Source organism: Ammodytes marinus, assembly GCF_949987685.1.
Source record: "Ammodytes marinus genome assembly, chromosome: 3".
NCBI lineage: Eukaryota > Metazoa > Chordata > Actinopteri > Uranoscopiformes > Ammodytidae > Ammodytes > Ammodytes marinus.
Genome location: NC_137232.1, coordinates 23,942,923 through 24,015,011, shown reverse-complemented (window position 1 = coordinate 24,015,011; position 72,089 = coordinate 23,942,923). Strand labels below are relative to the sequence as shown.

General features: G+C 41.4%; 1 protein-coding gene across 1 annotated transcript; it reads right to left on the bottom strand.

Moving 5' to 3' along the window:
• Nucleotides 1–48,255: 48,255 nt before the first annotated feature.
• Nucleotides 48,256–49,329, bottom strand: LOC307248419 (putative nuclease HARBI1; the record flags this gene model as incomplete). Its single annotated transcript, XM_080024817.1, has 2 exons — nt 48,256–49,129; nt 49,217–49,329. 2 exons carry the CDS (start codon nt 49,327–49,329, stop codon nt 48,256–48,258), a joined length of 987 nt encoding a protein of 328 aa, XP_079880943.1.
• Between the last annotated feature and the right edge of the window lie 22,760 nt (nt 49,330–72,089).

The following is a 72,089-nucleotide window of genomic DNA, read 5'->3' as shown; positions in this document are numbered from 1 at the left end:
CTGCCAAATCGGATCGTCAAACTGTTGTCACTTTTCGAGCCGCATAACAGACTACTACAAGCCGAAATTATGGACTTGTTCAGCGCGGTGACACTTCTGATTGCGTGAAGCCACAGTTTTGCACTGTGGGAACTCTGCGCTCCTCCAGCCACGGCCATCGAGGCTGTGCCGGAGACCGACCCCGGACCGAGTCCAAGCAAGAGAAGACGCACAATTTACAAGAACCTCCGCGGATTTGCAGTTGAGGAAACAGTTGGTCCGTCACAAAGTGACATAGACGAAAAGACTGAGCTCAAGAGAGTATTTTACAGTGTTATTGATGCTGTGCAAGGAGAGATGGATGCGCGTTTTGGAGAGCGCCGTAGCGAGCTCATTGGCGCACTGGCTGCTTTGAACCCGGAGGCCGAAATATATGTTGATGAGGAGGTGAGCTCGGAGAAACGCCGCCTCCCGCTGTACTGATAGAAGGGACTGGAGAGAGCACAGCCCTGCCTCCACTCAAAGTAGGCTACCGTGTGTGTGTGTGTGTGTGTGTGTGTGTGTGTGTGTGTGTGTGTGTGTGTGTGTGTGTGTGTGTGTGTGTGTGTGTGTGTGTGTGTGTGTGTGTGTGTGTGTGTGTGTGTGTGTGTAATGGCAATGCATATCCCTCTGTTGACTGCTGTAAAATGCAATGTTTGAGATATGCGTCTGGTGTTATATGTTGAATAGTCAAGTGTTTTATGGACATACATAACATTGCTTCTATGTAATGTAGGCCTATTGCTTTAAATTATGAGGACTGATGTTATAGGCTAGGCTGCCGCTGTTGGTTAGTTTAACGTGATGATTACGTGCTGCGCGAATAGAGTATAGGACTATTAAAAATGTACTGTAGGCTAATAATAATTGTGCCCCCCTATGCATTTCATATGCCCCCCTTAAGGATGAGGTCTGGCGACGGGTCTGTTGACAGATACTTGAACCCAATCAAAGGCCTTCTCTGTGTTTTTTTTTAATAAGTGCGTATCTGATGTCAACACACCCACTGAACCCAATAGTTTGACCATAGTTAGGGGTGTGTTCCAATGGGTGAATGAAGCTGCAAAAACCTCACAAAGTGCTTAATAGACCTATAAAATATATGTTAATGTTTAGTTTTAGACCTACAATGATAATTGGCTGTTGCTAGCTTTTTACATTTACGGAGCAATTGAAGAAAGTGAATCTCACAAAATTCATATTACATTGAATACAATGGTTAGCACAAAAGAGCAAGCACAAAAACTATCAGGATGGTTTTCTGTGTGAGGTATACGAAGAGATTAAGAGACAGCGAAGGCATGGCAAATTGTTGCTCCATATCTGACATAGTAAACTGCTACAGAGCAATTTACATGTAATAACAACCGTTCAGAAGGGAATCTGCTCAAGAAGATAAGGGGCAGATCAAAAGCCATCAATGCATCCAGCTTAGCTGGAGTTGCTTTTTGACTTGCTGTCCACTATGGAAGCTTGAAAAACAACAGACGAGTTAGGCACAGACTGAAATTTGCAGGTGGGGACCAAGACACTGACTGGGGCACAGACACAGCACAACCAAACACTTACGTACTCCTACAGCTCAGCATTCGGATTCTAATAAAAGGATCTGTCATGTCCCATTGAGTAGATAGCAAAGAACGGAAGCACCAGGGTTGGAAGAATGAGTAGGGGAAAAAGAGAAGCAGAGAGAGAGAAAGAGAGAGAGAGATGAGTGGGAAGAGGATGGGACAGAGTAAAAACCTAATTTATACTTCTGTGGTAACGCTTGCACAGAGACCCCACAGAGTCACAGAGCAACGCCGCGCACCCAGTGAAAAATATTTACTATGTGCCGCATCCCGCAGAGATTTGATTGGATATCAGAGCAGCAAGGAGGGATATTCAAAGCACAGGCACTCTTCCTCATCAACCTCAAAATCTTAGCAATTGGAGTACGCGGGTCTAAATCAAAGATGCTGTGCAATCTGGCGCACTACTATAAATACTTCATGCAGCTGTGGCTAGGCAGTTAGGGTGATCGTCTAGTAATCGCAGGGTTATGACTTAATATGGCTAAGTGAAAGGCAAACAATTTAGTTAGATCAGTCTTAGAATATCTGATGGGCAGCAGCCTCTGCAATCAGTGCGGGAATGTGTGTGAAAGGGGTGAATGCGACAGAAGTGTAAAGCGCTTTGAGTGGTCAAGTCTGACTAGAAACACGCTATTAAAGTACAAGTCATCTACCATTCATGGAAAGAATGCAGATTCTTAGAGGGAGGGAAAGGAAGACACGAAGCGAGTGTAACAAAATAGAAATTAAGACGCAGTGGTAAAGACAGATGGCAGAAGAAGAGAGAGAGACGTTCTGCTCTCTGAGTTTTTGAATATGAACTAAGCCCCAGGATTAATCAGGACAGTCATGGTGCCACAGGGGGCATCTGTTCTATTTAGCCCTTTTCAGATTGTTTAGGAAACACATTTTGCCTGTACATTTAAAAATAAACAAGATTTTCCAATTCTATTTTGCTATATTGGTTGATCAAGAACACTCATTTGCACTTAATTTGTCATTTCCTGCAAAAGTGTATTTGCAAACAAATGGGAGTTTAAGTTGTTAGCAATGAGTTTGACCATAGTCTGCAACAATCACAGGTGTAATTACCTTGATCATTTAAAGTTTATGGTCTTGTTTAAATTGTATCGCTATAAATGTAAAAATCCAGCTTCCACATGCAGTTAATGCTGTGTTTATGAAGCAGGCAGCCTAATTAAGTGATACTCTCTTTCTCTCTATATTTTAGTTATTTCCAGTCACAAAGTAAACAACCTCCTTCAGGCTACAGAATTCCCCTTTGACAGTAAGTAAACTAAAACTGTCTAATTACATAACCAAGGATTTATACCACAAAACCTTCAACGATGTTATCTCCTAGTAATCGTCATCCAAGATAGTACCAGCTCACGGAAAATTGTATTTATTTTGTTTTGGAAAATAACAACATTAAAGAATACTTCATCCATATGGAACCGGCGTTCTATCATTATAAAATCGCTATTATAATATAATGAATGAGGTTTTTCTTCCCTCAGTCTTCCCTTGGCCCAGCTGTCCTGTTAATCCTAACCCTACATTTTCCCAGTCACACATGGGAAAATGTAGGGTTAGACAGTGAGACCATACAAACACTCTTTCTGCCTTTTCTCAGGCTAGGATGAACCAATTTCTAAAATGTTTTATTTATTGTAATTTATTTAATCAAACATATTAATGTTATATAAGGAGGATGAGATGCTCATGTTCTTCCCTTGAACACTTAAACACAGTCACAAAATATATGAACTACCTGGGCGTTTCAGTTACTGTGTGCCATGATGCGGAATTGGCTTGCTTCAAACAGTTAACACTGATACCGTGATATAAAAATATCTATACCATGATAGAAGATTTTGACCATACAAGAAACAACATGACTTTCATTCAAATATATTAGCTATACCTGCAAGATAAGGACCCAAAGGACACATGAACTAGTACATAAAATATAAAAGCACAAGTTTTGGTAACTTTTTTGCAGACAGGCCATAATTAAGAAGAAGAAAATAGAAGAAAACAGCCAGCAACATCAAGATTCATTCCTAAATTATACACTGCCAAACTTCACTTCCATATAACAAACATTTTTATAACTTCGGGCTAGAGTCCAACCATCAGCTCAACTCTATTGTGAAACCTTTATACCCTTCCTAGAAGAGAGCTACTTCAATTAAAGTTAATGAGCTAAAATGAATCATATTAGCAGGGCTCACTAGTTGGCGATTCGCTGACTGGAGCCATTAACACAGACTGAGGGAGATAGCTCATAATCAACCTAGGCCACCCCTCATTTGGACACACACTATGCACACAAACCATCACCTCAGAGAGCGTCATACCATGGAGTGACGATCATAACTTATTTAATTTTGTGAATTCAAAACTATTTATTTTGTCTGCGCTTTCATGGATGTTAAGAGTCCGTGTGATATTGAAACTCGTCAGAATACCCCCCCAACTGACATATGTTTAACAAAACTCTTGTCACAGTGGCTTGAAAGATAATCATCCTGAAGATCTGAGACCATGGTTGGTGGACCTCGCTCAGACCATCTAGGGAGGAATTAAATTGTATTTGTTTTAAATATAATGTTCTTAAAAGTAAAATTAAGAGGTTAAATCTATAAAGGACTTTTTTCCTGTTCACAAGTGTGGCCTTTAGTAGATAAATTATAAACACTGGTTGTATAGGTTTAATTGGTGATGAAACAGCAAAAAGGTCACGTCCGCAAGTAGGGTTAAGTATTTTAACAACTCACAAATGGTTGAAAAAAAAATAGATCAAACATGTCAGCCCCCAAAAACATAAAGCACAATTGGTAAGTTCAACTGATCAATGTGAATAGAATACAGAATAATTTGATGTTAGCGAAAAATACACCTTTTTAAACCATTTGACAGATGTCCAGGGTTAAATCAATAAGAGTTCATACTTTCCTGTAATAGAGTTATAAATACAGAATCATCCAATAGGACATCAGGCAATATATCCCTACATTGGCAACATTTGTACCCTGAGTTTTGGTATTTAATTTTCCTTGGCTTTGAGAAAAACTGATCTATAGCCCTTTTCTAACTGAAATCCTATGGGCTTGTACCATGACAGAGACCATCAGGAAGGCAGCCAGGTGCTGTTATTGCAGCCTGTTACAAAGGAGCGATTTGACCTGAAAATGATAGAGCATTTTCAAGTATTTGTCTAACAAGAGACACAGTAGGTAAACTGGGTCGTAAATTAAGGGTTAAATTAACACGTCAAACTACTCGTTAACTGGTTTGCACTGGGAAGACATATTGCTCCACTAGAAACAACATGTCGAATTACATGATTGTTTTTAATAACAACTAGTGGTGGGCCGTTATCGGCGTTAACGTGCTGCGTTAACGCCAGACTCTTATCGGCGATAAAAAAAATATCGCCGTTAATCTCTTATTCCACCTCCTGTTCGGCTCAGGGAGCCAGTCATTTGTACAGTTCAGCTTAGACTCGGCCGTAATGCTGCTGCGCACACACACACACACACACACACACACACACACACACACACACACACACACACACACACACACACACACACACACACACACACACACACACACACACACGCTGCATGTCAGAGACGAGGGGCGAAGCTTCTCTCACACACCCGCCGCTCTCTCTCTCTCCATCACTTGCCCACGACACAATCGGGTATTGGAACGCAGGGTGGGTGTGTGTGGCCACCGGTCGCCACGTGACTATAAGTTTCCAAGTTTTAAACACTTCTATCTCTTCAACGTCAACGTCACCGTACCCGAATCCTAAATATCCCCATAGCAGACGCTACAGGGTTCAACATAACTTTTTTTTCCTACTGGCCCGCCGGGCCAGTGGATCCGAGTTTTACTGGCCCCTTGTATATTTTCACTGGCCCTGCACACACTTTTTTTTCTTCATAATTTAGTGTCAATAATTTTAATACCTGTATTAGAAAAATAACCATATCTAAAGGGAATATCTATACTGTAACAGTATAGATATTCCCTTTAGATTTGGTTATTTTTCTTTTAGTTAATTATATGAAATGTTGATATTGCTCATACACATAATATAAAACCAGGCAAACATATTGAATTTGAAGCCTACAACTGAAAGTATGTTGAAAGAGTGGGCCAGTATTTTAAAGTCCAGTTGTTTGATGAGTGTTTTTATTCTTGAATTTGGGCAGTTTAATGAATAGTTCACCTGCAGAAGTCATGTTCAAACATAAAAAAAATAAGAGATGAAGGTCTGATCATTCTTTGTGGTGTGGTAGGCTGTTTTTATTACTTTCTCTATATGCATTAGGGATGTGAATGTGTCGACCGAATGACGGGTTTTCCACTTGCGCTCAAGTTGACTTTAAAAATAGAATAGAAATCCGAAAATCAGTGGGTTATGCCGTTTTTTTAAATGGGAGATTTCACCGTGTACGAGTTCACATATGGTCGTGAGCGCGCTGCAGGAGTGTCACTTCTCCATGAAGTATCAGCTTCACATAAGAGTCCGGTGTGGGACCATTTTTCAAACTATTGATAAAAAACAATGCAGTGCAAAATATGCAGCATAAGTTAAACGCTCGTCTAAGACTATGACGTTAAATCACCTTAGAAACACACAATGCCTTCGTCCGATCAGCGTTTCACCGTGTGATCTCGCCAGCGAGTGAGCCGCCGGGCAGATGAACTGTGGTTTGTGGCTAAAATAATAACCGGGGATATTCCCCCCGTTAGCGATTTCAATGGGAAAGACTTCCGCGATCTGATTGAATGTCTCGAGCCTGAAAACACAGTGCCAAACTGCGCGACTATAGGAACTTTACAGTGAGCGGAGTCCCTCCGTTCGTTTCTGTCTACAACCGACACAATCACCGGAGACGCATTCACAGCGTTTAAATAAAGCCTCTCATTTGTATTACCATTGGGGCTTGGATGCAAATACTGTAACATTACGGCGGCAGATAAAGGAAAAGCGCAGTTATCATTTTCTGCACCTCAACCTCTGCTGTGGGAAGAAAGAAAGGGGGCAAAGCAAGTCGATTGATTTGTCGACTCGCAGGCGGACGGTAGGCAGCTCTGCCAACGGAGCGAGAGTGCGGCCGCTTGTTGCTCCGCCTGTAAAAACACCCACGCATCGTTTGTCCACTGGCCTTTCATTAAAAAAATATATTTTATATTAGGTTTATTATATTGAGTCTTAAATAAACACTGCTTTCATTCCGACTCTCAACGCGCATTTCAATGAACCATGATGTAGTCTACAAAAAGATACTGAACTGTGGTTGGCCAGTCACTGGCCCGGGCGGGCCAGTGACTGGCCAATCAACTTGCCCTGCATATGATTTTACTGGCCCCGGGCCATCGGGCTACACGTTATGTCGAACCCTGCGCTATATTTCATCGGGGGGAAAACTTTGTTTTGCGCCACAGATCGACTCGGCCGTAATGCTGCTGCACACACACACACAGACACAGACACAGGCACAGGCACACACACACGCTGCATGGCAGAGACGAGGGGCGCTACCAAAAAGACGAGAGGAGCGGTTGGAGCAGTTGGAGAGTTTAGAGACACATGCGCGCACATTTATTTACATAAAATCGCAATCGCAGTCACTTGTGCAGTTATGTAAAATGTTTCACTAAGGAAAATGACAGAAAAAGTAACGCACAGTGACTTTGATGAGTAACTTTAATCTGATTACTGGTTTGGAGATAGTAACGCGTTAGATTACTCGTTACTGAAAAAAGAGGTCCGATGCCGGTAACGCGTTACTATGTAACATCTTGTTGAACATTATTTATTTTCATCACCAATTATCATAGTAGAACAGCTTCCTCAAGCAGTTTGTGATGCATGTTGGAAACAGGAGATGAGCCCCTGGTCTGATGCGCCACCTGGCTTGAGAAACACGTTCTCAAAGACTTACTTTGAGTCATTATTTAGGAGCACACACATATTATGAATGAATTCAAATGAGACATTTTAATCTAGATTAATCTAGATTAATTCCAAAATTAATCTAGATTAATCTAGATTAAAAAAATTAATCTATGCCCACCTCTAATAACAACACAATATGATAGAAAGTAAGTTAGTAAACAGTGCCTTCATAGGCGATCTTTTCGTCTTGGGGAAGACGTTTTCTCGTTTTCCATCCCTTCAATCACTGACAAACGATCCGATCGCCAATCAGAACAAGCCTAATGGATTTTGTATTCAAAAGAAGTGTAAAGATATTTTTGGTTCATTATCAAACAGCCTGGCACCGCCCGCCTACCTATTTCCGCTCAATTTTCATTTCCCTTCAGTAGTCTGTGTGGGTGTGCGCTATTTTAGTGGGTTTTCTCCTGTAGAATTTTTACTGGTCCAATCAGCAAACAGAGGGAGTGGCTGAGAACAATGACGTGCGCCAGTTTCAGTTGGAGAAGCCGGCGCATGACATGTCATGACCAAACGTTATGCGATTGGTTGGCAGATCCAGAGTGGCACTGGGCAGATCCAATAGTTTTAAACTTCAACAGACACCCGCCTTCAAGTGAGTATACATTTGTCAATTGAGCGATTCCAGACCTTCTGTGCAAATGAAATACAATGGTCTGGTAGCACCAGGCTAAAACAGTGGCAGGAGAAATTACACAATGGCGGGCTGCCACGGTCTAGGTAATTAATGGGAAACGTTGCTATTGCCCAATTTAAGCATAAAGATCTACATTTCAAAACACACACACAAAAAAATATTATTGCCTTTCTTGCACAACACATCTATTCTCATGTTTAGAGCATGATGTGATCGAACTTAATATTTTCAGGGCAGGAGCACTTGTGCCGCCCCTAAACTGCTTCCCTGTGGCAAAAAAAAAAAAAAGTTCAGAAAAATATTCTGCTGTAAGTGTTTCACCAATGTCATTATGAGATTAAATCTTTTTGATACACCCCCTTGGTAAAGATCTTAAGGCACTTAGACACAAAAAATATAAAAACACACATGCCTATCAACGCTGAGGTGGGAAGTGTTACATCTCCGAGCCTATTTCCTCTACCTCCCCACCCTAGCTCTTGAGTTTTGTTATCAATCGTGCCCAGCTCTCCCAGGGCTCTGTAATTTCCAAATAAATAAATCATTAGTGGCTCTAGCAAAAGGATTAATCAGTAGCTGCTGCTGCTGCTGCTTCTGCCTCTTCGTGGGAGTGTACCGTCACTCCCACCACATTCACATCAAGCCCCATCAGCACCAACTTGCTGGGTTAGGTCGATTGGCAGCGCTGACTGTGGGGGATTAGAATTGGCAGTCTGGAACCACGACATATTGCTCATTTCAGCTCTCTTTTTTTTCTTTCAATTAGACACTTTCTTTAACTTTTTATCATTCTGCTTCCATCTGAATAAATCAGCATGAAGTTAAAGCACACCCTATATACAGTATATTTAAAAAACAACAACAACAACATGTATATCAGTGTTATCCCCTCACATATCTAAATCATGGTGAAATAACAATTTACAGGTAAAATTGTCATGAGAAACACCATGAAACACCATTGTTTAGAACAATTCAGGTTAATCGGGACTCCTACACAACCTAGTGGAATTTACCTGTGTTAATGTTTTATTCTATGGAAATAAAGCCAATAAATTGGTGATCGCTCTGTACCCAAGTTTGGGTACACAGATACCACAATTTGTTACACATGTAGGAGCAGGGCTCCAGAGTGCGATTGTTTTGGTCGCGCCTAAATATCTGTGGAGTGTGACTGAATATTTTCACTGGTCGCACCAGTGTGCCTGAAATTGATTAAATCTTCTTTTTTATTTATTATATTTCTTATTCATTTATAAAAACGTATTGGGTGTGTGATTATTTGCCATTCAAATGATTGGCATGATTATTTTGCCAGCGTAAATCAGGATTTTATGTAAACACTCATACATGCACGGCATGCTTAATCTGAGCACATGCACAATATGGGTTGTTGGCAGAAAAAGCTCCATCTTTTTTTTAAAGACATCTCTGACTGTGTTGCCGTGTTGGACTAGCAAAGTGTGTAAACGCACAAAACAGAAGTACAATGTAAAACAGGTGTAAACACAGCCAACCCTGTTAATGTTATGTCAAATCAGCTCTGCAGAGGTGTGGTTACATGCGTGGAAACGCCTCTCCATGACAGAATATATCACTGCAATATCTTCAAACAGGCTCAGGTTACCATTGCAGTAAAGCAGCATTGTTTTCATACTTTCTCCCTTGCTTGGCAGATCCCAACTCTTTTCTTCTCTTTTCTTAACTTAAATATACAGTCTTTAACTGTTCCAATAATTCAAACAGTTAGCCTACATGAAGCACAGAAAGGTTTTTCTTCCTACTCTCGTTCAAGGCTTGTGTTTTTGGATAATATTGAGGGTTTCTGTCTTCAGATGCAACACAGTCAACAACACAACACCAAATTCATGCGATGCTGCTTGTTGTAGCTTAAAGCTTTAGCTTTTAGTACTGAGTTACCTCCATTAAAGCCAGAGTGGTTTGCCTGGCCTTGCGGTAAATGCAAAGGAAAAGAACTGCAGAGCAGAGATAACTTTTTTTAATTGTTGTAGAAACAACCACACAGCAGATACATGCATGTCCTCTTTTCAGCAAACATTCCACTTCCATATCAGAACAACTTTGTCAAAATGTCTGTTGCGCGCATGGACGTATTGGGTTTGGGGAACAGTCTCATATAAATTGAAGTCAGGACGCGCGTCTAAGTGCACTTGTGTTGGCTCGTGCTCAAACATTAGCATCAGTACTGTGCCAAAGCACACCTCTTCCAACCGTGCCGGGGCCAAGGAAGTGTACCATGCTTGAGAGTGGTATGGAGCACTCACACTGCAAACGAACAAGACTGTAGCCGTCAATCGTTCTTGGGCACAGTACGAATACCTAGCATTAGTGTGCCCTAAGTTCTTAAATAAATCAAAACACTGTATCAGAATCTATGACCCTGTTTCCACCTGGGATTAACATCTGATTTTTGTCATCGGATCACATGTGGATAGCTCTAACTACAGGTGGAAACACTCTCAAGACACATTGAAGACGTCCGATGTGTCCCAGGGCTCAACAATAAGGATTTCCCGACGTCCCGGGGCAAGTAAAACGCCACATTGGGCTACAAGAAAAGAACTACAAGCGTTTCGTTGGTGCAACAGAAAGTCCAAAAGCCAACCAGTAAATTAGTAGATACCAACCTTCTGAAAGGCAGCGAAAATATCCGCGTTTTTTAAATGCATCCAACGTGAATCTAGTCGTAGCGAGGATGCTAACGGTTAGCTCTCCTAAATAGACACGCCTACGAAACATCTGCAAATCCAACCAGTTACCCTGATCACCAGACGATCTGACACACCGGTGACAAGAGTTTACCAGAGTCAGACGTTAGAATAGCCACACAGCGAGCACACATCTTGCACCAACCAAACTCATGGACATAGAAAGAAAGACCAAACTCGTCTTGACTAGGCTATTTACCTGCATTTGGCGAGTGTTAATGTGGAGCCCTCTAAGCAGTGTTGTGCATCGCTCCTCTGTGTCTAAATGAGACAGTAGCCTATCTCGTCAACCTAGCATTGTAATTATCTTTGCACGTACCGTATTTTCCGCACTATAAGCCGCACTGGACTATAAGCCGCAGGTGTTACAATGTTTAATTACCATATTATGTAAGAGTTTGTGCACAGAGGGGATTGTCGGGAAAGAGATGGCTGCTTGAGGAAGCTCCCATTTATTAACATTTCAACAAACAAGTTGCATATTTGCATAACGTATTCAAGTGTTACCATTTAGTGCAACAGCAGCTACTAGGGATGGGCACAAGTGTTTTCGCTGCTCTTGTGATGCTTGCATTCCTCGAGGATTAATCGATTCCTCGTTAAACTTTTTTTTATTTTTAGAACGCAACGCATCTGTCTGCAGAACAACGGTTCACCGCAATAAAGCGCTCAATGCTTATTGTCAAACAGTCACAGTTGCCATATGATATTAAGGATTTTTTTCCGCAAGTTTAAAACACATTTTCCTCACTGAAAGTAATTAAATAGACGGGCCACAATTTAAACCGATCGAGTAGGTCTGCGGTGGGGAGAAAAAAAGAGAAAAAAAGCATGGGCTGTAGTTACCAAAAAAAAATAGCCTAAGTCACCATTTAAAATAAGAAGGGGAGCGAATAATATAAAATGATTGTCCTACAATTTAAATACATATAAATAACTCACCAAAGCAGATAGTTGTATATCCAACCAATGCTCACTCCGTGTCCGTGAATAATTACCGCGACTAATTCCTCATTAACAGAACGTTACACCGGTCGGTTTTTGAATCTTATCCCCTTATTCCCTATTGAAGGCTTCTTAACTGTTGTTGGCTCGGAGCGAATGTGCCTGAAGTAGGCCCTAAGCCTTGCTTCTTCTTTACTTTTATTTCCAAGCAGAGAGCACCTTGCATGCTCACCTGGAGTCTACTCATTACTAACTGAGAGTAACAGGTGTCATCTCCCCTTTTTATAAACTTAACTTTATCATCTGCTTTGAAATAATTGGACAGTTGTATTCCTGAAAATGTTCTGGAGAAAGGAGAGAGACCGTGTTCAGCTCCGCGGTGCTGTGGAGAACACAGGCTGCGCTGCAGTGGCCCGGAGGTGGCAATTATTTGCAGTTGCTGTTTGACATAACGCTCAGTTTATTCCACTTGCATCAATATATTTAATTTTGTTAAACTTTATTTTATCCATTTTGTGCCGTTTTGTACACGTATATAACATTTTAAAATAGGGGCTTTAAAAAAATAATTTTCCTCATCCACCAATCGAGTTCATTTGAAACGAGGAGTACTCGAGTACTCGATTACTAACGCCCATCCCTAGTAGCTACAGAACATATACTGTGCTGTATAATAACAGGGTCGAAAAATAGGGGAAAAAGTTGCGGCTTATAGTCCGAAAATTACGGTAATACATTTTATTAGCAAATGCGATTAAAACTGTGGATCTGTATGTTTACTTGTTTGAACCTTTCTTTATATTTCCATATTTTAACCCCACTGGTTAAAAACAGCAATGCAAACGGAAATGATGTACGTGTTGATTTACATACAGAGAGGGTAAATGGAATCGGATCACAGCTGGACAAAGAAGTCGCATGTGTTACCGCTAGGTGGGAACACACGGACTGAGCTGTCCACCTCTGATCAGATCACTAAGGGGCACTTTACACGACAACACGAAACGGTGTAAACGCGGAAAAATTCCCGCGGTTGCACTATATCATTTACAGGAAAACAGCAAACGCAGGCATGAAACCGCAGGTTTTTGAGATCACCTCCCAGGGAGGATTTTTTGGAAAACTTAACGGTTTTGTTTTCCTGTAAACACCGAAACCATTTCCCCTGATAACGCTGACGTCACGGCTCCACCCTCACACATGCGTAGTCTATAACATTTGCTGTCAAAATACCCACAACACAAGCGAGTTATAAAGCTAGAAGACAACATGAACGGTGTCTCCACGGCACCATCACTGTGATCAGCGGAGAGTGACGTGCAGGGCTAAAATATAGCCTAACACTCGCCAATTTAGTCCAAGCGATTACCGCAGTAAGTTATTGAGACCACCCGCCACTTTGTCTGGGGAAAGATTTGTGCTCTGCCTGTTTTTCTAGCTAAATAAACGTGTTACACTTCTATATGCCAGGGGGACACGGCTCTCTCTACATTAAAAACACTATCAGCGTGCAGCGGTTAAGCTAGCGGCTACTGTTCAACAAAAGGAGCATTAAGGCTACGGCTTCAAAGTAAAAGCATTTCACTGGCTAAACATTAATAGCATTTCACTGGACACACGTGAGTTGACTTTTATTTTGAAGTACGCCTAACAGGAAGGTATCCGCTCACGAAGCCCCTTCACTATCAGCAAGTCTTCTGTTTTTACGAATTCAATGCGGTGAAATAAGAGGACAGAGAAAGAGCTTGTGTGTACTGTGTGTGTGTGTGTGTGTGTGTGTGTGTGTGTGTGTGTGTGTGTGTGTGTGTGTGTGTGTGTGTGTGTGTGTGTGTGTGTGCGCGTTGGCAGTGGAGTTGAGGTGGGCTGGTGACATTGGTTTGTGTGCTCTCTCATTAGTACCATATCGGCGACTTAAAAGGACATGGATGACAACAAAGACATCATAAGTTCGGTGGAAAGCGCCACAGTGCCACTGTCCTCGACTCGAGTGATGTCTCTGTGTGATTGCAATATGTGCTTTATCAAATTATCAAAGTTAGCTTGAGGTGCTCTACCAGATGTGGTAGCTGTTTATATAACCCCCTTTCTCACTGACCAATTTGCTCTTCATTCACCCCTTCCTTCTTTACCACTATCGTTTTCCCAGTCTTTTGGCTTTTGTCTGGGAACAGAATGTCGATGGTGCTTGGAAACAGTGTTTAGGATTCGCACAGTGTGCCTGGCATAAGCTTGTAAGAGTAATTAAATGTTCTCTCTCACTGTTGTTCTTCCCTTTTAAAATGGAGGATATTGTGTTTGTCTCTTCGCCTCCCCTATCATTTGACATTCTGACGTCTGCACAGACACAAAGAGAAAAAAAAGAGGATTACAAATATACTGTAGGTTAAAGAAGAGAGAAAGAGAGGTAAGGGCAATGGAGGGAAGGAGACCTCGGAAGAGAGCAGGACACAGAACTTGACTAGAGGGAAAGAAAAACGGAAGCCTCATAGGGCCTGTTTCCACCTGGGATTATTGATGTGGTTTTAGGGGCACGTTACACTGTGAAAACGTGACAGTTTTCCAGTTTTTGGTTTAAAAAAAAACCCCGTTCAGACACAATTTATCTGACATCTTCACCCGTACACAAGTTTTCAGAGGAAACGGGCCGAAATCGCTGTAGCAGCAGTGCCAAAAATAAATATTAAGAATGTTTGTATGAAGAACAAAGACATTTTATTCTAATGTGTTCCAGTAAATGAGTACAGAAATAATGATACAGAAAAGAGGCTGTGAGGCATAATGCAGTTGGGCTGTTGTTTTTGAAGCCCCTTCAAGTAAAATGTGCCCCCTTAGTGGGGACGAATATATAATTAAAAGAAAAAAATCACAAAAGCTTGCTTGCTGTAATATTTGTGAGCTCTTATTCTCTCTATTTCAAAGAACAAAAGCAAAGGAAACTTCTTTTATGACTAAATTATGCTGATCACAGCAACAATTAGCAAAAAAATAAGGAAGAAGAAAAAAATATAATTAGAGGCGAGTCATTCCAGGTTGCATGGCCCAAAGTGACATGTCATTAAGGCGTTTGTGGTAAGGGCCTCACTTTTAGTGCTTTTTTAGACAATTGTGAATATCCACCTCAATGGCATATTAAAGATCCCAACAGCTCTTGAACTTGGACAACTTAACCGTTGTCCACCCACACGGTTTGATTCACTCCTCATAGCAGTCATTAACTCTGCGTATGTGGATTTCTGGCTGGCTGGACATACTGTGGGCTGCTGCAAAAGAGATCCTGTCATGCTCTGCTAATACCCTTAAACAGAAACCAGTTGTGACCAAACATCCTCTTACATAGAAGTGATGCTGCATGTAATATGTGAGAACTGGATTTAATAATAAAGTGAGCAGGAAAACAGTAATATCTTAAAATTAGGGCTGTCAAACTATTAACATTTTTAATCAGATTAATCACAGGATTCTGTGGATTAATCACGATTAATTTTACCATTCGAAATATGCCCGAAAAATTCAAATTTTCTCTGTATATTGTTGTATGAACGGAAAGATAAATGACAGAAGGTGCATATGTACATTTAAAATTTGTATTTTTATAAATAGAAAATCCAAATTATGGTTTTAATACTGAAAATAAATTTAAATAAAAATATATACCTACCACACCATAATTCAATTGGTCTGTCTCTTTACTATGTCTTTGGGCAAATACAGGCTATATACTGACATTTATTTGGTGAATCTATAGGTTGTGCATTCTTGAATACAACTTGATTACAGTCCGCGGTGTGTGTGTGTGTGTGTGTGTGTGTGTTTGTACGCGCGTCCACGTCCTATAGGGGACTGTTCATTTATAGCAGGAAGCCGACGTTATGTTGATGTCTAATCACACACACCTCTGAAAACTGCAGACGTTTGTGTCCTCGCGGGCTCTGAATCTCCTGTTCCCGACATCAATTGTCACCCACGGCAATTGATTTTATATACTATCTATGCTAGCGACACAGACGTGGCCGTTAGCAGATTAAAACACGGCATGGGCTAACGTACTGCTGTGTATGGCTGCGCGCAGCTACTGATCCTGGGTCAGCCACAACGTTAGAGTGACTGTAGTACAGAGCGGGTGGGATTTACGGGGCGGATCATACTGCACATGCGTTAATTGCGTTAAAAAAATGTACACATTAATTCCAGAAATTAATCACCCTGCCTTAACGCGTTAATTTTGACAGCCCTACTTAAAATCAAGCAATACTTATCTGAAAGGGTTGTATAACGCAAACTCGCACTTCAAACGTAACCTTTAGACAGACAGGGCTATTTTCACTGGAAAAAAAATCCAGCATTTGAGTGATGATCACATGATCTGTCCTTTGAAGCGTGTAGCTATTGCTGAAGAGCTTGCTAGCCAAGGCATGCCGCCTTGTTTGTGCTGACAGGTATTTTGCTGGATATTATGCGTTACACTTAGGTTTCAAATTAAAACACCAAAACACAAAAAAAACATCTCCCTTAATGAAAATCTAAACACTTAACTGAGAGTAAATGTGCAGGCCAGCGATGAAGAGGTGCAAATCAGTTGACGTCTGTTTTTAATGACAGCAGTGTGAGTGAAAACGTGGCTCTATCCGAGCGGAGCAGTGAGCATTCATGTGGACGACCACCCTATTACAGGTGTGAGATGGGGCTAAATGGAGAAAAATGATGTCCAGTCAGGCAGGAAGGACCCTGTCCCCAAGCAGTTGTTCAGCAGTATGATCTACAGCATGGGTCACCTTGTCCACCCACTTACAACAAAGCTACAGCACACCCAAATCTAATTCACAGAATATCAAGGGAGGGTGATGAATCATAGGGTCAATATGATAGGGCAGCCTTCTCTCACCTATGTGCAGCTTCCTTATAACACTTAACCTTCGATTTGAGGGGGGGGAGGGAGGGGGGATGGCCTGAAGCGCCTAACGAGGAAACCAAGACCATGAGCCAAATGCTGTGTTCATTCACCCTTGGGCGCTGCCACTGCATTATTCACAGTTATCTGCGTATGCTGAGACTCTAACTAATTAGAGGCATTCTGTTGTGTTTGGCTGGGAGCCTCCAGAAGTGTAAAAGAGTAAAGAGCAGCTTTAAAGGAACACCAGTGGGAAGAAAGCTATGAAACATAAACACAAGCCTTAAAGCCTGAGCTTTAAGAACCACTACATTCATCAGCAGATAAATGTAGCTTAGCCAGCTACATCTGAAGTGCTGTCTGGGGAATTACAGTACAACAGCATAAAAGCATCATAACACCCTTGTCAGAACCTACCCGTATACAGGATAACTGAACAAAAGAGCCTGACTGATAAATCAGCTTGATCCAGAATGTAGCCAATAGAAATTAAATGGTAAACCTTGATAACAGTAGATGTTATTATCTGATTCTGAATATTCTTGAACATACGTATCGTATCAATACAGTATTAATTGTGCTAATAAATATAGTATATTATATAATGATCGTGGGCTGGGCGATATGGGCTAAAATCAATATCTCAATATTTTTTTACTATATCTCGATACACGATATATATCTCGATATATTTCAAATCTCCTCTAGAGCACATCCTAAATGCTCAATTTAATTTATTTTTGCATAACATCACACCAGTAATATGATTTAAATAGTCCCTGCAAAATGTGTCTGCACTAACGATGCATTAGGCTACATGAAACAACATCTTGTTTATATTATTTAGTGCTTTCTATTGGAACAATTGTAAACTTGCACATGGCAAAGAGTTTGCACATTGTATTGATTATTCCACATCCTTCCACTCCCATACAATGGATCCAGCATTATTTTATTTGGAAACAGTTTTTTTCCATCTTCTGTTAATCTGTAAACTGAGAACACTAATTATGACTCATTACAACCACTTACGAATTCTTTATCACCACTAACCCCCTGAAGATAGCAGCCACACTTTAAATGCAGAACAGGTTTTGCTCCATAATAGTAGTCTATGTTTTATTTTATAAAAAATACTCGCAAATGTAGCCTACTTTACATAGACTTTTAGTTAATAAACGGTGTGCACCTCCCTTGGTGCTGACATGGACCTATTATAAGAGGCTGCCCATAATAAATGTGATGCCGTGGTTGTGTGACGTTGGACCAAAAACTCTCTGTGAAGTCGGAGTAATCCGCCCCCCTGCGCTCGTTCGCCTTCCTCTCATAAGGACCAGGGGCCTCATTTATCAACAGTGCGTAGAAAAGGTTCTAAATTCACTCTTACGAATGAAATTTAGTATGTGCTTAAGTACAAAAAAATCGGTATTTATCAAACGTGCGCTGGCCTATCGTACGCACACCAGTAAGTCATCAATCTTGATAAATCCCACATGTTCTTAAGTACCATGCTCGTTCACGCTCAGACCATTTGCATGCAGAAACGCCTCCAATTAACCATATATGGTCACAACACATCCCTTTATCAACCATGTGAATGTGTTTTATCCCTCTCCGCTACAATGGCAAAGAGGGCAACGAAAAGAAACTTCTCCAACACATAAATGGAAACCCTTGTAAACGAGGTTGAATCAAAGCAAAACATATTTTGTTGGCTCACTTAGTGCAGGCATTAAAACAAAAGAAAGCTTGTTGCATGGGAAAATGTGATATTTTCGAGCAAGTTGTAAGGCAACGGCATTGTTTGGAGTCCGCGATCTGACAACTTTACGTGCAGTCATTCATAAACTCTTTCAATAAATAAGAGATGAAGATAAGTTCCTAACAACATTATAGAGTTACTAAGTGAAATGAGTGATTGGCGTGTCACCGCGGCTTGTCCAGCTCACAGCTGAGTGCTGTCAGATGAGACGCACCGAGAGCATCGGAGGGATCCTCCGCTTCAAAATATGTAAACGTGACACATTTAATGAATAATCAATTAGAGCTTACCTAAAAATAAGTGAGCCATATAACTATTTATTGCATTTAGGATGTTAGCTCATTTGGACGCTGTTTTGACCGTCTGTTTTCATTGATGTATTGGCGATTTTATATCTACTTCAGTTTCATTACTGAGTCGTGATCAGTGTTCTTAAATAAACTTAGATTATAAAACAAGAGGTCCAAAACACAGATGATGATTAAACAAACAAATATATGACTTTATATTACCCTAGAAATGCACGGGTGGATTTGACGCGTGGCGATTATAGATATAAAGAGAACGCTGGCGGTTCTAGTGTTAATGCAGACGTTGAAACTCTTACATGCTTTGCTTTGTGCTTGTAATATCGCTATTCTACCACTAGATTCTGTTCGTAAGCATGGTCAGAGTTGTGCTTACATTTACACACATTCATAAGTCTAAGTACATTTTGGTAAATTCCATACTTTGCGTGGCAATGTTCTTACGCCCTACTTACGCACAGATTTGTGCGTAAGTACGGTTGATAAATGAGGCCCCAGGCTCTGTACAGCGGCAGTTTATGCTTTCAAGCGCCCGCCTCCCCCGTTCTTTCGCCTGTGTAGCCACTAGTCTTCCTCTCATAAGGACCAGGGCAGGCTGTGCTGTGTACAGTGGCCGCTAATGCTGTCATGTGCGCCCGCCTCCCCCAGTCGTTAAAGGTCCATGGCTCGTCGCATAGGTTTTCATTTCTCACTGTAACAAAATTGGGACTTTTTTCAAACTGAAAAGCCTTTGCTGATAGATAAATAGGTTTGAGATCTGCTATTTTCTGAGCTTTCTGAAGCTTTTCTTCTTGCACTGGCACCACAATTAACCCCATGGTCATATCACTGTTCATGACGATAACAGGAGGCATCTAGGAGCTTCTCTGCCTTTTCCTTCAATCATGGTAAACCATACCATCCCTGCAGTATAATCCTCTTGACATGCCTCTAATGAGGTGTCAGCCAAAGGAGGCAGAGAAAGATGCTGTGTGCACACTTGCCCCAGTACCTGTATTCAATGAAGTGCTATCCCGATAAGAAGCCATACTTCATACAGGCAACCTCATCATTGCCCCTTTTAATTAACTTGTCAATGTGTTCAGTGTACATGCATCATATGCACTGAACCTTTTAATGTAACAAATGAGGGCATAACAGGTTACATGTTTAATTGTGTGTTTGCCTAAGTGTGTTTGTATGAATGTATATGCGTTTGTGTGTGTGATTTTTCTTAATTTTTTGTATTTATTTTTTTATTTAATTTTTTTTATTATTATTTTTTTCAAGCAATCATGTGTGAAATGTATTGCTGCCCTGGAGGTGGCCTAAATGAATAGCATTAATGCTATAGCCTATTTACAGCAGCAGCAGGTGTGTTGTAATACATTGGATTAATTTACACTTGACTGTTCCCCCTGCAACCAATAGCAGAGGCACAGTTAATAATAATAATTTATAGAATTTATATGGTGCTTTTTTTGGAGGTCATTTAAAGACACTTTACATCATAGACAATCATACATGTAGAAAAAGAAAACAAAATACAGAAAAAATTTAAATAAGGTTTGAATTGGAGTCAGGTGTCATTATGCTTCCTTAAAGAGGTCGGGTTTGAGTTCACTTTTGAATGAGTTTATTGAATCCGAGATGCTGATGTTTGGGGGGAGGGAGTTCCAGAGCATTGGGTGCAGTAAGATAAAATGCATAATGTCTGAATTTAGACATATTTGTTACACTTTATTTAATGTGTATTGCAATAAAGGGTTCAAAAAAGTAAATTGTTTCAATATATATTTTGGGTATTTTTTTATTTTTTTTAAATCCGACGATTTAATCGTAATCGTAATTTTTCTCTGAAAATAATCGGCATCGGCACTCCAAAATCAATATCGGTCGGGCCCTAATATGTAAGACTCAAAATGGACCTAAATAGGTTTGTGTCTGTGGAGAGCAATTGCCCGGTGCACCTGACCCATAATACACTATGGCTTCATTAAGTGTGCCTTCTTTTTTAGCACGATTTGGCCTGATGCCCTCTTAACCGTACACTACCTTTCGAGAAGGCCAACAAGCAACCACACTCAAAATTGATTAATAATGGCATCTCGTAATAAACCTCTGTGATGAAAAGCCAGTAATGAAAAATAGAGGCCTTACCCCTTCAGGAGCATAAGCAGTAGCGTGTCGAGGGTCTTCAGGCAACATATGACAAATCAGATATCTACCGTGATGAAAACGGTTCATAAATTATATTCAGAAATGTGATTGTATAACATGTTCAGGGACAGCTGGGCAAACATAAATCTCAGATTTTAAAAACCGTAATGTCTAGCTCAAGGGACAACTAGAATCAGTCACCAGTTCCACATTACAACTGTCCTTGAATCCCTCCTTTGCCTTCATGTATAATACGGAAAAGACTACAATCTGCTTAGGCCAGTGGTTCTCAATTACTTTCTGTCATGCCCCCCCCTAGGGGACAGAAATTTTTTCGCGCCCCCCCCCCCCCCAAATTGAAATACTGTTGAGAACCTGCTAATATTTATTTATCTGTACAAAACCACTGTATGAGTTTCTGGCATGAGCATTCTGCATACAGTCACCTTATTATCAAATTAGATAACAAAAATTAGCTGAGATAACTTCTGCAGCAAAAAAATTCAAAGTTCAGTTTATTAGCTCAATTTGTAACATTTAAACAAGACTGCTCAGTCTGTGTGAATCTCAGGACAGAGAAACAAGAGCAAATGATTCACTGAGGTTTGCATTTTATTAAAAAAACATTTAAACTGTAAACATAGTTAAGGTGGTGTTTTTTTTTATTATTATAGGCCAATAGGCCTTCTGTGATGTGATAACCAATAATTCATTAATGTTATTATTAGTCTACTAACTTGCTTGATTTATTTTTAAATAGCCTACAGAGACACTTGGAGAAACACGTGGACATTTATTTACTGCAAATCGCGGCCTTTCGCGCGGATATGACCATACACAAGCACACATCGCTAGCTAGCACAAAAAAAAATAAAAAATTATTATTTATTTTTTTGGTCACTTGGAATTCAAGGCAGCCCGCGCCGTGGGAGATTTGTGTATCTGGGGTTGCCTTTTTGAGATAATTTTGGCTGTGATTGTTCCAGAGCCATGAAATTTGGTAAGGAGGTGTGTTTTCCAATGAATTTTGGATATTCTGAGTTTCATCCATTTTTCCACTTCATTTTGACTGTGTGAGATGTTTTCAAAATGTACCGAACAGACCCAGTGTAACTTTTTTATTCAATCTGACATTAAACAAAAAGTAATAATGCACCAAAATCTATTTTTTCACCCATCATTCAGAAGCCGGTGATACTAATAATAATCAAAAATAATTTATATTGAATTTTAATGTATTTTTCAAAAAAGAGGTAGGTGGTATATGATCTAAACTGGCATTTTAAGGGTTATTTTTTAATTGTGATTAATTAAATCACAAGATTAATTAAACAACAACAACACCTTCATGAAAAAAATTACCCAGTAACTTTTTGTTAACAGGGCATACTGGTTAAGTGTTGAAACATTTAGAACAAAGTATTATTGTTTATTAAAATGAAATGGTCTTACATACAATTAATACCATTAGAAAAATAGGCACGTTACTTTGGTTGGAGATCACAATAGATGACTATTATGTTTATAGTATTGTGTGTATTACTTTACCTTGTTCTAAAGCTATATTGATTGTGTTGCTCTTGTGTTTACTAAACAAGGCCATGAATTAAGTTGTTTATTTGCCTGCCTTCAGATGCCAAGGCAAACATTGCCAAAGAGAGAACATGCACAGTTGTTTAATAAACACAATAGTCAATATTAGCAGCAAAGTCAACCAAAATAATAAATGAGTGAAAGCAGCCCACAGGACACCTGTCATATGACACATGCACACATTATCCAACCTGGTATCACGCCGAGGCGTCACATCCAGACGCATGGACCGGCGGCTCTATTTCACGCCTTGCCTGACCAGGGCGTCTCTATTACACGCGCACCTCCCGCCGTCCAAATGAACGGAGGAATAGTCTAACTTAACGGAGGAATAGCACCAACAGGGGCCGACATGTTGTCCCAGGAATAGCACGACATGTTCTCCCAGCATTTCAATACTATCTAGCTGCAGCCCCCTCGGTGGTTAGGGTTAGGGCAAGGGGACAGGGAGAGGTTATAATATAGATAAAACATTGACGGAAAACCGCGGCCGCCATTTTGAGTACGGGCGGCCGCTATAGCGGCCGCCATCTTGACTACGGAGGTGCGCGTGTAATAGAGACGCCCTGGTCAGGCAAGGCGTGAAATAAAGCCGCCGGTCCATGCGTCTGGATGTGACGCCTCGGCGTGAGATCGGGTTGCATTATCACAGCAGACTGTTTGATTTGTCATAGCAGAAAAAAAAAGCACTTGTGTAATTGTAACATTACACATTTAATTTAGGGGAACCAGTTCCAGGCTCCTGGTAATGTTCATGCTAGGACACTTGATTGAACACAGTCATCATTATCATTAGCTTTATTTTGTTTTCCTGTTGCTTTTCCTGCTAGAAAAGTCCAAATGTCCGCTGTAAAGAAGTTTGATAAGGCATGCACCAGTCTATTTGTTCTCCTGATACCTGATACAGATTCCAGTAAGTCAAATCAAAGCCAATGCCAAGTACAAATCTGCCATTAAACTGAATTTCACACACTTCAAAGAATAGGACTTAATGGAATCCTTTCTACTTTAGGCAACACAAGGCCAGGGGTTGCTCTGGCACTGAATGTTGAATCGATAGCCTGTAGTGACTGAATGTGACTGATAGCAGAAACAACATTACATAAGAGTGACAAATAAAATATATTTACAGTGGACTGCTCGCATCATAGCCAATCTGTTAGTAAATATGGCTGCCATTATCAATCCATTGTATCACTGCCATGATACGTATAATAGATCACTTAAAGCCTACATTTTTAACTAGGTCTTGCAATGGACAAGTTATGAGAAAGTATCAATAATTAGGTTGAAATAATAATGGAAAACACCATTATAAGGCATTTATTAATAGGCAACATGCATCAAAATGTCTACTGATTAACTTTCTCGTCTTCACAGCATTCGTCTTAACTGTATTATTTGTTGTCCCTGTTAAATGTTCTATCATATTATAACACCAAAGTTAATGGAACTTCAAATCTGCATACGCGCTAAAAACATAAAAACTTACAGTAGTGTGGATCGAGTCTTGAACATGTGTTTCTTGCATGGATTGTTAATTGGGAAGAGCAATCTCATTTTAGTATCAAAACAAGTTTTCCTTAAACCTAATCTTCCGACATCATGGAAGAGATACAAAGTTCAGTTTTTCAACAGCAAGACTCACTGAGTGTGAAAGTGTTAGCACTTGTCTCCCGTCTCATTAGTTGTCCTGTGGAATTACATTAGTATAACGTAAGCGTCTACCAGCCAGTATCTACTCATCTTATTCAGTAGTCGCAATCAAGTTCAGACCCTTGAATGACAAATGTATATGTATATCAAACAAACATATCACAGCCTCTATTATTTGTTTACTTTATCTTTCATCTCTGACATCAAAGTAAAGCTCTTGCTTTGAAGGGAATTGTCTTACAAATTGTATTTCTGTAAGAATTAAATATTGACATAATTGGTGAATGTGTTGGATTTGGTTGGAGCCTGATTAGGGCTGTGAATCTTTTGGAATCCCACGATTAGATTCCAATTCCTGTGCTCACGATTCGACTCCAAATCGATTTTTCGATTCAAAACGATCCCGATTCAAAATTGTTTTCTCGATTCAGTTCAAAAGAGGATTTCAGGATCTACTCCAGTCCACTGTGTGCTAAGAGGTATTCTGGCAAAGTATGGCATGAAAGCAAATTAAAGACCATGTCTTGTTTATCTTGATTAAAGTCTATTTTAAAGATTTTTTTTTTGGCATTTTTATGCTTTATTGACAGTGCAGAGAGACAGAGGTGAAATGGGGCAGAGAGGGGAGTGACATGCAGAGAACGACCGCGGGTGGGAATCGAACCCAGGTCTGCTGCTGGGCCCGGCCCGGGAGGGGGACGCCTTACCAACTGAGCTAAAGGCACCCCCATTAAAGTCTATTTTAATGTGAAGCTTGTAACGCATGTGATTTTAAGGCAAATCAACATTACCGGTGGGAGCAAAATACTTATAGAAAAAAATAATAATAATGTTAAATCGATTTTGGCAAATTTTGTACGATTTGAAATCGCAGGAGATAAGAATTGCGAATTTTACATTCTAAATTGTTTTCACCACCCCTAAGCCTGATATGTAGTGGATGGGACATACAAACCACAGTGAATTTAAGTGCAATACATGTGCCAAGAACTGGTATTAAATGAACTGCCACATGTCAATTAGGAAACAAAAAAAACAGAACCACATGCTTTGGTGATATCCAAGGAGTGACATTAAAGTGGTAGCATTTTGCCTTTGATGTACAACCACATTAATTTGCAACAATAAAACAGCATGACTACTATCAGACAAGGGCCACATATTGCATGCATTTACAAAGAAAACACAATTCTGTCAAAAAACAGCAAGGACAAAACAGGTGATAGAAAAGGAGAACGAATAGGTTGTTACACTTTCAGACAGGCTAATCCCCCAGTCCCCACCCCCTTTGCATAAGTGACTCATAGCAGTGAGCCATAAGGATACGCCCCTACTCTAATGACAGCTGCCACACTGAATCAGTCCACACATCAGCCGGCTGACGTAATAGTCACAGCAAAGTTATAAAATATACTTGGTTTATTTACACAATCAATCGACAAATACATTTGCATCTGTTTGTTTCAAGTATTCATTCTTTGCATACCTGCATACAATTTCATCACAGTTTTTTCCCCCTGTTGTGTGTTTGTGTCAAATGAGTGCCACTGTTATGGGGGACTGTAAATATGTGCTACAAAAACCAACATAATGTTTTGATATTGTGTGCACAGTCATTTTGTTGAAATGGATATGTCTGAAGCAGGTCGAAGCATAACGTGTTGCTTCCATGCTCAGTGTAGGTAACAGTGTTGTGGTCTTAAATACAGTATATCAAGTCCACCGTATGTATAGAATAAATTACCCATTATAGCAACCACAACAGTAGTGGCTGCACATAAAGAACATCTTGGTCCACCAATCTCTGTCTACATCCCCCTCCTACTCCTCTTCTTCCTCTGCTCCTCTAAATCGATACCAGACTCCACAGCACATGCCAGGTTCGAAGAGGCTGCTAGTCCACTGATCCCAATCTCCTCTCTTCAGCAGATAAGGCGAGAACAGGAAGGACAGAACAATAATTGCTCGCAACAAACTTGTCAGCCTTCAACACTATTCTCTTCCAGCTCGACTCATTAGGCCAATTAAGATGGTAATAGTGGGAACAGAAGATCGGAGGAAACCTGTAAAGTCTAATGAAGCTATAACTATCAGCAACACTGAGCCCATGATACACCGGATACAATGCCACTGGACACTTTCTGTTCTAGGAGTATCTTTCTCTGTCACACAGATGCCTTACAGCGTCAAATCATCTGCCACTCTCACCTGCATGCATCTTTCCCTCTCAGCTACCTAGGATTATCCTCTGTTAACCAGGCTTCCTCGAGGCCCTGTAAAATAACCACAGGTGGTTCAGGTGCTAGACCTAATCCTGAAACTCAGCGGAGGAGCTAGGCTCTCTTTTGAAAAAGTGGAATTGTAAACTGTAGCAGCAACTTCCATTTCCTGAGGACAAGAAGCATGATTCTTAGGGGGAGGGGAGACAAAGATAGCACATTGTCAAATATAGACTTTTAAAGGGTACACAATGTAGTGTAGTGAATATGTACATGTATTTCATTCATTAAGACTTTTAGCTCTGAAGTGAATTATTTGGTTACAGCAAAATGTTGGTGTCCAACCCCCACACATTCCTCTGCGGTGAGCCGAGGCATTGTCTGTGTTTTCACACCTACATTGTGCCTGAAGCTAGGCCCTTGTCTTGAGTTCACGCCTAGCCAGCCCAGCAGGATGTGTCCCCCTGTCTTTAAAGGCCAGGACACACCAGTCCGACATGTTCCGACTACGTAAAAAATGGAGTCGGCCGTTTCAGGAAGCTCCAGTCTTTCCGTCGCGGCCAAAGAACACACCGAGACGACTGTTTATTTTCCGTACGCTCGCGGGACGTAATGTCTCCACAACAGCAGGCGGCGCTAATCTGTATTGTGGCCCGGAAAAATACGAAAGCCGGAAATGATTGGACATCTCTCTAGAGCATAAACATAGATAGAAATACGTATTTATATTTATGGACCATAAGAGCACAATTTTTAGCAGAGAGTGTCGAGCATGGTGTCGAGCAGTCAACAAGGGTTGATGCATGTGAGTACTCTCAAAACGAAACGAACAAACACATTAAAACGATGGCTAGCTGTTGTTAGCTGTTTGTGCTACCCGCCTCACTTCCGGGCTTCACTGATTCGCTAGCCCTCCACCAATCAAATTGCTCCAAATGAAAGACGGTCGGCCGGTGGCCGACAGGCTCAAAACAAGCCCGACGACCTCTACGTCGGCCGACGTCACGGCACACACCAAACAGATTCGTCTTTTTTTTTGACGACGGCGATTATCGGGCTGGTGTGTCCTGGCCTTTATGCTATTGGTCAAGAAGTCTTAGGGGCACTTTACACGACAACACGAAACGGTGCAAACGCGGAAAAATTCCCGCGGTTGCACTATATCATTTACAGGAAAACAGCAAACGCAGGCATGAAACCGCAGGTTTTTGAGATCACCTCTCAGGGAGGATTTTTTGGAAAACTTAACGGTTTTGGTTTCCTGTAAACACCGAAACCATTTCCCCTGATAACGCTGACGTCACGGCTCCACCCTCACACATGCGTAGTCTATAACATTTGCTGTCAAAATACCCACAAGCGAGTTATAAAGTTAGAAGACAACATGAACGGTGTCTCCACGGCACCATCACTGTGATCAGCGGAGAGTGTCGTGCAGCGCTAAAATATAGGCTAACACTCGCCAATTTAGTCCAAGCGATTACCGCAGTAAGTTATTGAGACCACCCGCCACTTTGGCTGGGGAAAGATTTGTGATCTGCCTGTTTTTCTAGCTAAATAAACGTGTGTCACTTCTATATGCCAGGGACACGGCTCTCTCTACATTAAAAACACTATCAGCGTGCAGCGGTTAAGCTAGCGGCTACTGTTCAACAAAAGGAGCATTAAGGCTACGGCTTCAAAGTAAAAGCATTTCACTGGCTAAACATTAATAGCATTTCACTGGACACACGTGAGTTGACTTTTATTTTGAAGTACGCCTAACAGGAAGGTATCCGCTGACAAAGCCCTTTCACTATCAGCAAGTCTTCTGTTTTTACGAGTTCAATGCGGTGAAATAAGAGGACAGAAAGCTTGTCTTTTACAATATTTGTAACCCCAAGCTTACACCAACCGCTTTATGAACGTTAGTGGCATTCATTTTCGGTTACAGTAAGGTTTTATGCATCAAATTGTACCGGAAGAGCTATCTCCTAGGCTGTGTCACCGCTGACTATTGGCTTGGCACTGCTGCTACAGCGATTTTGGCCCGTTTCCTCTGAAAACTTGTGTACGGGTGAAGATGTCAGATAAATTGTGTCTGAACGGGTTTTTTTTTTAAACCAAAAACTGGAAAACTGTCACGTTTTCACAGTGTAAAGTGCCCCTTATGCTGTTTCTGATAATAGCAAGTGAGCTGCTACGCCAGGGCTGTACAGTGCGACAGTTTTGATCGCATTTGCTACTGAAATTGATCACGTGCGATGATGAATACAAGTCCATTCGCACCAGTGCTAATGAGGAGATGCTGTCTCTTTGAAACACAGAGGAGAGATGCACAACACTGCTTAGAGGGCTCTACATTAATACTCCAAATGGGGGTGAATGTAGTCTTAGGCAAGTAAGTTATTGAGTCCACCCTCCACTTTGGCTGGTGAAAGATATGTGTCCTCGGGATCTGTGCTCATGCAGCGATTCTAGCGTATAACAACTTCACCAACGGTAATAACCGGAAGGAGACAGCACATTACCGCAGTTAAGTTAGCGCGTGTGCAAACAGAACATTTCCTGTGCGCCTTCACGTTAAAAGCCTGTTACTAGCCAAACGTGAGTTGACTTTTATTTTGAAGCCGGTAAGAACAGGAAGTTAGCACTTCACAGCCCTGCAGTGCTATCGCTAGAAAGGCAACTCATTCAGCTGCAGAGAAAAGTCAACAGTAGTCTAAAAACAAAGTTTGAAATAAGCCACTGAAGAACAACTTCCAACACATTCACAACAACCTATTTAATGTATCCTAAATTGTACCAATATGTATACTTATTTATTTAATAGGCTATGTTTAATGTTTGAAAGTTTGGTTTTAATTAACAGAAGGACATGTTCTAAAAATTGTAATTATTATTAATATAATAATTATATGTGTTTACAAAAATATATAGATATAGATATTATTTCTATGGGGAGAAATAATTCTGAATCAGCCAAAAATTGCAATTGGCAGGTTAGATTCTTTTGTCTAAATTGCAATCAGTGCACCCCCTATTCATTTTTCTATAAGTATTACCAATACCAATATTAATACCAATATAATTAAGATAAAACAAGATTTCATTACACACCTGCCACCTAGCCTGGCTCCGCCCGCTTACCTACTTCCGCTCAATTTTCATTTCACTTCAGTAGTCAGTCTGGGGGTGGGGTGTGTTCATGGAATCTGCTCGTCCAAATTTTTGGTTATCCAATCAGCAAACAGAGCGAGTGGCTGAGAACGATGACGTCGAAGTCGCGCTCCAGTTTCAGTTGAATGCTGCGTTCGTTTATACTTGGAACTCGGAAATTTTTGACTTGGTAGTTCCGAGTTCCGACCTGTCTGTGTTCCAGTGCATCTGCTCGGGAAAGTATGGACGCCTACAACCTTTCTCATCCAAATAACTAAACGTTAGGCTCTCGCAAGTTACCGTTGCCAGGTACCGGTAGATCCATAGACTACAATATGTAGTGAAGTCGGAAATTTCCGAGCTCCCTGTACAACTGAAACGCACCGTCAGAAGCCGGCTCATGACATACGTCTGACCAAACGGGATGCGATTGGTTGGCTAATCCAGAGTGGCACTGGGCAGATCCAATAGTTTTAAACTTCAACAGACACCCGCCTCCAAGTGAGTGAACGTTTGCCAATTACAGCACTTCCAGACCTTCTGTACAAATGAAATTAAGTAAGATGGTCTGGTTGGACCAGGCTACCTGCCACCCTGCATCTACCAACTTTTTACAAATTGTAGAACGACAATGAAGAGAGAGGGGTAGGTTATATAAATTGAAAAACCGTACTGTAAAAGAGAGCACTGAAGTTGCTTATAGAGGACCTATTATACTACTTTTCTGGTCTTAATTTCTTGTTTTACACTGCTAGAGCAACCTGACACGAATCACATCACAAAAAACTATGTAGATTTTCGGGAAGCTCTTTCTCTTATTTTGGCGATCCAGCACGTCCTGTCAACACTTGAGTGTGTGTGCTTCGGCAATCTCCGCTCCGTCCGCCTGTGCTTCGGCCATCTCCGCTCCCCTCCCCCCCCTCCTGCAAACCCCACTCCGTTGTGATTGGTTACCTTCCTTCCGGAACACTATCAGTGGCGGGAAGCGCGAGCATGGACCTATAAGGGCGCGAGGCAGACGCGAACAGGGAAGTGACAGCATTACCATACATGGAAACATCCGCGTGGTGACTTCACGAAGTTACATGCGACGTCACGAAGTTACAAAGCGTCAAGCCGCTTTGAACACGTGACTTCTCGACTGGCTAGAATAGTGTCTAGTGCTCTGCACAGACACCCCAGACGGTCAGCAGGGAATATGTTGAAATGCATGTAAGTCATTATTTGATAATTTAGTATGGTTAAGCATGCCTATAAATCATCATAACAACGTTTATAGGTCATAAAAGTCAAAAAGCATAATAGGTCCTCTTTAAACTGCTCTCTGGGAATAAAGAGCATTTGTAAAGGATTTACTTTTAATAGTGTGGAAGGGGCTGCTGTGTTATTCTTGTAAATATAAGAATCAGTATCGATATTAGTAGATAAAGATTGGGTCCAAATACTTGATCGGGACATACCCATAATGCCAGCCTATGTGATGATCAGCCTCTTGGTGTGATAACATGACTGCTGGCATTTTTATCATTACTGGCAAGACAAACTGAAGCGATAAAATGACTCACTAAAGCTTGATTTAACTTGTTGATCTTAGGGAGTAGTTGAGCTCCCTTGAGGAGTCATTCTGATATGGCTCCATCCAAGCTGTATATTACTTTCTATTTTCCCTGGATACATCAAAATGGGCGCCAGCATCGTTCCTGGCAATGGCAGTAAAGACGTGAGCTTTGATGAGGACAGCGTTATGCAAACAAATCACGAAACAGAACAGATATAATCAACCTCAGGACTTGGCTCAACCAATTAAACATGGGGAAAAGGGTGTAAAATTCCATGCCGAATGGTGAGGTATGGCCCTAATGCTCATAATGCACTGAAAAACTAGAATTGTTAAAAGACTGAAAACTTTCAACTCCTGCCATTTGTGCTCTTAGAAAAGGATGTTGTCTTTTGGAATGATAATTCCATTAACACTGGATTTTTTCACCCAATGCCATCAGTTTAGTGGCTCACAGGTCCCTGAGTCAGCACCTCCATCAAATCCAAGAGCCAATTGATATGGTCATTAAATGCAAGGGTGCCGTCACAAAATGTTCATCTACACCCCATTCTCGATTATTTGTACATAATTAAAGTGCCTAAATAAAGCACTACATAGTCCCTTTTTGCAGTATATTCAGTCATCTAAGCTCAAACACTCATTATCACAGTAAACAATGAACTCCTGGCATTGTTTTTTCCAGATAACACAAATAAATTATTACCCGGGACGGGATCACCACATGACCAAAGCATAGATTACTTTCTTAAGCAGTATGTTAACTGCAAATCATACATTGCAATATACTAAACACAAAAAAAAATGTGTACCTACATTTGATGCATGTTCAAATCAATCAGCATTGTAAACTTTATATAAGTCAATAACTGTGTAAATCACGTAACACAGAATAAACCATGTTAGCCATATTTTGGACTATAATGTTCCAGATATTGAGCACACACTGGACACGCTTAACAATGCTACACACTCCTTAATATTACAGTGAACACTTAATGTAGGCTACAGAGGAAAATTATCCATGCATTCATGAAAATCAAACCTGAAAAGGTCAGAAAAGATGAATCAGTAACAATGAAGGAACTCGTGCAGCAGGTGCAAAAAGTGTGTGTGTGTGTGTGTGTGTGTGCGTGCGTGCGTGCGTGCGTGCGTGCGTGCGTGCGTGCGTGCGTTGGAGGTCTGGAGTGGGGACATATACCGCAGGATAAATGAGAAGCCACAGGCAGCAAGACTCCAATTTTCCAGTCTCCTCCCATGCAGGTCACATACTGTGATCAGCATGAGCATACAGGTAATTATAAGCAATCTGTTCTGCACCTTTTTATCTCTAACTGCATCTCTGCTTATAAAAGACATGCATGAATTACAGAGGTGGACCAATCCAGACAGGTAGTGCAGAACTGAACATTTTAATAGTGCATTCATAGATGTACATAGTAGGGGTGTGCACGTGTACACGAGTAACCGTTTAGTAAATCATAACCGTTTAGGAAAAATCAATAAACAAAAACCGTTTAAAAAAAAAAATCTTCAAATTTTAAATGTTCTTTTTTTCAAAGTTTTTAAATATGTTCTGGAGACACGCATTTATTGATTTTACATCACTAATAAACTACTTGGGGAGGATAAAAGCTAGTCTGCCCAATCTGTCTGTCCCTCGGCGTGAGTGTGTGTATAATCGCAAACACACGCACACACACACGGGGAGGCGCCGTTCTCGGGCTCGACTCACAGCCACGGAAGAGTGATGAAAGATAACCTAAAGATTAAAGTTACCCGGTTGACGTGAACTACGCGCGTAAGTAGCCCGAACTTTATAACACCTGTTCAACCTGCATAAACGTGGACATGTAGAAAGCGATAGGCTATATTAATCAGGAAATTAATGAAGCGCGATAATGACGGCACACATGACAGGCGAACGCGTATGTGTGTGTGTGCGCTTGTCTACAGGACGGCGGGCGCACGAGGACAATGACGTCACGGTTAACCGTGTACACGAAAAAAATTCCGTCGTGTACACGGTTAGACATTTTTGTAAACGTTCACACCCCTAGTACATAGGGGTGTGAACGGGTCTGTTCTTTCTATTGTCAGGCTTCAAAGAATTGACAAGTGTCTCACATACCCATACATACCCTCACCAACCACTCTATTAGGTACACCTTTGTCATGATCTGTCTGTTCCTTGTCTTGTTTTGGTGTGTTTCCCTGTGTTTCCTGTTTTATTTTGGTAACTGACTTGTTTCTCCCCATGTCCTGTCAAGTTTCCCTCCTATGTGATTACTGGTCCCTCCCTAATGTGTTTAAACTGTTCCTTGGTGTCTGCCCTGTGTTTTGTGTTTAAGCCCTTGTCTTTCCTTTGTTCCTTGTCATATCATTGTGGTTTGTGGTCGTGTTCTGTGTGTTACCCGTGTTCTGAGTGTTCCTTGCCTTTTTGCCTTTTGGCCTTTTTTTGTCATTTTTGGAGTTAATAAATATTGAGTTGTCCTGCACTTGGGTCCTGCCAGCCTGCCTGCTACTTACCATAACAGAATGATACGACCTGAATTGGACCCAGCGGACCCTCTTTTTTGCTTGGATTTGGAAGATATGTTGTGTGCTATTATCATAGCCATGGACGGCTGGGAGAACATCCCCAGCAGGAAGGAGCAGGAGGCTGTGTTGGGACGGACCCACAGAGCTGTCACTTCTAAGCCCGGGTTGGAGGACGTCTTACCAGAGTGGGCAGTCAAGCTTCTCAACCCCAAAGTTCTTTTGGCCAGAGAGCTACTGTATATGCCACTGCCACCAGACATTGGCGACCGTCCTAAGCCTCCACGCTCCTGCTTCCAGCCGCAGCGCCCGGTCTCCTGCTTCCAGCCGCAGCGCCCAGTCTCCTGCTTCCAGCCGCAGCGCCTGGTCTCCTGCTTCCAGCCGCAGCCACCGGTCTCCTGATTCCAGCCTCTGCCCCCGGCCCCCAGCTACCCTCCTGCCATACGGACTATCAGAGTGGGGGTGGTGAGTTTGGAGTGCCATCCGTTCCCACAGTACTTTCCAGCTCCCGAGCTGACGCCAGTCCCAGAGCCCTGTCCGGTTCTGGAGCCCACTAAACTTTTTCCAGATGGGTCCGGTCTACACGCCTTCATGAGGGGGCCCAGTCTCTACGTCGTCATGAGGGGCTCGGCCTACACGTCTTCATTGGGGGCACAGTCTCAACGTCGTCATGAGGGGGCCCGGTCTCCACGTAATCATAAGGGGACCCGCCTTCCAGGCCTGCCAAGGGAGGCCTGCCTTCTACGCCTTCCAGAGGGGGACTGGCCTCTTCGCCTTCCACGCCTGCCAGTGGGGCTCGCCCTCCACTCCTTCAAGAGGGGGCCCATCTTCCAGACCTTCCAGAGGGGGCCCAGCCGGCCCACCCATTACCTTGCCTACCAGGAGGCCACCTTCCAGACCTTCCAAAGGGGCCCGCCCTCTACCTTGCCTTCCATAGGGGGCCCGCCTTCCAGACCTTCCAGAATGAATGGATCCATGCTTTCATGTCCTTTAGGCCAAAATACAAACCTACCACCTGAATTAGACAGCAGAAATCGATACTCTTTAGATCAGAAAACATTTATCAAATGTTCTATTGATCAATTTTATTGATCCAATGCTCACTGTAGCCTTACCCCTAGTCCCCACCAAAAGCATCTTGCGAGTCCAAATTTACATGCACACGTGAATGCACCACTGAAACAATGTCTCTACTGGTCCCGTCTTTTCAGCGCATTTCAAAGCGTCTAACAAAAAAGTGTCAGCCAAACTTTCTGTGTTGTGAGTGGTTTTACTTGTGTGATTATCAATTTTTCCATCAACACTGATAAACAATCAATAATTTCACTGAACAACAAAAATATGAATGTTGAGTAAAAATATTACTCATCTGTCTGACCCCATCCATTCAATAAATTAAGTAAAATGTGCTGTCTCTGTCTATCCCTGAGACTCTCTGTGCATATTCCTCCGAATACCTAAATCATGGATCTGATCAACTGGGGTCTCGCTGCTATAGATCAAATTTTCTCAACGAGAAAAGTGGGCACAGGAGAAGCCCGCTGTCCTGATGGAACCTTTGCTGCCGGATACAGCTGGGACGCATGGAGTAGTTGGAACCCGATGTGTCTGGCAATACTTTCCATTGAGGATGCTGAAGATATCTACATAATTGGGCTTTTGGTAACAGGGTTCCTGCTGTTTGGTGTTGGCGGGTTCTTGTTCTACCGCAACGTTAAAAAGGCGTTGGCAGCACATCAGGCCATTAACAAGCTGCCCGTGTTTGAGGGCTTGTGCCAGGCTGTTAACGTACAGACTCAAGTATTAAGCGAAGTGAACCGCAAGCTGGAGGTGCTTTACGGACTTAATCGAAAAGTGGATGCGATCTGGGTGAGCGTTAATGGTCCGTAGGCACGGAAAACGGCCACTGGATTTGGAATATTTTTTGAACCTGTCTTTCCCTGACGTTCTCTTTATCCTTCCTACTTTAAGGGGCGCAGCGCACGCTAGACGACTCTTCAGTGTATCCCCCCTGTCTCCCATGTTTGGTTACTGTCACTCTATGTCTCTTGGCGAGGTATAACTGTAAACAGATTATCGTTGTTCTGAAACATGTACAATGACAAAATAAATCATCTTGAATCTTGAATCTTGGAGCAATGTGGGGTTCAGTGTCTTGTCCAGGGACACTTCGACATGTGGCGGGAAGACGGGGGATCGAACCTCCGATCCTCTACTCCAGAGGACGATCTCTTTTTTTGGGAGCCACTGGGTGCGAAGAGTTGCTTGATTGTGGCTGTAGTGATTTTGTGAATTCAACAAATCTCTCCTTAATTTTCACCCCTTTTCTATTTGTTCTTCTTTCGCAAGCAAAACACACACAGGCTGACAAAGCAACCCCAAAGCACAGCAAAGAAAATCTTTGCAGTACCAGTACCAGTGCCAGTTTTTTTTCTCAGACTTAACCTGTTCTCATTTGTATTCCAAGCATGTGACTTAACTCTTTAATCAGATTCAAAGTGGAATGAGAATGGTTGGCTAGTTTGTTTTGTTCATCTGTTTACGTCAAGTACAATTACAAACCACTATCTATGTATTTGCTGTCACAAATGGCACAGCAAATTAAGCTGTCTGTCGGCTGTTTGTGTTCATATACCACTGTACACAAAATACATGAGGTGACCTGAGCTGATCAGTCAAGCTTGGTGCTAAGAAGTTTACCTGTGTAAAAAATGTAATACAGGATGTAAAAAAAAATATGAAATGTTTTCAAGCTAAGCCACAACAGTGAATGGAAGTGCATAACGCATCTTTCAAATATATGTTTGTTTTAGATATCTTTATGGAGTTCAAGGTCTACTTGAATTTAGTCTTCACTGTACATTTAGAGCACACTCACACTAGGCAAAATGTACCGTGTCCAAGCATCAATGCGTTTGTCGTATGGTATTATTACGTAATGCTGTATGTACAAGAGGAAATCGTGCTCAGGCCCAATTGGGCCTAGAGCAGTGTGAGTGCAGGTCCTCAGGTGACTGGGGAGCAGGGCAAAGGAGGGACTTTTTTTGCTTGGCTTGACATGCAAAAATGGCTGTGCTATTTTTGGGCCTTTCTGATCTCACTTTATTCTAAACAATTTTTATTAAATCTGATAGCCTTGAAACTACTAACTAATGACATACAGTGAGTTCACACCTTTTACAGATATATCTGCGCTATCATACATGAAATATCAAGAGAGAAAAGAGTTTCGAGGTCAACCAAGCCCATCGTATCTACAATACTATTAAGACCCAGAGTGTCATCTGCTGTGCTCATCAGAATGAAATGAGTTCCCAGAATACACACAAACTTAGGGTGTTCAATTTGATTTTGGGTCTTTCGCTGTTTCAAATCTTTACAGTTACTCTGCAACACATGAGGAGGCTACCATCTGAATACTGATGTATTAATTCTCCCTGTCAGAATAACACAGTGAAGAACCATAATCCCAAGGCCCCTGTGCAAGGACTTCCTCCTTGATCCATAATCACCCTAACATCTCTTATCGGCCCCAGCTTGGGGAACATGATTAAAAAGTGGCCAGGACATACTGCCTCTGCACTTGGGATATGACTAGTCCCTGCAGTCATCATGTCAATCAAGCTGAGAGGTGCAGATGTGCACTGACTCGCGACCCCAACTAGCCAATTAGAATGACTGCAAAGCTACATAGTGTATGCCATACGTACATTAAGGGATTTCAGCAGAAATAATGGGGACTCATAGATACATGTTTTTAGATGAGGAATATGGGGAGAGGGACAGCCCAGGTTTTCTGAAGAAGAAGTGAGATAAGAAGGAAAGGGGAGCATGGCAAAGAATGAGAATACAGAAGTAGGGATGCACCGAAATGAAAATTCTTGGCCGAAACCGAAACCGAATAAAATGAAACAGTTGGCCGAATGGCCGAAACCGAATACCGAAAGAGGCTTTTGCAGTTTTGTTTATTTATTTTGCCACTTCTTTCAACATTGCATACATGAACTCCCAAATGTTCTCCTCAAACATAGCCTACAACTAAAAATCAACCCTAAATAAATAAACAGTAAAACCTTCAAATCTAAGAGTAAAATTAACATTTTACTAGGAATGTGATTGTGAACCACTCATTGATTTGTACCTTGACTTATATGAGGAAGAATCTACAAAAAGATCGACTTATTGCCATTTTTTCTTTTCTGTTTTTGCAATGCAGTGCAGGTTGAGTTGCTCTAAAAAACTGCACCACAACTCCCACCGTAATGATCAGACTTCAGAATGTGCATCAAAGCCTAATGATCATAACAATGAGAGGCTTTAAACGATGTCCATGCTTAGGAGGTGATTGTAACTTTTTCGGCTGTAGACTGAAACTAACGGGGGGAGGCGGCTCACTGGACATATATTTAGTTACGCTGTCAGTTTGCCGAGATGGCTATGTATTCCATGGACATATAAAGAAATGTATTCAGGCTCGAGCAATGCAATCAGATCGCAGTGCCCCCCCTCTCTCCCACAGCGCTAACGGACATATGATTATCATTTTCGCCGTCAAACAAGATTTTTTTTGCGCTGCGGCTCTCACCGGCGAGGTGTCACTGTGAATGACACCGTTACCAACCGTTAGTTTCACTGGGTGAATCGCTGCTTCGCTCGCGCAAGGCTTTTCTGTTTCTAATGTGATAAAACATCAGTCTTGGACGAGCGTTTTATCTTAATGCTGCTTAAAACATTGCAATGCGCCGTGTTTCATCCAGTTTGAAAAAAATGCTCCCACACTGGACTCTGACATAATCATGCACGCAGCCTACAGACTGCTCCTGCTGCGCGCTCCCGACCAGACGTGGACTCGCATACACGGTTACGTCTCTCGTTACTTCCATTTCCTGGTTTGCAAGCGCGCAGCTCTTTTAAAAAAATATTTCCTTATTGTCATTTAGTTTGTCAATATTCGGTAATTTTGTTCGGCCTTTTAACTGTTTCGGGCCGAAACCGAAAATGACTTATTTTGCCATTTTCGGTGGCCGAATGTTCGGTGCATCCCTATACAGAAGACCAAGATGAGAATTGGAAAAGGAAAGGAGAGCTCTAAAAAATTATTAAAATGGGTAAAAAAAGTTAAAGGAAGTCGAAAAAACTTAAGACCACCATATTCAAAGGTGCTGTAAGCGGAATGGTTCTTTCAGCTAACTTAATGTCAGTTTCTGCAGTTAGCAGTCCCCTTGCTCGTCCCTACGTCACCACATTAATGCACTGCGGTCTTCAAGCAGCGAGTTATCTAGCATCATCTCAAATCCATAAGTGAGATAAAACATGATAAAAACAGTCAAAACAGACATTGGGAAGGATTTTTACCTGCTCCGCCATTGTAGGCGAATACACATTCACCCATCTGTTGCTCTGCGGGTGCACCGGCAGTGAGACGGGTGCCGGTTTGTAGCGTTCGTTCTTCTGATTGGATATCACTTTCGGGATCCCCGAACAATTTAATTTGCCGATTACATGCAGAGTGGGTGACTGAGAGATCGGAGGTATGAAACGCGCACACTATATAAGTGATCACTGTATGAATATAAAGCGATTTAATACTTATATTAACCTAAATATATCGCTCACTTCACCTTTAAGCATCAGCACCTTAGGAACTGACCAAGTGGTGTATTTTGACACAGTAAGACAAATCACAGTAGTTTGTAAAACCTACAAAGGAAATTACCACAATGTATCTGCTATGGATAACACTCTGGGGGGTGGGGTGAATAATATAATAATAATATAGTCCAAAACAAACAGCATCCTATGCTTTCAAGACAATAATGAGAGAAGGTTCCAATCTTAGGTCTCAAGGTTGCACTTAAGAACCAGAATCAATAGAAATATGAAGTCTAAAACTCACAGATTGTCTTGTCATTGCCAAGTGAGGGTGAGCAAAGTTCTAATTTTCATCTTAAAAAACTGTAGAGGGAATAAGAGGTGGTCTGGCAATGCTAGAAAAGGCACAGTATTGGGAAGAGAGCTCGTCTCTTGCCTGCAGCACTATGAAATGCCAATTTGGATTTGATTCAAAGAAGAATATTGATGTCTGATAAAATTCACATTCACAAATCAAAGTGAAGTGCATGGCTGCCAGCTGAGCTGGCTGGCATACAAGCCAGGAAATTGGGAAGGAACAGAGGGCTATGGAGCCTTAGGAAGGATGTACCAGGAACAATTCTAACAATGTTCACTTTCTGCATACACCAATGGGAGAAGTAGCCAAATAGAGATAGATTAAGATCTAAAGACTATCATAGTCTTCAGATCTGATACCTGGAGCGAGATGCCTCTGTTTTAACTCAATAAATATTCATGTAACAAAATGTCACCATTTATTCACAAAACTAGCTGGCACTAAGGCAGATAGAGAGTTGGACTGTGAAGCAACTTCCCACTACTTCAGTAGCACTCATGTAACAGACACATTCCAATGGCTACAACCCTACAGCCATGACAGCAAGAAGCCAAGGAAATATTCGCTAAATGAATGGTTCAAATGCCTTTATCACCAGCTGCCGTATGTTGTGTAAGACGAAAGGTTCAGATGAATTACCCGGGAACTAGACTTAGACCTTGGTCTCTGCAGTCAAAATACACAATTAGGGATGCACCGATCCACTATTTTTAGTTCCGATCCGATTCCGATATCCGGGTTTTGGATATCGGCCGATACCTATACTGTCCGATCTGATATCATAATTGTTATACATTTTTTTGTTGGTGGTGATGTTATGTATAACGCTAGGAAGGCTTAAGCAATTCTAATTTAAAAGATGAAGAAATATACACAAATGCATATAGGTTTATCTTAAAGGTAGACTATGCAATATTTTAATGAAAATATCAATTATAGAGTCACACAAAAGAAATCCTTCTCAATGATCACTTCTGCCCCACTAGAATATGTGGTGGTCTGTTTGTCTGCACAGTCTTCCTCTCTCTGGCTGTATTTTACATAGTAGAATTTGTCACAGTGCAGAAGCCTCTCCACTTCCTTGACTTGGGTTAGCTTTGGTTAGATCACTGGCTAACAAACTGATATGTACTGTTTGTCAAATTAGAAAGTGGTGTCCTCTCTCCCTCCACCGAACGTCGGCGCATGCTCGCACGACTCGTTCGCTCTTTCATAGTTAAAAAAAATAAATAATAAAATAAATTATTTAATTTTTTTTTTTTTTTTATATATATCGGAGCTGTCAGTCCGATATCCGATACGGAGATTTAGGCCGTATCGGACCCGATACCGATACTGGATCGGACCCATCCCTATACACAATGCCTGCAAATGTACCTAGTTCCTGGGAAAAGTTCCTGCGCTGGAAAGGGGCTATCATGGCGCTATGGGAAGGACTATGAACGCATTCTTTTAACTTATTCTTACCACTAGTACAGAAAACAGCAGCATGTGGTCGAAAATTGTATTCCTGACATCATGTCAGTATTTCTATCCTTTTGCACCAGTCTCTGATCTTAATTAACTATAGCCACAGTCTGACAACATGACAGGACCTGATTGCACTGTGTTCCAGATTTGATGGACTCGTTCATTAACTTACATTTTATGGCTCATCACCAGAATGACATAAAATGGAAAGTAGAGACTGGCTGCTATGGCAACAAGTCTTGTGCAGCCATGAAAGTGCTGGATGAAAGCAATAGAGTTTTGCCTATGCACATTAAATTACACTCCCCTAAGCCATTACAAAAGTGTGGTCCAAATGCAGTTTTCTTGGGCGACAGCGCGATTCCAAAAAGCAGAGCTCCATCGTGCAAGTGATACCGCACTGTATTGATACCAAAAACAAATCCTTGGCAGTTCAAGCCATGTGTGAAATTAGAGTTTAATTGTGGATTATTACCTCTAAAAGAGTAGGCAAGATCTATCCATAGCGTATCCTTTATTACTATACACCTTTAATGTGTTAGTGGTTTGCAGTTGTGGAAATCTGACCTCCCTTGTTGCATAATAATGAGGGCGAGGTTACATCAAGGAGACAATTTATCTGTGTCACTAGAGCTCAAATGGAAATTACACATATCTCCATGTCCTTATGCTTTAGCCTGAGACTGCAGCCATTTCCAGTCCATTATACAGACTGTCTTTAAAATCCACCTTGATGTACAATGACCTAAAGGGCTTTGTGAGTCTGCTTGAATAAATGGCTGGCATCTGCCTCACTCGGGGAAACCAGCTTTAGGTTTCCTTCGAAGAAAACAATCAATATGTTCTTTCATTTGTACACCAAATGCCACTAACATTAGCACCGACTTTTAACTTAGACCTTAGTTTGAGTGCTTTAAAAAATCAAAAGTAGGCCTATATTCAAACATTCACTGCTTAATAATGTTGTATTAAACATATAGGTCAAGTAACAAACTAAAGTTTATTTAAAAAAAGCTTGTAAGGTGGCAATGAGCTTAAAGTAGACCTACCTACCCATTAGAAAACAACATAATGCATCAAATAGAATGAGTTAAAAACATCTAAATGATAACAGGGTTGTTTCTCTCTCGACAAAATTATCTTAACTGACTGTAACAAGTTCTGACACCTACATGCTGAGAGCACATTAATCAGAAAGCAAACATTTTCCAGTTTGAGCAACTCATAAAATTAACATACAATACCTACAGTTGACAGAATTCTACCCTAACAATGGTCATATAGCGATATAGGAGGCGATTGCAATAGCATTCAAGTAATGTCAGGGAAGGCTAATGTCCTCTGGAACTGCTCAAAAAATTGCAATTAAAAGGGGAAGGAGTTAAATTGGCTTCAAAGGCCTCAGAAATTGTATAATGGATTTCCAATAATTATGGAGATTAGGTCCAAAAAGTATGAATGAGGGAACCTGTTACTGTGTTACTGTTTAGGGCTGCGAGTTCCAGCTACGAGACAGAAATGAGGTGTGCAGTGTGAACACGAGAGTGTGAGACGCAGCAGTTCCACAAGGCAGTTGCTGCTTAACCTGTCCTAAGTCTGTGCTTTGTTTGGCCATGTAGGGAAGGAATGCATACATCTACAGTTTGTTCACCCAGGTTGTTTCTTTTCTCTTGAGCAAAGGTAGGCTCAGAATTCCCGCAGGTGCTTGATATATGGCAGCCTGCCTTGCACATAGTCTCACACTCGTTTATCACTGTCTAAACAGTTGACAAGTAGTGCAGTGGATATGGATCATCTCAGACAGTTAGATGAACCACTCCCAAAAGCAAATTGTGCACACAGACAGACAGACAGACGGTCTAATGAAAAATGAGGAAAGGAATAAGCCCAAGAGCAATCACATCCGTACTGCAGGTCAGTGACCATAACCTGGCACTGATCTGTGCTGTCCTTGCAACTGGGCTGCAAAAATTTTATGAGACAAGCACAAAAATACAACTCTGAGCACGCTATTCAGCTCTTATCTCTGAGGATCTAGGTTTTCAAAGGGGGCCCAATGTAGTAACTCTCCCTCCTTGTGTTACATTTTGAAAAACTGCTTAGGTATCTAAACGAGAATTTGTCTTGTGCATACTCTTAGCTTGTCAAATGTCTGGTGCAAATGCCCCCTGAAGTGCATCCAAGTGAGTGGCATGTCTTACCCTTGCAGTGTTGCTGGTTGTTGTGTGCATGCTTCGAAAACTAATGGGTGGATGTGTGGTAGCTGGTTAACCTTCACAACTTTGGGGAGTTGGGTTCCCATGTCCAATCCATCAATTGATCGAGAGCATGAATCTTACTTCACTTTTCTTGTCAGCATATATAGCAAATGGCCCTTGCAGATGTAATATCATGTTTGCCCAGCTTAGCATTTATTCAGAATATAGGTAGACAATTCCCCACTTTCCAGTTGTATTCTCTTTTGAGTGGACTTTATTCTAAAAGGGTATGATCCTCTAGCAATCTTTCCATTGGATGGATTCAGAAAAAGTAAACCGACAGATTCAAGCTTACAATTGATTTCTATTTACTTTAATAAAATAAAGTGTGCTTAAAATTTTGTTTAGAAAATACACTCCCTCACCACCAGTGCATACACCTTTACATCTTATGCAATCCAGTACAACAGCCTTGCCACATATTCTACCTTTACAAAGATTGTGTATACCAGCTAAAACCACAATACAGATCAATAGGTATTGGGGTCTTGGAATAAGAATTGACACATTCTAGGTTATAACAGGAGTGGGGCTTCATCTTTTATGGTCCTTCTTTAAAATCTCCCTTTACAGCCATTCCTCCCATGCTCTGACATGTGACACAATTTGAAGGTTGATTGCTCTCTTCTGCTTCTCCAGTGTGAAATCAAATAAAGATAACGATGTACCACACAGCACATGCTACAAGAATATCAGAGTTTCCCGCAGCGCATTATAGTTAAGACGGCCGGTCTGATCCCCCACCCCAACTCCCTGCTTGTTCGTTCACTGTTCTATCTCCTGTCATTATTATTATTATTGCTCATTGGCACGTCGTTAGCACCCATCTCGTACATCCAGAGATACATACAAATTGGGATGTAGCTACAGAGTCTTATCAGAAAGATTTTTCTCCAACAGTGTTTTGTTTGTGCAAAACACAGCAAGTATTGTTATTGCAAACAAATAATTGTATTTAGTTTGAACCGAACATGAATCTGTTTAACTAAAACAATGCAGACCTGTGGGAGCTTGGGTGACAAAGTAATATCTTTGTTCATCTCAGTCAAAATGTTGGGCACAGAAAATGCCACAGGCAGGGAGAGGCAACAGCTCTTAAAAATAGGCTCCTCAGTGGAAAGCAAATATAGAGGTTTGAAAATAGTTACCTAAAAAACAGTAACCTATAATATCAAGGCCTGTGAAGGAACAAAGTCACTACCAGGGACAAGCTACAGAAGATATAAAAAAGTTATGGTAACCGTTTAAGATTGAAAAGCTTGAGCCAGTTAGATTTAGGAATAACTAGAGGTATTGGTCCACTGTGTAATTGTTCATTCAGGTCAACGTTGTGCATGATTTGAATTAGTGAGCTGTCTTTGCTCAGCATGGCTAAGGGACAGATCAATGACATGAGCGATTAGCCACCTCTAAGGTGACCTTTTCTCTTTAAGTTAGCTAACTCACAGTCAAAGCAAATTAAGTACTTGTAACTTCAAGTGTGTTTCAAAGGCAGTTGTGGACAAAAAACAACAACTGTTTTTTTAAATTTAAAATTTTTGCAGGATAAATCTAATCTAGTCTGGTACAAGACAAGCTGGTCTGGTGCCATGCTCACTGGCTTGGTTGTTTTTAAATTAGGGAGACTGACAGTAACATTTATTGACAATGGCATCATATTCCTGTGTCAGAATTTGAAAAAACAATTTTGAATGGAGGTAGACAAAGTCATACATGATGGTTTGATTATTTAAATAACAAATCAGAAATTGTCGTTTTTTTTATGGTTGTGAAATACATTAATTTCTTTCAATACCGCTACGACAGCTACCCCCCTAAAACAGAAATCCTCTAACACCAACATGGAGCAAGAAATAGTACCTGCAAAGACAGGGTACATATACAAGAAGAAGAACAAGTGGCTTTTATCCCACAATCAGTAAACATCTGAGGATTTGCATAAGCCAACACTTCACTGCATCCCTCTAAGGAAGTGCCCTAAACACTCAACCTTGAAGACTGTCTGTTAATGTATAGTTTGAGTGGAAATAAGGGAGGTGGAGAGGCATACCTGAGTGCCATAAGGATGCTGGGTTTATCATGTGAAGGACATTGTTAGTGTAACCTTGAGCAAACGAGAAGCCAGATCAGCATACAGACAAAATAACCTCTGTTTGGAAAAAATAAGAAATAATCCATATTTACTGTATGTCATGTATGTCATGTAGGGCCCGACCGATATATCGGCTGGCCGATTATAGCACATCTCCGAAAAATCGGCATCGGCAAAATGGAGAGTCATTGGTCATCTCTTGACTGTTAATAGTAGTTGATATTACTATAGTTATTATAGAATTTATATAGTGCTTTATTGGAGGTCATTCAAAGACACTTTACATCAAACATATAGAAAATCATACTTATAGAAAAACAAAACAAAATACAGACAAATTAAAGATAAGGTTTGGAGTGGAGTCCGGTGTAATTATGCTTTCTTAAAGAGGTGAGTTTTGAGTTGACTTTTGAATGAGTTTATTCAGTCTGAGATGCTGATGTTTGGAGGGAGGGAGTTCCAGAGGGTTGAGTGCAGTTACATAAAATGCTTAATGTCTGAGTTTAAAAATGCGTCATGTCACTTTAGACATATTAGTAACACTTTATTTTTTTCTAGATAATGCATATTTCAATAAATAAAAAGTTCCTGTACCCCTATTGACAGTAACAAGTATTTATTAGGGCTGTCAAATTAACGCGTTAATTTCGATTAATTAATCACAGAAAAATTAGCGCGATTAAAAAAATTAACGCAGATTAATCGCACTTTTATAGTGCCCTTTGACCCGGTGCAAAAGGGGTGAGATGATAGCGCAGCTGTACCTGTAGTTTGCGGACACGGCCCACACGGGATTAAAGAGTAAAGAAAGAAGCATAGAGAGGGTTCTATGGATGTTTTATGGGAAGCTTCGGGCAAATAAGCATGAAGGTAGGAAGTTATTTTATGTTATTCTCCACAGTGTCTGTGAATTATTGATTTAGTGGGTGCCTAATTAACAATGGCCGCGTTTCCCAGATGCGATCGTTCTTTGGGGCCAAAGAAGGGTCGAAAGAAGGGTTCGCCAAAGAAAGAAGGGTTCGCCAAAGAAGGAGCGTTAAGATACGGGTGTTTCCCAGATGGCTTCTTAAGTCCCTTCTTTGGAGAGCCGTAAGATGAAGCGAAAGAAGCATCGAAAGAAGTACTTTGGTGGGAGCTGTCCACCGCGGTCGTGCTGAAACTGAATAAATCGATGCCAGGCAAATCGATCACCCACCTCTTTATCAGCGCATAAGTCACACACAGCGCCCCGTGGTCCCCCGCACAGGTTCAATTAGTTTAAGTATGTAGCGTTTGTGTGGGTGCGAGTGTGTGTGTGTGTGTGTGTGTGCCAACAGGTGTATCCAAGTAGTAATCAGGCCCATTAGCGCATATATACCCCCGTGGATATAGGCACACATATGTGAGAATGGAAAGAACCGGCGTCAAAAGAAGCAAGCGGGCACCGGCGTTTACCGCAGAGGAGATGGGCGTCTTGGTGGACGAGGTCTGGCAGCACCAGGATATCTTATTCGGGGGAACAAAGGGCAAAAAAAATATCACCGTCAAGAACCATGTTTGGAAGGCCATAGCCCAAAAGATGTCCCCCTCCAGCCCATGTGGTCTGCGTGACTGGGGCGCTATCCGAAAGAAGTGGCAGGAGTTCCAGAGCCAGACTAAGAGGAAGAGTGCCAAGGTGAGGAGCGAAGCCATGGGCACGGGTGGTGGAGCACCGGGTGGGACGACCCTCACTCCCGACGAGGAGAAAGTCCTCTCAATTATCGGGAAGACGGCCTCTGAAGGCATTAGTGGGGGCATCGATGTGCTGGGGGACGAGGGGCTCTCATTAAGTGAGGATGAAGAGGAGCCATCCGGGAGCAGAGCAGGGACGTGCACGCCACCAGGAGAGGACGACCCCCAACAACCATGGCCTGTCCCTGCGCGCCAACCAGCAGGGCCCGGTGTCCGTATGCGTGGAGGCTCACGATGGCGGCCCGCGATAACAACCTGCACCTGCAGTGAGACGCTGGTGCGCCTGGAGAGGGAGAAGCTGGAGGTGCTGCGGGGGATGGAGGGCCACCTCCAAAGACAAACTGCCCTGCAGGAAGAGGTGGTCCGGATGAAGCAGGAGAGGTTGGAGCTGCACCGGAGACAGCTGGCGCTTGCAGAGGCCCAGTTCAACCGTCCCTCCATCTCGGTGCCAATCATCTTTCCCCAGGATTCAGGTATGGGTATTTCAATGTTTTATCTGCATTACCCAATGTATCCCGTTCAATTTCACTAATCAATCTCCCTTCATTGCAGGTGATGCAGAGGCCCAGCAGTAAATGCAGCGCGGAGCCCCCCCCCCCCCCCCCCCATCATATGGTTTCAATAAACTACTTTGGTTTCCTTTTCAACCATGTATTGTGTGGATCATTTTGCATTGAAATGAGGGTGTCAAATAGCAACAAAAAGTCCCAGGCAATTTGTTATTTATCTAAGCGTAGGTTCATGACATGTGCGTATTGTGCGCCCTTTCAGCACAGCATGTTTTGCGCTAATTTCCCACTTGTTACATGGTCACCTCAGAAATGTGGGCACTATACTCCCACATACTGTATGCAACAATATTTCCTTAACAATCCAGTGCCATACTTTCAGGTAAAGCACCCGGACACTGAAGCAATTAATCAGTGTGCAGGACGTTACATGTAGCCTACATCTGCTGGTTCTGTTTATTTATTTCAGCCTTCAGGCCTGACAGTGGTTGTGGGTTTATGGTTGTGGGTTTATGGTTGTGGGTTTATGGTTGTGGGTTTATTAGTGATCAGTGCTTGGCGACTTGTGGTGAAGGGGTAGGGGCTGGGGTTGTTGGACCTCAGAAGAGGTGGATAAGTTCCTGTCTGGTCTGGGCTCCGGCCTGATGCAGTACTGCTCGCACATTGCGGGGGGCGGGGTTCGGGGCTTCGTCCTCTGAATGTTGCTCTTCAACAGGAGGCGGCTCATCTGCGCCAACGCGCACTGCAATGTTGTGCAGCATGGCGGTGACAACAATCACTTGGCAACACTTGATTGGTGACAAGCGCAGCCCCCCCGACGAACGATGAATGCACCTGAAGCGGGACTTCCAAATGCCAAACACCCGTTCGATCTTCGTCCTGGTGCTTGTGTGGGCCTCATTGAATCTCTCCTCCTGTGGTGTTGCTGGGTTGGTTACCGGCGTGACGAGGTAACTCCGGAGAGGGTAGCCACTGTCCCCTAGGATGATGCCCCGGCCAAACACTCCTCTGCCAGCCTTCTGCCCCACAGCTGAGTTGGCCCACATGAAACTGTCGTGAGTGCTGCCTGGCCACCTGGCGACGATGTCAGTGATGAGGCCATTGTGATCCACCACCACCTGCGTGTTTATGGCCGCGTAGTGCTTGCGACCAATCCAGCACGGATCCACCAGGGAGGGATTGTGGATTGGAATAAGGGTGCCATCTACCAGACCGATCACCCGGGGGATCCCAGCCACTGCGTGGAACCCTTGGTGGACCATGCGGACCTCGTCCCGTGTGGTGGCCATCTTGATATGGGTCCGGGCATGGCGCAGGAGAATTGGTGTCACAGCTGCCACACTCCGTGACACCGATGCCTTGCTGAGGCCGGTGCCGTCCCCCACCACCTCCAGGAAGCTCCCCACTGCGTAAAAACGCAGAGCAGCCAGGAGCTGCACCTCCGGGCTGAGGGCAAAATTGCAGCGGGTTGCTCTCTGGATGTGTGGAGACACCAGAGTTATTAGTCGTTGGATCTCCGCACGGGGCAGCCGGTACTTTGCCTGGACGGCCCGGTCTGACAGCACGTCCAGTGGGGAGAAGTTCTGACGCACGTAGGCGTTAATGTAAACCGTCTGGCTTCGCGCACGGCGACGCGGCTGGTTGGCAGCGAGAATTTGCTGTATTGCAGCCATGGTTTCTCACACGCGCGGACTTTGGCAACGCCTTTATATAGAGTAGCAGGTGGATCCGCTCTCAATGAGGTTCAGCTGAATTCAATTCAATCTGTTTCCTTGATATCTGTGAAATGCCACAGGGTTGTTGATGTTTTTTTATGTGTAGTACTATAAACTCTTGTGTGTGGAAAACGTAAACCTGTAATTCATTAAAAAAAAAAATTCTCTATTAGTTTATGTTTATTGCGCCAGGTCCGCATTGAGCATTGTTTTATTATTTCGAAAAGTGGAGGAAATAAATTTCCCTACGCGGCATGATCACTGACGATTTGGTCGCTAAGAAGGTTGAAAGAGTGGGTCAGCTCCGTCGTACAGTTCCATCTTAGTGAAAGTACTACTTTCGCTAAGAAGGAATCTGGGAAACGCATTCTTCTTTCACAGCGTTCTTAAGTGCGCTCCAAAGAAGAACTCTGCCCAAAGAGGCTCTTTGGGATTCTGGGAAACGCGGCCAATGTAGGTTCAAAACTCTCAGTATCTCTCAATCTTCCGTCTCACTTTTGTTTGCTAGCTGCCTCGTCTCCCCCATAAACGGTCAGTCTTCCCAGCATATGCAGCCTGCCTTTTTTCCTCTTTTTCGGCGAAGTTCCTAATTTTATTTAATGTAGAAAGCTGGCTGAGGGGAGGAGACAGAAGTTACGAGAGAGAGAGAGAGAGAGAGAGCGAGAGAGAGAGAGAGAGAAACTGTAGGCTATACAGCTGTTTATAAAAAGGCATAAAAGTGTCATATAAGTATGCGATTAATTTAGATTAATTAATCACAGAGCCTGTAATTAATTAGATTATTTTTTTAATCGCTTGATAGCCCTAGTATTTATATATAATTAAGGGTTCAAAAAAGCAAATTTTTTCAAAATATATATATGGGATTTAAAAAACAAAATAATTGGCCAATTTAAACGTTATCGTAATTTTTCTCAGAAAATAATCGGCATCGGCACCCAAAAATCCACATCGGTCGGGCCCTAATGTATGTGTGTGAGCATTAAGTCATGAGTGTGAGCACACTGCAGTGACGGCTGGCTAAATCAAGTAAGACGGATGCGGAGCACGACAGGACTGTTCTTTCCCATTAACAGGAAAAGAGACTTTGTTAAGGACTAGTAATTGTCACTGTGTCCCTCACTGTGAGGCAGAGAGCAGCTGATGATAATTCACCCTCAACACAATCAGCTAAGACCCTGAGACTGGCAGTGTGTTCACTCATGTAACACACCTTCAAATTAAAGGAAATGTAATACTTAAATTTCTCTGGTAGTTTCGTAAAAGGAACAGTATGAGGCTTAACTTAAACCAGTGCTATAACAGTAAAGACATTTCTTAAAGTATATTAAGATGATATGGTATGTATAAAAGCCAGAAGCCTCAGAAAAAGTAAATTTTCGGGCTTATTAATATGGTACTTTCTTTTTGTTTGGGTTATCTGAGTGCCCAAAATACATACTGTTGCCGACAAGTTAAGGTGCCAATCGCGGCATCTAATGTACCAACAATACAAATATTGATAGTAAGTAGGGTTGAGCGTGATGAATCGATTCCTTTAGCAGTCCTTGTTTCAAACAAACTCACTTGGTTAAAAGGTACACTGTGTAACATTTTAAGTAATGTATTAGCTAAAATCAATATCCTCATTCATAAATATGTCCTTATTTGTGTAAAATCACCTTTGCCAATAATCTGAATTATCCTCCTGAGGGAAGAATTTAAATATTACATTCTATACATTGAAAAGGCGAGTCTTATGGAGAAATCCATATTCTTCCGGTCTACGATCGGCCGAGAGGGACATAAAACACTACGTGGTTGGCTACTAGCAGGCAAATGCATTTTTACTCGCTCCGGCAGATACACAGCACAGGGAGGTCTTATATTCAGATATTTGCTAAAGGGAGTGTTGTTGTATTATGGAACGGCCGCTGTGGCACGAAATTCCAGTCTCAACAATGTTTCCTTGTACGCAAATATAACTATCGTCTACAGCCCGTTGTTTTCATGTAGTGTAACTTGTGTTTATGCGTTACATTATTCAGCTGTTGCCGTGATGTCGGCTAACGCTGATGCTAATGTTAGTAACTAGCTCTCCGTCGCACAATAGACTGTAGGTTGGTGTAGCCTCTGATTTAGTGCAATGTTTCAGAAATAATCAGCCACAGACTGTTAGGTTCTGTGGTCAGACTTAGACCTTTTTCTGATGTTTTGGTGAGTTAATTATTTATTTATTTATTTAATTTTTTTTTTAAAGTTTTTTTGCAATGGTGACTTACTTTTGTTTGTTTGACAATAAGCATTGGGTAGGCCATATTGCCATGCATTTTCATCCCGCAAACAGAGCCACTGTAAAATGACATTTAGAAAAACAAGTACACTATCAGCCCTCGAGGAATTACTACAATCCCTCGATCTTGGTATACACTACTGGTGGTGTCCATCCCTAATATTAAATGTGAGAGTAGATATTATGCTGAAGGGGTTTAAGAGACTATGCATCACACCATTGATTACATTGCTATGGGATTTACAAATCTCATATCAGATGTCATATTTGCTTGTTCTATCTGACCACTCATCCATTCAATCATAGTCATTTCTCACAAAACTGTGCGGTGCAGCTGTGCGGATGTGTTTATCTACTTGTGAACACTTGAATAACTTACAGGCTCTTCTTTATGCCAATGATGTGTTTACCTTTGTTGTGTTTTCTTTATTTATCCCACCTTTAACATATACTAGTTATAGAAGGCATTTGAATGACCTCAATCAGAAATATGAATCATTATAAAATGATATCTCAAATCAGGGATCTCAAGAGTCGATCTGCTTTATCAGTGTTGGGGGGGAATTGTATTCCTAATGATTGGTATACATATTTACTTTAAAATAGAGTATTATGTTTGGGACCATACATCTTAGTTGGATAATGTGTGGGTTAATTCCAAGTAAACTAAAAATAACAGCATTCAAACAAACTAAATAATAATAAGAAACGTAAAAATCTGTGTTTTTGCTGCAACAATAAACATTGGCCTTCCGTTCGCTGAACAACTACTGTAGACCCTGGTTGAACTCAACTGCCAACCATTGCTCCAGGTTCGCCAGCTGTCAACAATGCCCCACTATGCTATGTTAAAACAGTGGAACAGTCTCATAACACACAGAACTGCAAACATGTGAACTCTTGAGCTCGCAAACCAATAAACAGAAGCCAGTGGGTGAAGTGAGAATCAACACTCGACCCATCTCAGAAATGGAGCCATGAAATAGAGCAAGGATATCCACAAACGGACACAATTTGCACAACATTACACTAGTCGCTCCACCACCAAGTGCAGCACAAAAACAAAGCTATAAAGCCTTACTAATGTAGTGCTATACCAATCTGCTATTATGTGTGAAAACCCACAAGTGCAATCCCCAAAGCCTGAACATCTGTGACTTTACCTGCAGGCCACTCTGTTAACTCCACCACCTTCTTGCTTGAGAACTTGAGAATTTTACGTTTGACCAATCATTTATCTGATCAGTAGCCTTGTTCTCAGCCCTCGGTCCGTTCATATAGGCGGCCACCTTACACATCGTGACATGCTCTACATTCAGATTAATAAACCTATTTGTAGCCTATTGTATGTTTTTTAACGTCTGTGCCACTGAACAGATTTATGTCAGGTGGATTCATGTAACGCTGCGGCTGCACGCGATCGTTGTAGTTCACTTGTGCGATCCTAAAGTCACAGACAAGCCTCGTTAAATAGCCTAATATGAATATAAAAATGATATAATAATTTAAACTGTGATCACTTGAGGAAAATGGATCTGGTAATAAATCAATCAGGCTCTTCAATGGAAACTGTCACCTAATGTGTCTTGACGTTAATGTATTTCACTCCCCATTTAAAAGAAGCGACAGTCTGTTCTGTTTACTGCACAGTAGGCTTTAGGCACTGTAAGCAATGCTGTGCCGCGCCAGCTTTATTACTTTACAGCTGATATGCGTAACTTTTTAAAATAGACTATGGCTTCTCATACGGAAGAGAAATGATTATCTTGACAAAAAATGTTTGCTCTGTTTTTTTCTGAATTGCCGAGGAGATTAGATCAGAGTTATGAGACAATATCCCGTTAATTCTTCTCCATAGGCTGCCGCTACCATAAACTCATTCGTTAATATTTCTAACTCTAGTGGGAGGAGCGGAGATTTCTTTTTTTCTTTTTTGAGAAGTGGAGAAGTGGGAGGATCAATCATTTGTTTCTTCTGTTTCCATGGTGAATCATGTTATCAGCGATCCATTGACGATGGCTTTTATGCACACGCTCCACCCAGAGTGAACACGCTCAGAGTTGATAAACCCAACGCTGATCCACTGTTCTGAAACCGAAAACCCAGGGTTACTCATCAACCCAGAGTATGTAAAACCAGCTACATGAAACAGGCCCCTGGTCAGGGGATTTGGACGAGCTCTAGGTGCTGTCCTTCTGCTCTTTCACAGTAACTGTCATATTTTGATGCATTTTTTTAAGTAACTTCAACAGAATGCTTTTAAAGATAATTGTAGGCACACCAGTCTGCTCCAAGGCAGTTTTATTTACTGCTCAAAATCACATATTGCATATCCCAAATTTGCTTCAAAAGGAGGTTTTAGTAGAACAAAAACTGCTGCTCAAACCTGGCAACATTTTGTAATTGAAGATTTTGTTTTACAGCCTAAATAATAGTCTACGGATTAAACACAGTCCAGTATAGTTGATAAAAATATATATAATAATTAGGCCCAGCCTATTCATTTAAAGGCATTACCAATACAGTTATTCATTATAATAATTAATCTTATTAAGATAACGTGGTTATCTAGTCAGAATAAACTAGCTAGTGGCTCCTATCAACATAACTCTTCATTGTATATTTAAGTCTCACACAAACTAACCTGTGTTGTCAACTCAACAGTGAAGGCTTGTAGCTAGCTAATGTAACGTTAACATTATGCTACTTTGTACATTCAGCCGATAATATTTTTGGTTATTTTCAAAGTTTTTCTTGTCCTTACCTCGAGGCTGAAACAGGTGCTGGTGTTGTTAGCCGCCGTAGTGATGTAGGCCTACTCATAAAAACATCAAATGGGCTACTGACTTCTAAATGAACAGCTAGCAGGTAGCTACAAACACGAATTTAAGCCACAGAAGAAGCAGAGAAGGCTATCATTCAACATAACCATACAGCTAAAACCCAATTAGCCTTGACCAACTTCATTCGTTTATTTTTGACAGGTCGTAACCATGGACATGGTCGTAACACGTTTTTTGTTGGTCTGAACTAGCAATAGAGCGCACACCCTCATGATGTGTTCAATGAACGTTGGGAAAAAACGGTCTACTTCTGGATAAACCCTGCGTTCCAAATCACATTCTTTTTAGGGGGCCAAGCCCGTGCTGGGCACGGAACCCTATTGTTTTTGCTGGGACTTCCTTACGTAAAAGTAGTGCTGCAGCCCAAATCATAAAGGCTTGGGACATGCCACTTGCATGACTAGATCCAGGTCCGTGCCTGGTACGCAGACCAAAAAATTCAGACATGCCGACCACTAGGTGGCGCTACAAAAAAAGGAAAACGTGTATAACTTCCACACCGTATGTCCGACAGTCAAAAATGGCCACGCCCATTTGCGCCAATATAGATTCTTCGCTACTTCGCACAAACTGTCAGTGACCAAAACATACTCCTTCTACAGTTTTTGCCCGATGTGGACGAAACCAAAAGCATTATGCTCTACCGACTCCCACGAGCAAAAGTTCGATAAAGAATTTTTCTACGTCCATCGGAAGACCAAACGGTAGCACTTTAAAAATTCGCCGATTAGCTTCCTTGTAATACCTTGTACGTAAGTGATCATAAATCCAAAACTATACATCGTATCAAGACAACATTTTAGAAATATGGTCGTACTGTCCTAACGAACATCCTCAAAAAAATTGTCTCTGCAATTTTTTTGCCTTTTGGTCTATAACTCCCAAACCGAACATCCCACATTCAAAAAATTTACATCCCCGGATTCTGTGAAGCGAGGGGCCGGCGCCGCGGATGACGACGACTGATCCCGAGTTGCATGGAAGGCTTGGCCCCCGTTCACAACTGCTTGCAGTTCTAGTTATTTTTACTATGGCCTAAGCATGCTGGTTTGCATACTGCAAAATGCATTTGGATGTATAAGTCCACTAGGTGTTTTTAGCAAATAGCATACTCCTGCATTTGACATCATGCATTGGGAAATCCTAATTATTTTTCTGGCATAGTATGAAATTAGACCTATCAGGAACGCAGGGCTGCTTCAATTCATTCAGCAAACAGTAAATTAAGTTGTAGAAATAATAAGCCTATCATTTGCCATTGTGATTGTACACTCTATTCAATTTATCAACCTCAGTAACTACTTTTTTTTTTTTTTTACTTTTTCTAGCAGCACACAACCCTGTAATTTGTGTAAATAATTGTCCAGTAACGCTGGATTATTCTTATTTAATAGTCATAATGACTAATGCATTGCACACACATGCTGGTACTTCCAAAACACTCTCTGGGCCTCTGTTGATGGAACAAGTGGAGCCAAAACCGTCACCAAATTGAACCACAAGGTGGTGCCAAAAATGCGCTCCTTCGTTTTCTTTTACCCAACCATCTCCTCTCACTAAATCTCATTTCAACATCACGCTCAATAATCCCTTCTTTCTTTAAATAAAAAAAGGGGGGGGGGGCATATTGAATGCGTAAAAGTCCAAAGTCCGGGTCTGTAGCACAAGTGTAAAATCAACACTTAGCCACTACGCTACGGCATCAATAAGTCCCTTGCTTAATTTACGGTCGATCTGTAGGCCTATCAGTCCACTTAAAGTTAACACTTTATCACTATTTGCCATCCTATCGTCCGTCACGAGTCACGACTGAAGCGTGCTCTGCCTCTCACCAATTAACAATTTGTGAGTCCCTTGTGAGTCTCGGATCAAGTGCTGCACAAGGACAGTTTCTATTCATAACAACAACATGCAACAATTAGCCTGCGTAAAGAGTTTTACCAACGAACCCAGGAGAATGTGCAAAGAGAAAAGGCTCATCGACAATTTGGACTCAGAATCCAGACAGGTTAAAACATAATTTCATCATCATCAATATCTCAACTTCCGCTTCAATTGCCTACACAATGAAGAAGCCTCTCAAACCTTACATTACAAAGCAGAGTTAGTGAGGCACTGGCATAGGTTATCAAATTGGCATTAAACCATTTAAAACATGTACACCGCTTTGCATGGTGGAATTAAAATGCATTGCGTATTTTGACTTTAAAAAACTCGACTGCCTTACCTGGTGATCTGTGTGCTCCCTCTTGTCCAGGTTTTAAAAAAGAAATAATGAAACAATCTCAGTTAGTCTGGCTCAGGTTGTCTTTGTATGTTGCCCGCAGAAATACATGTCGTTTATGGAGAGAAGCATGATTGCAATGTAACTCAATTCCCCCCATCGTCCACTAGCCCTTCGCCTCTCTTCCTCCTAAACCCCCCTTATCTGGATCTTGTTCCGCGCCACCCTCCACCGCCGGGATTCACAGCCACAGATTTTAAAAATGCGTTAGCGATAAAGATCAACAGCAGTCCGGGTAATTTTGATCTTTAGATGAACGGATCCTTCCCGGCTTTATGGGGCATTACGCGCGCCCGGTCGATAAAAAAGCATCCACATTCCAAATAGTTGGAAGCAAGTCAAAGAAAAATCCCTCCTTACTTTATCCCCCGAAGACAAGCAGTCCTTTTTTTAGTTTTATTTCCCCTTGTTTTAGTCTTCTTCCTTGAAATCTGACAGGCCTGCTGAACTAGAAGGTGTCAGGCTTGTTCTAATGGTACCGGTGATGCTGCATGCGTATCCCGCATCCCACTTACCAGTGAGGGAAGAGCGCAAAGATAAAAGAAAAAAAGAGCCAAGCAGTGGTTTCGCCTTTTGCTGTGCCTGTGCTCCTGAAGAAAAGGGACCAGTGTATCACGCTCTGTTCAAAAAAGAAAAAAAACACCTCCTTTACATCTCGTGGCTATATTGCTTAGTCCTGCACAGTCGGCTGAATCCACTGCGGTCCGGTGGAAAGATGCTGAGCAGGATCTGAGGTGCAGGCGAAGTCTCGTCCCTTCCCTCTTGCGCGCACACACTCGCATTCAGAGGGGATTTTTTTTCGTGTGTGTGTGTGTGTTTGTGTGAGCCTTCCTTCCTTCCCACACCGCGGGCTGAGCCAGACGTGAATAAAGGGGGATGAGACGCTCTCAGGACTCTTGGTGCATTTATAGGCGCGACGAAAACTCAAAGCTTTCCAGAGCTGCGTCTTTTCAATACGTGAGAGCTGCCAGCGAGGGTAGAAAGGCACATCTGACATGAAGGAAAATTCACATTTTAACAGGAATAAGACCACCTTTTATCCACTGTAAGGTTCACTAGTGGTTATAAAAACCCCAAATTAAAAACAACAGAGAGGGATAGTGTATGTGAGTGTGAAGCACAACTTTATTGCAATTTGCTCTATAAATGTATTCCTACCTATTAATTGCACCCCGGGCAGGGTAAAATGTAAACACTTTTGTTTTTAAATATATATATATATATAACCCAACCCACTGGGAATGGAACAACTTGAGGGTAAATAGAGCAGTAACAAGGTGTTCTCCTTCTTGAACAGGTAAAAGAACAACACAACATACACAACTCCTCCAGTAGACTTCTTACTGACCTTATCCTCAGTCAACGAACACACCTACACAGGCCTGGCTTGCACTTTTACAACTGTCATAGTCTCCAGGGATTCAATAGGTGAACGATAAGGTCATACTGCGGCTTCGTCTTGGCCTTTGGTGTTTGGTTGAGCTTTCATTTTTATCACACATACCTCCGCTCATCAAGACTCCAGAGCGATTAGTAGTTAACTGTGCATTGGGAAGGTTTCAGTGTGAGATGGGGGCTGTCCATTCTGTAAAGACAGAGATGAATCACACGTTCAACAGCAGTGGAGTCAAATGTCTTTTTTAAAGACTAATAGTAAATGTAGTTAAAGATGAAGGTTGATATAACTGTTCGCAAGAGCTGGGAAGGGATATTCGAGATTAATATCTTGACATTCTCACCTCAGCTAGACACTACCGCCCTCTGTGCGCCCACCCATCACACCATACATGTCATTACATTGACATACTCAATAGCAGCCAATCCACATGCAACCGTATTACTCAAAGGAGAACTGCTTGGAGAATCGAAGAACTGTGCCAAGTACAAGCGGACAGGAGGAAAATAAGTTTGAGAGATACCTTTCTCCGTGATGGCAGACTGGGGGATGTTTTCTTGTGACAGCACTTGGATCACAACAACACAAAAGCCCTATTATTCCTTGCAAATCACCTGCAGTATCAAGGTATTCACAGGAGGGTTTTCAATATGGCCTCAAGGATAACAGTGGATTAATGAATTATGCTGTAATTTGTTCATACACAGTAGCAGATTAGTGTCTAGAAATCCAGGCATCAAGATGATGAATATGTATTTGGTTATTTGGTATTCTCCAAACCTATTGGAATAATCGGTATTATTATTTTGCATATCAAAAATTTGCCGCTGCTGCTTGCACGAAAATAATTCATGACAGGATGATTCATCAAAGACAAATGCTGTGTTGTTCAATAACAAGGAGGAAAAGTCGTTAAATGCTTTGGAGATGTAGGAGAAATTAGATGTTTTTATTTATTCGAAACACTCTTCTTCGCTGCAAAACATGGTGGCTATATTACCCCCCAACTGGACCACATACCATGGTTAACATCAGTGCAGTTCGCCTTACATTTCTAAGAAATATTGCCTGAGGGAACAATACGTTTTACTCGAGCCATGAATGAGACAATTAAAACAGGATTTATTTTGTTTTGGCAAATTCAGAGTCTCACATAAAGGCATCAGGATGCACGAGTTTTGAGAAGAAAATCTCGGCTTTATTCAGCAAACCAAACCGAAGATGATTTCTGCATAAAGTTCTTACTTGTACATTCAGCATCAAGTCTTTTTGTATACAGTAGCCTCCAAACAATGTTAAACTCCACATACCCCATCATACCTCTTCTGACTGGTCACAATTATGTTCATATTCGTTCATTAGTCAGGCAAATGCCCTCTTAAAATAATGGCCGAAGTCACTTTTTGGCCAAAATTATTTTTTTGCTTAAATCATCTCCTCATGATGCTGGCCACCTCTGGTAAAATGGCCTAAATCCTCAGTTGAACAGATCATGTGATTTTACTTGACATAGGCCATTATACGATATTACCAGAATGTCAAGAGTGTGTTTTAGGCCATTTTATTTTGCCTAAGTCAAAATTTACTGTTAATGTTTTTTTCAAGGACACAAGTGTGTAAAATGGCTTAAGTCACAAGTTAAACATTATTATAAAGGGTTTATTCCTAATATCTTACATAATTGACAGAAATTGTTATTACAATGTCAAGAGTCATCTTTTGACATAACCTGTTTGAGTGAAATTATTAATGAATAACATATATTCAATCTTTGGTTAAGTTTTTTGTGTTTCCTGAAAACACTGAAAAAATTACTTAGGCCATTATTTTAAGAGGGTGACGATATCAAACAGTAAAACAACAATTAGAATTTGTCAGTGTGACTTTTGGTGTGGGCTAATTCTTATGGCAGGTAGCAACGTGAATCACAATGAGCTTTATTTACCGTTATTGGTTATGTTTGGTGATTAAATTTCAATTTACTGTCCACCCAACTGCTGCAACCTCATCCGCCAACACATGTTCTTATCTAAGGTCACCTTAGTCTCTGAGGGTGTATTCACACTGGGAAAGTCCGCTAGTTCACTTGCTTTGGTCCAGACCAAATAGAATTTAGATTTGTTCTGCTTCTCTTTTGCAAGAGAAGCAGCATTACGAAGCAAAACCACACGTGATATGAGGTCATTCATTCATTGGACAGATGCTGGGGTGGAGAGAAGCAGGAAGCACAAACAGTGCGAAATACTGTATAAACTTGAATAATATGGGGTTAAAAATAATAAATTGTCCTGAACCACGGAACAGGCAAACTTGCCTAGTGTGAGCTAAGCTATCGATAGCATTGGAGAATGTTCGGATTTTCATGTAGGCTAAACACAATCAGCACACAGCATTAGATTGTCCGTGCACAACGTTTTCACATGTTTTCAGAAATAGTCGAGGTGGTTTGGGCAAGGAGGGGCCACAGGTGTGTGTGTGTGTGTGGGGGGGTCTGCAGCATGCACTCTCTCCGCAGGAAGTACAGCAAGTCGGTAGTCCGCTCAGTGTGTTCTTCCTATTTTTTTGACCATGTCGGGGAGACTGGAGCTGACTGAATCGCCCGACTCCATTTTCCGGTCGGAGGTCAGCCCGGTGTATCTTCGCCTTAACGATAATATCAAACCTGTTTGATAATGTCAGAACGTCAAGACTGAAATCGGGTCGGTTGACCACCTCACACCAAATGACTGAGATTACGGGCGCGCGCCACAACTGTCAAGTAGCGTGAAAAGTTGTGTAGTGTAAGCCCAGCATTAGTTGGTTGTTAACACACATCAGTCTACTTCCTCCTGAAAACACCTCACTCGGATACTGTAATCTTTGAAGACTGGAGGCCCTTTGCAAAGCGGCCCATCTAATCAAAAGCCCTTTCAAAAGGTAGCTGAAAATAAGCAGATGTACATTTTGAGCCATAACATTTTCCTCTTAGAACTCCCCATGCTGTCAGAGAAGATTCTGTTATTTTCTTAATCACTTCTAATGTATAGTAAGATCTGGTCCCGCTACATTTCATACGTTTGAACCTGGGCCTGTATACTCTGTGGGCTAAATTTCCTCAGGCTACGCTGAAAACAAAAAGCGAACAGGAATGTTTTTGATCATCTACTTTTGCCTTTTACATTCAGATCACAAGTCTATTCAAACTTGAGAAAATGCATTTTACCATAAATTGTGTCGTATGGATACATTTTTAGAAGTTTAATTTCTTCTAGAGAATTGTCATTTATATTTTTTGCTGAAGTTCTGTGTATTTGTAATGCCACGTCTACTCTCAGGGCTAGAGCACATTCCTCGACACTAGGTATATTAAACGGCTGACAGGACTAGGTTTTATTTATATATTTTGCTTAATTTCTGTTTTTGTCTGATAGCTTAGTTTGGCAATGAGACAATTAAATACTTATTTTTACATTTGGCAAAAAGGGTAGGGCATTGGATCTGTTTTCTCCCAAGAATCTATGCACCCTATGAACATTTTGACACGATCACACACGTTTCCTAACGGTAGATATTAAAACTGTCATGGAATTGAAATATCAACCTTTAAAAGATGAGAATATAGTCAATTAATACGAGGTGACACAATGTTTAAATACAAAAATAGAACAGATCTTTAATGTTTGCAAACATGAGTCAAGACAACAATCAAGCAATGGGATTGTGTGAAATGACCACCGATAGGCAGTCAGACAGAGAAGTTATAGCAAAATCTAATCACGCACGAACCTCATCCTACGTAAATAGCTTTCAGGGTTGGAATAGTGAGACATAACAACCTTCACCATAAGGTCAGGTCAGAACTTTTGTTGATTAACTTCCGTTTATTTAGAGTCAAGATGGCATTAGTCTTATATAAACACATAATTATTATGACTGTAATAAAGAATTCCACAACATTCCCTTCTCTTTAAAATAAATAAATAACAAATATAATTATTCTAAAAAATGGTCTAATAATTAAAGGATAAACAAGTTTATATGGAAAAACAAAAGCGTATTAAAATTCTACATGATGGCCTGTGAGATTGTCCGCCAAGGCCTGAGTGGCCTTTCAGGTGTTTTATCCCCTTGACCAGTGTATTCAAAATAGACGGACAGAAATCACAGGTCATCATCACCTATACACATAGAAGCAAACCCACCCCCTCACAATTGGCAAAAGGAGGTCAAAAGAATTCTATGCACTAACTATACTTACTATAACAGAACTTATCATTTGGAAAAAAACCTCATAGGTCGTTAGAGAGGAAAAAAAAAATTTCAGACAGTTCTGTTTAACAAAAAATTAAACAGCTATGCTTAAAATATTTAAATCAAAAGTAATGTTATATGGCAGTATAATTCTAAACAAAACTAAATAAAATGCTGTAAGAAAGAATTAATGTTAACTATTAAATGTAGATTAATATACCGTAAGGGTAATGTTAAGTTGCAGGATATAATTAAAGGTTAGCATAAATCAAAGGCCTGGTGTTCAGGTGTCATTATTTCATTGTAGCCATTCTCATCGTGGGATGCAGAGGAACACCCACATGGCAGGATGTTTCTTCGGGCTCAGGAGTCAGCATGCTACCTGTGGGTATACGTTCCTGGGTCAGAGGTTCTAGAACATGACCCTTCGTAGGGGCGAACACCTTTACCGTGTGCCCTTGTTGTCATCCTTCCGGGATTTCTTTAGTCCTGTAGTCGTGGGTCTGCCTCAACCCTAGGCTTGAAGCATGCACATTCGGTAGAGTGGAGGCCTACGAGCTTCCTTCGGTCAAGAAGTGCAGCTGCTCAATGTCTGGGAGTGAGTCGGCCACATCCCAGGGATCAAAGGATTCTCGTCTGGGAGAACGGAGGAGAGCATATTGCTCCACCTTTCCTCCAACCACACTGGCTATCCATCTGTGTAGCAAGGCTCTCATGCAGGTAAGGGTACAAGTACAGAGACACAAGAAGGCACCAAACATGATTAGGAATGGAAAAAGAACTTGAAGGGCAACTGCTCCCCATGGGCCTAGCCTGTCCTGCAACCATTGTTCCTGAGACAAATTAGGCACTTTAAACAAAAAACTCTGTGAGTAAGTATTGAGGCCTGTTGTGTACCAGTACCTGTTAAAATCAAAAAGGGAAAACTAAAACAAAATCATCATATTTTAGATCAAAGTTTTCTAAACAAATGTGTGAACACATTTTAACCAGATAAAAGGTGAAGTGAGCTAAAGAAAAAAAAACAATACAATGGGTATTATTGTGTATCGCTATGGTGGCTTTTAGGTCGCAGGACTTTATCAAATTTAAACATTTTATCAATGTAGATCTTCTTTCTTCGGGCGGTCAGAGGTCCTAAACCTGTTGAAAGAGTGATTATCAATCTCTCCTTCCTCTCACACACATGCATGCAGTCAGTCACAATCAGACACACATGCCCGTTCATCCTTTCACGCTCTCTCTCGGACACACACACACACAGGCACTCAATTTTGGTGTCCCATGGTCACTCAACCACACCAGCACACATACTCACTCATACCCACACACTCCCTTTCTCTCTCTCTCTGAAAGGAATCCAATGTTTAACACTGTTAGGGACACACTACATACTTTAAACAATAGTTTAAAATAGTTTTTTGAAGCCTAGTTAAAACAAATTGGTGCTATTTGTAAATAATTCATTTCTATTCTAGAAATTTAAAGCAACAGCAGAATCTGATGGGGTAACTCAAAGTCTGCAGCTAGTCTCTCAATTAAAATATGCGGCTGCATCTTATTAAAAGCAGAAGAAAAGTCTGCAAATAACAGTCTAACATGAGATCCAGGCTTTTCTAAATGTTTATACATTGTATCTATAATAAAGAGCTTTGCATCATCTACACTTTTTCCAGTTTGATAAGCAAACTGTAATGGGTCAAGTTTTCCACTAACCAGAGACATGATTTCGTTCTTAATTTGTTTACCTTAAGCTCTAAATGCAAACAGATATTGGCTCTCTGGATGCAAATTAAAAAGACAACACTGTTGAACCTAAACCATGACTTTGTGGTGCATTAATGGCTGGACTCAAGAACTTTCTGAAAATAATCTGAAGTGAACTTGAAAAGGTAGCTTCTTTGATATAAATATATTTTGTGGCGAAATGTGTTTACTCAGATGTAGCTTGTGTGCTTGTCTGTTTGAGAGGCTGCTATGGCTGCTCTCAAGGTCTGCCACCTTATCTATTGTTTTTACTCACTGCCGTCTGTGACTGCATGTAGAAATAAACCTTAGAATGAGTTACTCTCTCCTGTGTGTGTGAGACTATTTAACTGATAAAACACACATTGTAGAATCATAAAGTAAATGTTCCTTGCTTCTTTCACTAATCATGTGCATTTAAATGTCTAATAGTCAATAAGCTAATTATCTGAGTCAAAAGGAAACGTTTATTACCACCAAGTTGAAATGAAGGAAAACAACATTGATAATATCTCAAGTTCATGCAACTTACTTAGCAACGTAAATAGTTTTAGGATACTTTCCAGAAGGAGTCCAAGGGTCAATCTCCTCTCATAATTGTAGGCACTGTATTGTATGTAAATGCTTCTCTGTATCTCATAATTTGTTCCTCAGCAACAGCTCTCTCTATAGAATCTCTGTGTCTGAGCCACTGCATAGGCAGCAGGAACAAGAAAATATAATAGATCTCAACATTACAGCTAATTTGCACAACAATTTATTTCGGCAATTAACTTTTTAACTTTTGGATTTACAAAATCAAAAACTATAGTCAACATTCAACAAAGATAATCAATTCTGACTCTGGTGGTAACATCTTGCTAGTCATATCTCACAGTTGTCTTATATTATCACTGCAAATAAGAGTGTTCAATTTCAACATCAAACAGCATATACTCTTTGAAGGGGTACTATCAACCAAAATAGACACTGTGGACCCATTTATTTCTACTGGCATTAGTGGGTCTTCAATAGGGGAAGAAGAAAGTTTAATTGTAGCTGCTTGAATTAAATTTGTATGGTCTGACAATTTTTCCCGCAGAAGTTACACTGTCCTTTTCTCCAATTGTTTCTGAAGTTATTGTTTTGTGAGTAGTGTGGGGAAGTGTGTGCTTTGCTCTGCCGGCTGATGTACTTTGGTTCTATCGCACTCACTCCTCCCTTTTTGATCCCTGACCCTCCTGCTGCATGCAAGTCTATCTCCCTTAGTGCTTGAACTGCAGCTGCTATGAAAAGTAATTCATCCTCTTTATTTCTACTTACATGTTGTATTGTAGCTTCTTCTATCTTCTGAGTTACTTTTGGGTATGAGGATACAATAGGCACATCAATCATGGACGACGGGAGTGGTAGGCCGGCCTCTATCAGAGTGGCCACAAGACTTTGTGGTGAGGGGAGGGGTACTCTGCCGTTTCACCCATTTGAATATCATGGCTTTAGCATTTTGTGTGGGGTTTGATCCATGACACTGTTTTATCTTAACCATTTCCTCAGCTCTAGTTTTCAACGTAGTTTCAAGCAGTGGCACATGACGTGCACTTAAATAATGCAACACATCTATTAATCAATTCTTTAAGTTCTTCAGAAACTCGATCATCCTTTCCTTTGCACACATTTGCACGTTCAGTACATTCATTCCCACTTCCATACAGTTCTGCGGTGTCAAACCATATTGCCACACATCTTCTTATTTTACCAAAATCCCAAGCTGGATCTCAATGTGGGCCATATACAGTTGAACTAGCAAGCGTATCTAAGGCAAAGGACCCCTCCATGGGCCACTTTCCACCTGTCTCTCCTTGTGTTCTAAGCGTCTGAAGGACGGGTTATACACTGGCATGAGGCAAACACTGTTGTGATAAGTGGCCCCAAGGGCAGGCATGGGTATGGAACGATAAGCTCCACCTATTGAACCATAGCAGAGATCAATGGTGGTATTTTTCTGTGTTGTGCTGCAAGTTACATATTGTTCGTATGTTCTCAAAGTTTTACCCAAGTCACATTTATGTGTAAGATAAACTAAATTTGGTCAAAACACGGGTGCCCTTCTTGTCTAGAAACAAACGTTGTTTTGGGAAACATTCTCCTGAGCTCTTATCAGCTCTGCTGAGAGGGAGAAAAGACTTATCTATTGCCTTTTTCTGTCTGTAAGGAGAACGCAGTGAATTAGGAAAAGGTTGTAAAATAATTAAACAGTCAGTCTTAGTCATCAGTCAGTCCATGATCATGTATAAAGTTTGCTCTGCAGAGGCTTAACTAATTTTGAAAATTCTGAAGTCATTTAAAAATGATTATCCCTTTTTGGAAATCTGTGTGGCTTGGGAATAATAACATCCCGTCTTACACACTGTTATTTTTTAGAAAATTCTGCTCACAAACGATGCTATAGCGCGATATTAGAAGTACTTTTCTATCATTAAATAATTGTTTCGTAATTGTGTGTGTATAAAGAAAGCTCTCGTGGTTAAACCAACACTACTTTAGTCACTGCAGTCACTTGCTCGGCCTATAGCCGTGTTTTGGGTAAATGTTTTCACCTGCAAAGATAGGTATGTAAACATAGAGACCTGGATACAGTACAATACTCAGTTGTCTATCAAAACAAATTAGATATACTATACCATAATTAGCCAAAAATGTAATCACCTAGCGTGACACTAACAATTCTGGTGTAGACAATTCAGATGGGAAAATTAAGCATATAATAATAATATTACTGGACAGTGAGAGTCACTGCATGTTTGGTGCACCTCACCCTCCTGTGGACCCCTCTCTGTCTCTCCTCTCCGGCCAGTCAGTCTCCCACTCTCCCACTGCCTCTCTGCTCCTGGGACTGCAACTGCAGTCCATTCTCTGGTTGTTGTTCAGGACATTCCCTGCCCAGTGCAAGTTGTCCCAACACAGAATTAGCCATGTTGATGTTCCTGGTGTTTTAGCCACATCTGCTGGCTCTGCCTCTGCCTCTGGTCCTCTTCGTCCGCCCTTTCCATTTGTCCATAGGCCTTCAGCTGGGCCATACAGAGGTTGTCCTTGTCACAGAGTTCACATTAGTTCTGTCATAAAAGGATCTCTTCTTTAGGCCAGTCATGTTGAACTGGACCCCATTTGAAATGGAATAAGGTGGTAGTTGGAAAATACTCATCTGGCAGATGCAGGGCTGGATCCAGGTGTAGATGTGGAAACAGCTTTAGTTCGTTGAGCTGGTTTTGGTCTGCAACCGGAGGTGTGAGAGAGGAGGTTCTGCTAGGCCAGAGACGAGAGACCAGGTCTGGGATAATTGTCCTGTGAGGAGCTTAGCACACTTTGGTTAAAGTTATTTTACCTTTAAGCTAATCACTGTCTCTGTTCACTTTGCAACAAAGGCCTAACAAAAAAGCTTTTATTTCTCTAAAATTTAAATAATTGCTAACTTAGTTTTTCTATCTTAATGAGCCTAAAGCTCACATTTCCTGGAAAGACCATATTCCTCCCATAAATTTACCAATGCACATGTATAGTGAGTCCCCATTCTTATCACACATTCTTTGCACAACATTCAAATTCAACTTCCAACTCCTTTTGTTTAAACGGACTGTTCCCTTTTTACAATAATATTGAATTTTAGAGAATGCAGTGGAGGACAGATCCAACAGAAGACACAGAGACCTTAAATTAACCACACACAATTAGTACTTGAAAATATTAGAAGTATTATATATAACTATTTTAGAACGTTCTTTATTTTAGATCTATTTTTGCCAAAACATTTTTATGGATCCTGCGCACTGTCCCTGACAGTAAAGATATCTTTCGTGGTCCCGGACCACCTAGTGCCCGGCACTAGATAGAATAGTTTAACCCGGTTAAATCTATCCTATTCCTCGAGTTTGGTCCCTGACCCTAGTGCCCCTGGCGCTAGATAAAATAGTTTAACTTAGTTAAATCTATCCTATTTCTCGAGCCTGGCCCCTGGCCAGTATAATTTTGGTCCCTGACCCTAGTGCCCCTGGCGCTAGATAAAATAGTCTAACCTAGTTAAATCTATCTTATTTCTCGAGTTTGGTCCCTGACCCTAGTGCCCCTGGCGCTAGATAAAATAGTTTAACCTAGTTAAATCTATCCTATTTCTCGAGTTTGGCCCCTGGCCTGTATAATTTTGGTCCCTGACCCTAGTGCCCGGCACTAGATAAAATAGCTTAACCCGGTTAAATCTATTTTATTTCGTAAAAGCTCGTCAGCTAATGCGAATTAAAGACCCCTGGTCTTTAGTTTTTAGTTCAACTAATCAGCAGCTGTCCTAAACCAACTTGTAACTAAAGCTAGTCGTCCAACATACCCTAAGCTTACTTTTATAGTTTATAGTTTATTGACCCCTGGCCTTTAAACTTTAATTAAACATTGTGTTCTCACCTTTTTAGTCTCTTTGAGTTCTTGGATGCCGTATCGGGAGATCCCCCGAAGCACATCTGATTTAGGCGCCAACCTGCATCTCCTGAGGTCAGTTACGGTCCTCCGTGGGGAGAGGTTTAGGCTCCAGGACCCAGTCTCCGGCTGTGCACAGTTAACCTGTCAGAGGGTGCTTCAGGGAATCCTCGAGTTAGACATCCCGGACGAGCCCCCAAATTGTCATGGAATTGAAATATCAACCTTTAAAAGATGAGAATATAGTCAATTAATACGAGGTGACACAATGTTTAAATACAAAAATAGAACAGATCTTTAATGTTTGCAAACATGAGTCAAGACAACAATCAAGCAATGGGATTGTGTGAAATGACCACCGATAGGCAGTCAGACAGAGAAGTTATAGCAAAATCTAATCACGCACGAACCTCATCCTACGTAAATAGCTTTCAGGGTTGGAATAGTGAGACATAACAACCTTCACCATAAGGTCAGGTCAGAACTTTTGTTGATTAACTTCCGTTTATTTAGAGTCAAGATGGCATTAGTCTTATATAAACACATAATTATTATGACTGTAATAAAGAATTCCACAACAAACAGTTCTTACATTATGAATTCAAAAACTGAAGACATAAATTCACTGTCACTTGTTCCAAAGCTGGGTGCAGTGCAGTGGTTCATGGGCTGTCCAAAAAGCCTGGCATATCTGATGTTCCTTTCCAGGCACAATCATCGAAGTGTGCATCTCCTGATGTGATATGGGTTGTTAATGGGGCAAACATTCTGAACTGTGGCAGTTAGTCTTACTTGTGGAACTGGCACATTGATTGCATAGAACTCACTAAGGCATAGTGCAGCGCAGAATATGTGCATTGTAGTTGCAGTGGACTCAGTCATTTGAGCAAGATGTACAATCAGCCATATGAAAATAAATGTGTCCATAAAATGTGTTGGATTAGAGCCACCACATTTGGAACTCTCTTGAATGATGTTTGCAAGACCATGTCTGACTTGAAAGAAAAAAAAACATATTTTAATGAGAGACCATTTGTAATTAAGCAGCACACTGACAGCAATATGCATTATTGACAAAGTCTCAAATCCCTGTTTAGGCGAGGTTGTGAATAAGGCTTTCCGTTTCTGAAATGGCAGGTATACAGTTACCTCACTATAATGTGAACAATGGTGCGTGGTGCAACTCACAATGGATGACACATTTATGCTGAAATCAGAAGCTGGATGCATCCCTCCTGACTTATTGATTAAAGGATGCTGGCGAGGTTCACTAACAGGGAGTACAATTCAGTGACAAATCAGAACATGGATCGTCAGCAGTATCCCTCATTAGCATTCAAAGCATTATTGTATTGACAGCTGTTTTGGCACTGAATACCTTATTGGCGTGTCAACCTGAGAGGTTCCTTTTCTCTGAGAAGATGGTTTGGACTCTGCACTGAACTTTGCAAACCAGAATCAAAGATCAATTATTCTGTCGATCTGGATCTGTGGGTTTAAAGCGAGCCCCAACCACAGCGAGTTATATTTGTTGTATTATAAATGTAGTGTAAGATCAAACAGATTGAAGCCGAGTAGAAACTTACAGAAAAGATGGCAGATCAGATTTCATAAAAATGCAGATAAAAACAGCATGTTTCTGATTCCATATATATATCCTCATAGATATATACAGTATGTGCATAATATATACTGTATATATATATATATATATATATATATATATATATATATGTGTGTGTGTGTGTGTGTGTGTGTGTTTCTGTGTGTGAAAAGCATACCCATGCGTACACTTCACCTTGACAGCTGCTTGTGTGAGAGATCAATTTACAAGTTTCAGCCACTAGTGGTTCAACACCTCGATCCCCACTGTAAGCTGGTGCAGTTTCTATCATGGCACGGTCGGATGGTAAATATTCCTCAGCTATGAATCAGACCACTGCTGCACTGTTGAAAGCACTGCTGTGTCAATGTGTCAAGCTGTGTGGCTTGGTGTATGTGTGTGCGCTGCGCACGTAAACATGCTCTGTCACCTGCCATCCCCAAAGGTCTTCCAGTATTGTGCATTGTGTCATCAAGCAGCGCTGTTCATTTTGCATCAAACTAACAATCCCCGTCTTAGCTCAGACCGACAGCAGACTAATGGCTCTGGCTTTCCTCCAGTGGCCAGAGAGAAAATGGGAAGACACCGCCTAAAGAATGAAAGAAAGAGAGAGAGAGAGAGAGAGAGAGAGAGAGAGAGAGAGGGTAATAGGGAAATAATGCACTGAAGAAAAGTAGAGGGACATGAATTTGAATCGGCCAACTAAGAACTCTTGCCCATGTTGGTGTCACAACAAGGCCAAATAGATGCTTCCCAGGTCTGAATTGCATGTACGTACTGTATAGTGGTGGGTATGCCTGTTTGAGGGAAGCTGCATCTAGCATGATGAGTACCTGCATGATGAGGAAACCCAGAGTTATGTGCTTTGGTTTGACAATTTTCGTCACATGTAGCAAACCATTGACCAGGCACACAGAATAGCTGTATTGCAGTCAGCTAAGGAGAATGGGCAGTTAAGTGTTTCTCTTACTCATACCGAGGCACGAGAAATTAGCAATGAGGGAGCGTTTAAGCGACCGTAATAGTTTGAGGAAGGGCTCAAATCAGTGCTTGCGAGGCATCTAGCTGGCGGCTGTATTCAAGTTGGTACACACAAACAAAACCTCAAATTTGATAAGAGATCAAATGCTGATCGCTCAGAAAAGAGTGACACCATTGAAGTTTGCACATTCCTGTTCCCTTATTATCCTGTTGTTCACCTTCAATCGCTACTGCTTTGCCTCAGCTGCCCTTTCAGGAACAAATCATTCGTCAGAAGATGACTCAAGCACGGGCGACTTTGACCCCGGATGCAGAATGTCTGTTTGAATTTAGGAAGATTCATCAGCAGTCTAGCATGCATGCACGCACACACACACACACACTTGCTTACACACACACACACACACACACACACACACACACATCCTCTCTTATCTTTATTTCCCTCAGCTCAGGAGTAATCGTTTCCAGGTGTCAATCACAAGCCCTTGACTTTATTAAGGGTTAAATAGCCCCTGATCACAATTTCCCCTCCCTCTAGAGTTGACTATAGATTGACAGTGTATTTGAGTGATCAACTGACTACAGCATAGCCACTGGGACTCACACAGCATGACCTCTTTAAACAGAGGGAAATGAGAACATCATTCCAGATCAGCTATTACCTAAATGGTCACATCACTTGCTGCTGTCACAACACTAAAACCAATACAATCCCTTTTTAAAAAGGCCATACAAATCTTTGACAAAAAGCCATTTTCGTTTCACCACTGCATTGTTTTAGATAAACATCATTTATTAAATTTTCATAACTTTGTTTATTTTAAAAATGCATGTTTTATATATAAAATGTTGCACAGACTTGCTCCTCCACCTTTGAAAGATTTTATTAAGCTGAAGTCTGCGAGTGGGACTGGCACCAG